At 50.7% G+C, this 69,808-nt stretch overlaps 1 protein-coding gene across 1 annotated transcript; it reads right to left on the minus strand.

Moving 5' to 3' along the window:
* Positions 1-15,788: 15,788 nt before the first annotated feature.
* On the minus strand, positions 15,789-47,559 carry LOC132209520 (trichohyalin-like). The gene is made up of 45 exons (XM_059645083.1): positions 47,422-47,559; positions 46,298-46,492; positions 45,131-45,325; positions 44,906-45,055; positions 43,064-43,213; positions 42,749-42,898; positions 42,389-42,538; positions 41,804-41,998; positions 40,636-40,830; positions 40,366-40,515; positions 39,871-39,975; positions 38,343-38,537; positions 38,073-38,222; positions 37,398-37,727; positions 37,218-37,277; positions 36,410-36,604; positions 33,770-33,829; positions 32,826-32,930; positions 32,241-32,423; positions 31,881-31,988; positions 31,435-31,535; positions 31,220-31,310; positions 30,007-30,201; positions 28,613-28,672; positions 27,669-27,773; positions 27,084-27,266; positions 26,724-26,831; positions 25,601-25,705; positions 25,421-25,510; positions 25,241-25,300; positions 24,297-24,401; positions 23,712-23,909; positions 22,678-22,767; positions 21,941-22,090; positions 21,716-21,820; positions 21,131-21,280; positions 20,771-20,878; positions 20,231-20,320; positions 19,660-19,764; positions 19,122-19,181; positions 18,897-18,986; positions 18,717-18,776; positions 17,772-18,056; positions 17,457-17,606; positions 15,789-15,881 (listed from the first exon to the last, which is right to left on the minus strand). Exons 1-45 carry the CDS (start codon positions 47,557-47,559, stop codon positions 15,789-15,791), a joined length of 6,096 nt encoding a protein of 2,031 aa, XP_059501066.1.
* Between the last annotated feature and the right edge of the window lie 22,249 nt (positions 47,560-69,808).

A 69,808-nucleotide genomic window follows, 5' to 3' on the forward strand; every position in this document is an offset into this window, starting at 1 on the left:
GTACACTGTCTGTACATCCCCCCCTTACACTGTCTGTACACCCTCACCATACATTGTCTTACGCCCCCTGTACGCTGTTTGTCCGCGCCCCCCATACACTGTTTGTACGCATCCCCATACACTCTCTGTACACCCTCGCCATACACGGTCTGTACGCCCCCTGTACGCTGTCTGTAGACCCTCGCCATACACTGTCTGTACGCCCCCCGTACACTGTCTGTACACCCTCGCCATACACTGTCTGTACGCACCCCCGCACACTGTCTGTAGACCCTCGCCATACACTGTCTGTACGCCCCCCGTACACTGTCTGTATACCTTCGCCATACACTGTCTGTACGCATCCCCATACACTCTCTGTACACCTTCGCCATACACTGTCTGTACGCACCCCCATACACTGTCTGTACGCATCCCCCTACACTGTCTGTACAATGCCCATACACTGTCTGTACGCATCCCCCTACACTGTCTGTACAACCCCCGTACACTGTCTGTACGCATCCCCCTACACTGTCTGTACACCCTCGCCATACACTGTCTGTACGCATCCCCATACACTCTCTGTACACCTTCGCCATACACTGTCTGTACGCACCCCCGTACACTGTCTGTACACCCTCGCCATACACTGTCAGTACGCCTCCCCCATACACTGTTTGTACTTGCCCCCAGTACACTGTCTGTACGCATCCCCGTACACTGTCTGTACGCATCCCCCTACACTGTCTGTACAACCCCCGTACACTATCTGTACGCATCCCCCTACACTGTCTGTACAACCCCCCTGTACACTGTCTGTACAACCCCCTGTACACTGTCTGTACGCATCCCCCTACACTGTCTGTACAACCCCCTGTACACTGTCTGTACGCAACCCCCTACACTGTCTGTATGCCCCCCTGTACACTGTCTGTACGCACCCACCCCGTACACTGTCTGTACGCAACCCCTACGCTGTCTGTACGAACCCCCTGTACACTGTCTGTACGCATCCCCCTACACTGTCTGTACAACCCCCCGTACACTGTCTGTACAACCCCCTGTAAACTGTCTGTACGCATCCCCCTACACTGTCTGTACAACCCCCTGTACACTGTCCGTACGCATCCCCCTACACTGTCTGTATGCCCCCCTGTACACTGTCTGTACGCACCCACCCTGTACACTGTCTGTACGCACCCACCCCGTACACTATCTGTACGCCCCCCGGTACACTGTCTGTACACCCTCGCCATACACTGTCTGTACGCCCCCCCATACACTGTTTGTATGCACCCCCATACACTGTCTGTACACCCTTGCCATACACTGTCTGTACGCACCCCCGCACACTGTTTGTACGCGCCCCCCGTACACTGTTTGTACGCACTCCCATACACTGTCTGTACACCCTCGCCATACACTGTCTGTACGCCCCCCGTACACAGTTTGTATGCACCCCCCGTACGCTGTCTGTACGCCCTCCTGTACACTGTCTGTACACAAACCCCCATACACTGTCTGTACGCCTCACCCGTACACTGTCTGTACACCCCCCCATACACTGTCTGCATGCACCCCACCCCGTACACTGTCTGTACACCCTCCCCTGGCACTGTCTGTACACCCCCCTGTACACTGTTTGTGCAAGCCCCCCGGTACACTGTCTGTACAACCCCCGTACACTGTCTGTACACACCCCCGTACACTGTCTGTACAACCCCCTGTAACCTGACTGTACGCATCCCCCTACACTGTCTGTACAACCCCCTGTACACTGTCCGTACGCATCCCCCTACACTGTCTGTATGCCCCCCTGTACACTGTCTGTACGCACCCATCCTGTACACTGTCTGTACGCACCCACCCCGTACACTATCTGTACGCCCCCCGGTACACTGTCTGTACACCCTCGCCATACACTGTCTGTACGCCCCCCCATACACTGTTTTTACGCACCCCCATACACTGTCTGTACACCCTTGCCATACACTGTCTGTACGCACCCCCGCACACTGTTTGTATGCGCCCCCCCGTACACTGTTTGTACGCACTCCCATACACTGTCTGTACACCCTCGCCATACACTGTCTGTACGCCCCCCCGTACACAGTTTGTACGCACCCCCCGTACGCTGTCTGTACGCCCTCCTGTACACTGTCTGTACACAAACCCCCATACACTGTCTGTACGCCTCACCCGTACACTGTCTGTACACCCCCCCATACACTGTCTGCACGCACCCCACCCCATACACTGTCTGTACACCCTCCCCCGGCACTGTCTGTACACCCCCCTGTACACTGTTTGTGCAAGCCCCCCGGTACACTGTCTGTACGACCCCCGTACACTGTCTGTACACACCCCCGTACACTGTTTGTGCAAGCCCCCTGTACACTGTCTGTACGCCCCCCTGTACGCTGTCTGTACGCCCCCCGTGCTCTGTCTGTATGCCCCCCCTTACACTGTCTGTACACACCCCCATACACTGTCTATACGCCCCCCCGTGCACTGTCTGTACGCCACCTGTACACTGTCTGTACGCCCCCCCGTACACTGTCTGTACACCCGCCCCGCACACTGTCTGTACACATCCCCGTACACTGTCTGTACGCCCCCTCGTGCACTGTCTGTACGCCACCCGTACACTGTCTGTACGCCCCACTGTACACTGTCTGTACGCCCCCCGTACACTGTTTGTACAAGCCTTCCATACACTGCCTGTACGCATTCCTGTACACTCTCTGTACGCTCCCCCATACACTGTCCCTGCACCACCCCATACACTGTCTGTACGCACCCCCTGTACACTGTCTGTACACCCCCCATACACTGTCTGTACGCCCGCCCCGTACACTGTCTGTACACCCCCCCATACACTGTCTGTACACCCCCCGTATACTGTCTGTACGCACCCCCCCCCACCCCGTATGACCTGTGATCCCTGTCGTCACGAGTTTGTGGTGTCAATGTCTGATATGCTGATTTTTTTGTGGAGAAAGGATCGCGGAGGTATACATCTCTGGATTAAGCTCATGATTGTTAAATCTAACTTTACAGCAGGGGACCAGATAATAAGAAATAAATCGAGAGTTTATTAGGAACAATATCCCTGAATTCTGACAAGTAGCCATGTTGTTTGTGTGTGAGTGTGAGTGGTGACAGGTCAGACGTGAATCTGTGTCTCTGTCAGACAAATAGGTTCCTGGTTCTTGTCTCTGTGCATTTGTGGGATGTGGGTGTCACCGGCTGGGCCCGTATTTCTTACCTGTCCCTAGTTGCCCCTTGAGAAGGTGGTGCTGAGCCTCATGAACAGCTGCAGTAGATAAGATAGTCTTCCTAGTGGCTGATACAACTGTATGTCTCACTTGGCCATTTCAGGGGGCGCAGTTAGAGAGGCAGCCACATTGCTGTGGGTCTGGAGTCACATGTAGGCCAGACCAGGTAAGAACAGCAGTTTCCTTCCCTAAAGGGCATTAGTGAGCCACATTAGTGAGCTGATGATCAATAATGCTTTCATGGTCACCAGTAAAACAAAGAACAAAGAACAGTACAACACAGGAACAGGCCCTTCAGCCCTCCAAGCCTGCGCTGACACATTTTGCCCCACACCTCAGGAAGGACATACTAGCCCTGGAGCGTGTCCAGTGGAGATTCACATGGATGATCCCTGGAATGGTAGGTTTAACGTATGATGAACGGCTAACAGTCCTTGGATTGTACTCATTAGAGTTTAGAAGGTTGAGGGGAGATCTAATAGAAACTTACAAGATAATGTATGGTTTAGAAGGGGTGGACACTAGGAAGTTGTTTCCGTTAGGCGGGGAGACTAGGACCCGTGGGCACAGCCTTAAAATTAGAGGGGGTAAATTTAAAACTGAAATGAGACGACATTTCTTCAGCCAGAGAGTGGTGGGCTTGTGGATTCATTGTCGCAGAGTGCAGTGGAGGCCAGGACGTTAGATGCCTTCAAGGCAGAGATCGACAAATTCTTGATCTCAAAAGGAATCAAGGGCTACGGGAGAGAGTGCATGGAAGTGGTGTTGAAATGCCCATCAGGCATGATTTAAATGGTGGAGTGGACTTGATGGGCTGAATGGCCTTACTTCCACTCTATGTCTTATGGTCTTATGGTCTTATTGTCCCCTACTAATTGACCTCTCCACCCTGGGAAAAAGCCTCATACTTTCCACTCCATCTATTCCATTCACAATCTTATAAACGTCTGCTGAGGTTGGTTGGCTGACCGAGCTGGTTTGTTATTCCGTAGACGTTTCATTCCCCTGCTGGGTAACATCCTCAGTGCAGCCCGCGATGAAGCGTCGGTGTGTTTTCCTGCCTGGTTTTTAAATTCTGAGGTCCTTTGAAATTAATTATCTCCCTTCCGGTTTTCCTTCGCAGTGATGTATATAGGGGGTCTAATTCTACATGTTTAGTGATGGCCTTCCTGGTGGAGAGCACCAAGAACTTAATGAAATGTCTGCAAACTAACGAACAAGCTCAGAGAGCAAACCAACCACAGCTCCCACAACCCAAGCTACAAATCTACTCATGAACATTATAAACTTCTATCAAGCCACCCCACAACCTCCTGTGTTCCAGTGAAAACAAACCCAGTCTATCTGAGACAACAAGGCGTAGAGCTGGATGAGCACGGCAGGCCAAGCAGCATCAGAGGAGCAGGAAGGCTGACCCTAACCCTAACCAGGTCTATCCATCCTCTCTTCATAGCTAAACTCCCAGCCTTGCAATTGCGAGGTGATGCATTTTGGAAGATCTAATTCAAGGGCGAACTATACAGTAAATGGAAAAGCTCTGGGGAAAATTGATGAACAGACAGATCTGGGTGTTCAGGTCCATTGTTCCCTGAAGGTGGCAACACAGGTCAATAGGGTGGTCAAGACCTCCCACACTGTCTTTCCTAATCCCTGATTTCTCTCTCTCTCCCTCACTTCTCTCTCTCCAGCTGTCTCCTTCTGAAACTCTCCCTCCCTCCCCCTCATTCTCAATCTCTTTCTCTTTCTCTCTCTCTCTCTCCAAACCCCCACCCTCTCTGCCTGCCTGTCTGTCTCTCTCTCTCCCACCACCCCAGCCGTCTCTCTCTCTCTCTCTCTCTCTCTCTCTCCACCACCCCCCACTCTCTCTGCCTGCCTGTCTGTCTGTCTCTCTCTCTCTCTCTCTCTCTCCCACCACCTCCCCAACCATCTGTATCTCTCTCTCTCTCTGTCCCCCGCCCCCGTCTGTATATCTCTCTCTCTCTCTCTCCCCCGGTCCCTGTGACTTTTCACGTACCTGCCAATACCTTTCCACTTCTCTAAATCCCAGCAGTCAAGTTGAAAATGATTGGAACTTAATCTCCACTTCAGATGAAGTGTTTGGTTGCTATGGTAACAGGGTCTTATTGCTCATTTGAGATGTGAGAGTGTCCCTGATATCGTTGTGGTTTCTGTCTCAGAGTAATCCATCACCCCCACCCAACTTGAAGGACGTGGGGCTGGGGGTGTAGACAGACTGGAGGGGGTTCACAGATTTTAGTGAGAGGGTTCGGGTGGGGAAGTTAAGAGTTCTCTCCTTGGACTTAATCAGATGAAGGAAGAGGTTCAGGATAATGAGTGATAATGGGAACTGCAGATGCTGGAGAATCCAAGATAACAAAGTGTGGAGCTGGATGAACACAGCAGGCCAAGCAGCTTCTCAGGAGCACAAAAGCTGACGTTTTGGGCCTAGACCCTTCATCAGAGAGGTTCAGGATAATGTCAGGTTTAGGTAATGGAGACCAAGTGTCACTCTTCCTACAGGCTAAAGGGGCCAGCAACCAGGAGACCTGGGGTAAAACAATTAACCTACTGTGAAAGCAAATGAGAAAGGCTGGGTACTGAGAGCCCGTGACCAGGGGTGGAGGGGAGGGGTGGGCAAAGGAATGGAGAGGAGGAGACCGAAGGAGAGAGTTGGAGAGGAGTTTGGAGGATAGGGTAGTGGGGAGGAGGGTAGTGTAGTGGAGGGGAGGGAGAGGAGAGGAGGGGAGGACAGAGACGGGGGGTGCATGGGAGGAGGATGGGAAGGGATGTGGAGAGTGTTGGGGGTGTAGGGGAATGGAGAGGAGGGGATGGTGGTGGAGGGGTGGCCGGGGGAGGGGAGCAGAGGAGAGGGGAGGACGGAGAGGTGAAAGCGAAGGGAGGACAGGAGAGTGGAGAGAATGGGTAGGGAGAAGGGGAGGGTAGTGGAGGGGAGGGGAGGGAAGTGGAGAAGAGGGGAGCTTGTGGAAGGGAGGATAAGAAGGGGAGGGGAGCACAGGGAATGTGGGGAGTGAAGGGAGGATAGGAGTGGGAAAGGGAGGTGGGAATGAAGCAGAGGCGAGGGGTGGTGGGGGGTTGTTTTGGTGGGGGGGTGTGGGTGGGGGGAGCTGAGGGGATGGAACATGAGCAATGACCTCAAGAGGAAACTGGGTGGGACATTGCATTGAACCTGCAGGGCTAGGAGCAGAACACGGGGCCAAAAGGATTCTGGACAGATTGTGAAAGCTGTAAGTGTGATGAGACACAGTGTGTGGCTTTTGTCAATAATTTCTGGATGTTGCTGACTGAGTTTGTCTCATCCTCTTCAATGTGCCTCATGTGGCACTCTATAGCAAACCAAATGGTGCAGGAGGTAATGGCCCAGTGGAATCTATTAATTCCGAGAACCAACGAATGTTCTCTGGACCTGGGTTCAAATCCTGCCTTTGCAGATGGTAGAATGTGAATTCAATTTTCAAAAGCCTGGGCTTGAAAAGAAAGAGTCGGCCCACTCGAGGACAAAGGCAGGAATCTGTACGTGAAGCCAGAAGAGGGATGTGAGGTTGGAAACAAGTACGTTGTGTTGGTGTTCACCAAAGAGAAGGAATTGGTGGACGATGATCTCAGGGAAGGGACTGTCGAGCTTCTAAGCCAAGTTGCTGTTAAAAAGGGAGAGGTGTTGTGTGTCTTAAAAAGCATTGCTAGATACTTCCCCAGGTTCTGATGGGATCTATCCCAGAATATTGAGGGAGGCAAGAGAACAAATTACTGGAGCATTGACAGATATCTTCACATCCCGTTTGACCACAGGTGAGGTCCAAGAGGACTGGAGAACAGCCAGCGCTGTCCCCTTGTTTAAGGAGAGTAGCAGGGAAAATGCTGGAAATTACAGGCCTGTGAGCATCACACCGGTGGTGAAAAATAGTTGAAAGAGGTTCTCAGGGACAAGATCTTAATGCATTGAAAAGCAAATGGACTTAGTGGACGTAGCATGGGTTTCTGGGAAAGGCTGCGCCTCACTAACTTGATCAAGTTGTTTGAGAACATGATGAAGATGACTGATGAGGGGAAAAGCGGTTGATGCTGTCTACAAGGACTTCAGTAAAGCCTAGGTCTAGGTTCATCAAGGTCTAGGCCCGAAACATTAGGTTTAGTGTTCCTGAGATGCTGTTTGGCTTGCTGTGATCATCCAGCTCCACACTATGTTATCTTCGATTCTCCAGCATCTGCAGTTCACATTGTCACTGGAAAAAAATGTGGCTGGTCTAACTCGTAAGTCTGCAGACGATGCAAGGATGGATGGTGTTGTGGATAGTGAGGAGGATTGAGGACGATGCAAAGATTGGAGGAGCTATGGAGAGTGAGGAGGATTGTGGATGATACAAGGGTTGGAGGAGTTATGGAGAGTGAGGAGGACTGTGAATGATACAAGGATTGGAGGAGTTATGGATAGTGAGGAGGATTGTGGATGATACAAGGATTGGAGGAGCTAGAGTTAGTGAGGAGGATTGTGGATGATACAAGGATTGGAGGAGTTATGAATAGTGAGGAGGATAGCGGACGACACAAGGATTGGAGGAGTTATGGATAGTGAGGAGGTTGTGGATGATACAAGGATTGGAGGAGTTATGGATAGTGAGGAGGATTGCGGACAAAACAAGGATTGGAGGAGTTATGGATAGTGAGGAGGATTGCGGACGATACAAGGATTGGAGGAGTTATGGATAGTGAGGAGGATTGCGGACGATACAAGGATTGGAGGAGTTATGGATAGTGAGGAGGATTGCGGACGATACAAGGATTGGAGGAGTTATGGATAGTGAGGAGGTTGTGGATGATACAAGGATTGGAGGAGTTATGGATAGTGAGGAGGATTGTGGACGATACAAGGATTGGAGGAGTTATGGATAGTGATGAGGATTGCGGACGATAGAAGGATTGGAGAAGTTATGGATAGTGATGAGGATTGCGGACGATAGAAGGATTGGAGAAGTTATGGATAGTGAGGAAGATTGTGGATGATACAAGGATTGGAGGAGTTATGGATAGTGAGGAGGATTGCGGACAAAACAAGGATTGGAGGAGTTATGGATAGTGAGGAGGATTGCGGATGATACAAGCATTGGAGGAGTTATGGAGAGTGAGGAGGATTGTGGATGATACAAGGATTGGAGGAGTTATGGATAGTGAGGAGGATTGTGGACAAAACAAGGATTGGAGGAGCTATGGATAGTGAGGAGGATTGTGGATGATACAAGGATTGGAGGAGTTATGGATAGTGAGGAGGATTACAGATGATACAAGGATTGGAGGAGTTATGGATAGTGAGGAGGATTGTGGATGATACAAGGATTGGAGGAGTTAAGGATAGTGAGGAGGATTGCGGACGATACAAGCATTGGAGGAGTTATGGATAGTGAGGAGGATTGCGGACAAAACAAGGATTGGAGGAGTTATGGATAGTGAGGAGGATTGCGGACAAAACAAGGATTGGAGGAGTTATGGATAGTGAGGAGGATTGTGGATGATACAAGGATTGGAGGAGTTAAGGATAGTGAGGAGGATTGCGGACGATACAAGGATTGGAGGAGTTATGGATAGTGAGGAGGATTGTGGATGATAGAAGGATTGGAGGAGTTATGGATAGTGAGGAGGATTGTGGATAATACGAGGATTGGAGGAGTTATGGATAGTGAGGGAGACTGCGGACGATACAAGGATTGGATGAGTTATGGATAGTGAGGTGGATTGCTGCTGCATGTGCTCAGGGTTCTGTACCTTCTGTTCCTGAACCTGCTGGTGCATGTGTTCAGGGTTCTGTACCTTCTGGAACTGAACCTGCTGGTGCATGTGCTCAGGGGTCTGTACTTTCAGTTCCTGAACCTGCTGGTGCATGTGCTCAGGGTTCTGTACCTACGGGTCCTGAATCAGGTGGTGCATGTATTCAGGGTTCTGTACCTTCTGTTCCTGAACCAGCTGGTGCATGTGCTCAGGGTTCTGTACCTTCTGTTCCTGAACCTGCTGGTGCGTATGCTCAGGGTTCTGTACCTTCTGTTCCTGATCCTGCTGGTGCATGTGCTCAGGGTTCTGTACCTTCTGTTCCTGAACCTGCTGGTGCGTATGCTCACGGTTCTGTAACTTATGTTCCTGATCCTGCTGGAGCATGTGGTCAGGGCTCTGTACCTTTTGTTCCTGAACCGGCTGCTGCGTGCGCTCAGGGTTCTGTAACTTATGTTCCGGAACCTGCTGGTGCGAGTCCTAAGGGTTCTGTACCTTCTGTTCCTGAACATGCTGGCGCATGTGCTCAGGGTTCTGTACCTTCAGTTCCGGAACCTGCTGGTGCGTGTGCTCAGGTTTCAGTCCCATCGGTTGCTGAACCTGCTGTTGGATGTGCTCAGGGTTCTGTACCTTCTGTTCCTGAACATGCTGGTGCGTGTGTTCAGGGTTCTGTACCTTCTGTTCCTGAACCTGCTGGTCCGTGTGCTCAGGGTTCTATACCTTCTGTTCCTGAACCTGCTGGTGCAGGTGGTCAGGTTTCAGTACCTTCTGTTCCTGAACCTGCTGGTGCATATGCTCAGGGTTCTCAACCTTCTGTTCCTGAACCTGCTGGTGCGTGTGCTCACGGTTCTGTACCTACTGTTCCTGAACCTGCTGGTGCATGTGCTCAGGGCTCTGTACCTTATGTTCCTGATCCTGCTGGAGCGTGTGCTCACGGTTCTGTACCTTAGGTTCCTGAAACAGCTGGAGCATTTGCTCAGGGCTCCTGAACCTGCTGGTGCATGTGTTCAGGGTTCTGTACCTTCTGTTCCTGAACCTGCTGGTGCATGTGTTCAGGGTTCTGTACCTTCTGGAACTGAACCTGCTGGTGCATGTGCTCAGGGGTCTGTGCCTACGGGTCCTGAACCAGGTGGTGCATGTATTCAGGGTTCTGTAACTTCTGTTCCTGAACCTGCTGGTGCATGTGCTCACGGTTCTGTAACTTATGTTCCTGATCCTGCTGGAGCATGTGGTCAGGGTTCTGTACCTTATGTTCCAGTCACTGCTGGTGCATGTGCTCAGGGTTCTGTAACTTATGTTCCGGAACCTGCTGGTGCATGTGCTCAGGGTTCTGTACCTTCTGTTCCTGAAACTGCTGGTGCATGTGCTCAGGGTTCTGTACCTTCTGTTCCTGAACCTGCTGGTGCGTATGCTCAGGGTTCTGTATATTCAGTTCCTGAACCTGCTGGAGCGTGTGCTCAGGTTCCTGTCCCTTCGGTTGCTGAACCTGCTGTTGGATGTGCTCAGGGTTCTGTACCTTCTGTTCCTGAACATGCTGGTGCATGTGCTCAGGGTTCTGTACCTTCTGTTCCTGAACCGGCTGGTCCGTGTGCTCAGGGTTCTGTACCTTCTGTTCCTGAACCTGCTGGTGCATGTGCTCAGGGTTCTGTACCTTCTGTTCCTGAACCTGCTGTTGCGTGTGCTCAGTGTTCTGTACGTTCTCTTCCTGAACTTGCTGGTGCGTGTGCTCAGATTTCTGTCCCTTCGGATCCTGAACCTGCTGTTTGATGTGCTCATGGTTCTGTACCTTCTGTTCCTGAACCGGCTGGTCCGTGTGCTCAGGGTTCTGTACCTTCTGTTCCTGAACCTGCTGGTGCATGTGCTCAGGGTTCTGTACCTTCTGTTCCTGAACCTGCTGTTGCGTGTGCTCAGTGTTCTGTACGTTCTCTTCCTGAACTTGCTGGTGCGTGTGCTCAGATTTCTGTCCCTTCGGATCCTGAACCTGCTGTTTGATGTGCTCATGGTTCTGTACCTTCTGTTCCTGAATCTGCTGGTGCGAGTCCTAAGAGTTCTGTACCTTCTGTTCCTGAACCTGCTGGTGCGAGTCCTAAGAGTTCTGTACCTTCTGTTCCTGAACATGCTGGTGCGTGAGCTCAGTATTCTGTCCCTTCTGTTCCTGAACCTGCTGGTGCATGTGCTCAGGGTTCTGTATATTCAGTTCCTGAACCTGCTGGTGCGTGTGCTCAGGTTTCTGTCTCTTCCGTTACTGAACCTGCTGGTGCATGTGCTCAGGGTTCTGTACCTTCTGTTCCTGAACCTGCTGGTGGATGTGTTCAGGGTTCTGTACCTTCTGCTCCTGAACCTGCTGGTGCATGTGCTCAGGGTTCTGTACCTTCTGTTCCTGAACCTGCTGGTGGATGTGTTCAGGGTTCTGTACTTTCAGTTCCTGAACCTGCTGGTGCATGTGCTCAGGGGTCTGTACCTACGGGTCCTGAACCAGGTGGTGCATGTATTCAGGGTTCTGTAACTTCTGTTCCTGAACCTGCTGGTGCATGTGCTCACGGTTCTGTAACTTATGTTCATGAACCTGCTGGTGCGTGTGTTCAGGGTTCTGTACATTCTGTTACTGAAACTGCTGGTGCATGTGCTCAGGGTTCAGTACCGTCCGTTCCTGAACCTGCTGGTGCATGTGCTCATGGTTCTGTACCTTCTGTTCCTGAACCTGCTGGTGCATGTGCTCAGGGCTCTGTAACTTCTGTTCCTGAACATGCTGGTGCGCGTGTTCAGGGTTCTGTATCTTCAGTTCCTGAACCTGCTGGTGCGTGTGCTCAGGTTTCTGTCCCATCGGTTGCTGAACCTGCTGTTGGATATGCTCAGGGTTCTGTACCTGCTGTTCCTGAACCCGCTGGTGCATGTGCTCAGGGCTCTGTACCTTCTGTTCCTGAACCTGCTGGTGCATGTGCTCAGGGCTCTGTGCCTTCTGTTCCTGAACCTACTGGTGCGCGTGTTCAGGGTTCTGTACCTTCAGTTCCTGAACCTGCTGGTGCGTGTGCTTAGGGCTCTGTACTTTCTGTTCCTGAACCTGCTGGTGCATGGGCTCAGGGTTCTGTACCTACGGGTCCTGAACCCGCTGGTGCATGTGTTCAGGGCTCTGTACCTTCTGTACCTGATCCTGCTGGTTCATGGGCTCAGGGTTCTGTACCTTCTGTTCCAGAAACAGCTGGTGCATGTGCTCAGGGCTCCTGAACATGCTGGTGCATGTGTTCAGGGTTCTGTACCTTCTGTTCCTGAACCTGCTGGTGCATGTGTTCAGGGTTCTGTACCTTCTGGAACTGAACCTGCTGGTGCATGTGCTCAGGGGTCTGTACTTTCAGTTCCTGAACCTGCTGGTGCATGTGCTCAGGGTTCTGTACCTACGGGTCCTGAACCAGGTGGTGCATGTATTCAGGGTTCTGTACCTTCTGTTCCTGAACCTGCTGGTGCGTGTGCTCAGGGTTCTGTACCTTCTGTTCCTGAACCTGCTGGTCAGTGTGCTCAGGGTTCTGTACCTTCTGTTCCTGAACCTGCTGGTCCGTGTGCTCAGGGTTCTATACCTTCTGTTCCTGAGCCTGCTGGTGCAGGTGGTCAGGTTTCAGTACCTTCTGTTCCTGAATCTGCTGGTGCATATGCTCAGGGTTCTCAACCTTCTGTTCCTGAACCTGCTGGTGCATGTGCTCAGGGCTCTGTACCTTCTGTTCCTGATCCTGCTGGAGCGTGTGCTCACGGTTCTGTACCTTCTGTTCCTGAAACAGCTGGTGCATTTGCTCAGGGCTCCTGAACCTGCTGGTGCATGTGTTCAGGGTTCTGTACCTTCTGTTCCTGAACCTGCTGGTGCATGTGTTCAGGGTTCTGTACCTTCTGGAACTGAACCTGCTGGTGCATGTGCTCAGGGGTCTGTACTTTCAGTTCCTGAACCTGCTGGTGCATGTGCTCAGGGGTCTGTACCTACGGGTCCTGAACCAGGTGGTGCATGTATTCAGGGTTCTATAACTTCTGTTCCTGAACCTGCTGGTGCATGTGCTCACGGTTCTGTAACTTATGTTCCTGATCCTGCTGGAGCATGTGGTCAGGGTTCTGTAACTTATGTTCCGGAACCTGCTGGTGCATGTGCTCAGGGTTCTGTACCTTGTGTTCCTGAAACTGCTGGTGCATGTGCTCAGGGTTCTGTACCTTCTGTTCCTGAACCTGCTGGTGCGTGTGTTCAGGGTTCTGTACCTTCTGTTCCTGAACCTGCTGGTACATGTGCTCAGGATTCTGTACCTTCTGTTCCTGAACCTGCTGGTGCGTGTGCTCAGGTTTCTGTACCTTCGGATCCAGAAACTGCTGGTCCGTGTGCTCAGGGTTCTGTATATTCAGTTCCTGAACCTGCTGGAGCGTGTGCTCAGGTTCCTGTCCCTTCGGTTGCTGAACCTGCTGTTGGATGTGCTCAGGGTTCTGTACCTTCTGTTCCTGAAACTGCTGGTGCATGTGCTCAGGGTTCTGTACCTTCTGTTCCTGAACCTGCTGGTGCGTGTGCTCAGGGTTCTGTACCACTTGTTCCTGAACCTGCTGGTACATGTGCTCAGGGTTCTGTACCTTCTCTTCCTGAACCTGCTGGTGCGTGTGGTCAGTGTTCTGTACCTTCTGTTCCTGAACCTGCTGTTGCGTGTGCTCAGTGTTCTGTACGTTCTCTTCCTGAACTTGCTGGTGCGTGTGCTCAGATTTCTGTCCCTTCGGATCCTGAACCTGCTGTTTGATGTGCTCATGGTTCTGTACCTTCTGTTCCTGAACCTGCTGGTGCGTGTGCTCAGGGTTCTGTACCACTTGTTCCTGAACCTGCTGGTACATGTGCTCAGGGTTCTGTACCTTCTCTTCCTGAACCTGCTGGTGCGTGTGGTCAGTGTTCTGTACCTTCTGTTCCTGAACCTGCTGTTGCGTGTGCTCAGTGTTCTGTACGTTCTCTTCCTGAACTTGCTGGTGCGTGTGCTCAGATTTCTGTCCCTTCGGATCCTGAACCTGCTGTTTGATGTGCTCATGGTTCTGTACCTTCTGTTCCTGAATCTGCTGGTGCGAGTCCTAAGAGTTCTGTACCTTCTGTTCCTGAACCTGCTGGTGCGAGTCCTAAGAGTTCTGTACCTTCTGTTCCTGAACATGCTGGTGCGTGAGCTCAGTATTCTGTCCCTTCTGTTCCTGAACCTGCTGGTGCATGTGCTCAGGGTTCTGTATATTCAGTTCCTGAACCTGCTGGTGCGTGTGCTCAGGTTTCTGTCTCTTCCGTTACTGAACCTGCTGGTGCATGTGCTCAGGGTTCTGTACCTTCTGTTCCTGAACCTGCTGGTGGATGTGTTCAGGGTTCTGTACCTTCTGCTCCTGAACCTGCTGGTGCATGTGCTCAGGGTTCTGTACCTTCTGTTCCTGAACCTGCTGGTGCGTGTGCTCAGGGTTCTGTACCACTTGTTCCTGAACCTGCTGGTACATGTGCTCAGGATTCTGTACCTTCTCTTCCTGAACCTGCTGGTGCGTGTGGTCAGTGTTCTGTACCTTCTGTTCCTGAACCTGCTGTTGCGTGTGCTCAGTGTTCTGTACGTTCTCTTCCTGAACTTGCTGGTGCGTGTGCTCAGATTTCTGTCCCTTCGGATCCTGAACCTGCTGTTTGATGTGCTCATGGTTCTGTACCTTCTGTTCCTGAATCTGCTGGTGCGTATGCTCAGGGTTCTGTACCTTCTGTTCCTGAACCTGCTGGTGCGAGTCCTAAGAGTTCTGTACCTTCTGTTCCTGAACATGCTGGTGCGTGAGCTCAGTATTCTGTCCCTTCTGTTCCTGAACCTGCTGGTGCATGTGCTCAGGGTTCTGTATATTCAGTTCCTGAACCTGCTGGTGCGTGTGCTCAGGTTTCTGTCTCTTCCGTTACTGAACCTGCTGGTGCATGTGCTCAGGGTTCTGTACCTTCTGTTCCTGAACCTGCTGGTGGATGTGTTCAGGGTTCTGTACCTTCTGCTCCTGAACCTGCTGGTGCATGTGCTCAGGGTTCTGTACCTTCTGTTCCTGAACCTGCTGGTGGATGTGTTCAGGGTTCTGTACTTTCAGTTCCTGAACCTGCTGGTGCATGTGCTCAGGGGTCTGTACCTACGGGTCCTGAACCAGGTGGTGCATGTATTCAGGGTTCTGTAACTTCTGTTCCTGAACCTGCTGGTGCATGTGCTCACGGTTCTGTAACTTATGTTCATGAACCTGCTGGTGCGTGTGTTCAGGGTTCTGTACATTCTGTTACTGAAACTGCTGGTGCATGTGCTCAGGGTTCAGTACCGTCCGTTCCTGAACCTGCTGGTGCATGTGCTCATGGTTCTGTACCTTCTGTTCCTGAACCTGCTGGTGCATGTGCTCAGGGCTCTGTAACTTCTGTTCCTGAACATGCTGGTGCGCGTGTTCAGGGTTCTGTATCTTCAGTTCCTGAACCTGCTGGTGCGTGTGCTCAGGTTTCTGTCCCATCGGTTGCTGAACCTGCTGTTGGATATGCTCAGGGTTCTGTACCTGCTGTTCCTGAACCCGCTGGTGCATGTGCTCAGGGCTCTGTACCTTCTGTTCCTGAACCTGCTGGTGCATGTGCTCAGGGCTCTGTGCCTTCTGTTCCTGAACCTACTGGTGCGCGTGTTCAGGGTTCTGTACCTTCAGTTCCTGAACCTGCTGGTGCGTGTGCTTAGGGCTCTGTACTTTCTGTTCCTGAACCTGCTGGTGCATGGGCTCAGGGTTCTGTACCTACGGGTCCTGAACCCGCTGGTGCATGTGTTCAGGGCTCTGTACCTTCTGTTCCTGATCCTGCTGGTTCATGGGCTCAGGGTTCTGTACCTTCTGTTCCAGAAACAGCTGGTGCATGTGCTCAGGGCTCCTGAACATGCTGGTGCATGTGTTCAGGGTTCTGTACCTTCTGTTCCTGAACCTGCTGGTGCATGTGTTCAGGGTTCTGTACCTTCTGGAACTGAACCTGCTGGTGCATGTGCTCAGGGGTCTGTACTTTCAGTTCCTGAACCTGCTGGTGCATGTGCTCAGGGTTCTGTACCTACGGGTCCTGAACCAGGTGGTGCATGTATTCAGGGTTCTGTACCTTCTGTTCCTGAACCAGCTGGTGCATGTGCTCAGGGTTCTGTACCTTCTGTTCCTGAACCTGCTGGTGCATGTGCTCAGGGTTCTGTACCTTCTGTTCCTGAACCTGCTGGTGCGTATGCTCACGGTTCTGTAACTTATGTTCCTGATCCTGCTGGAGCATGTGGTCAGGGCTCTGTACCTTTTGTTCCTGAACCGGCTGCTGCGTGCGCTCAGGGTTCTGTAACTTATGTTCCGGAACCTGCTGGTGCGAGTCCTAAGGGTTCTGTACCTTCTGTTCCTGAACCTGCTGGTCAGTGTGCTCAGGGTTCTGTACCTTCTGTTCCTGAACCTGCTGGTCCGTGTGCTCAGGGTTCTATACCTTCTGTTCCTGAACCTGCTGGTGCAGGTGGTCAGGTTTCAGTACCTTCTGTTCCTGAATCTGCTGGTGCATATGCTCAGGGTTCTCAACCTTCTGTTCCTGAACCTGCTGGTGCATGTGCTCAGGGCTCTGTACCTTCTGTTCCTGATCCTGCTGGAGCGTGTGCTCATGGTTCTGTACCTTCTGTTCCTGAAACAGCTGGTGCATTTGCTCAGGGCTCCTGAACCTGCTGGTGCATGTGTTCAGGGTTCTGTACCTTCTGTTCCTGAACCTGCTGGTGCATATGCTCAGGGTTCTCAACCTTCTGTTCCTGAACCTGCTGGTGCATGTGCTCAGGGTTCTCAACCTTCTGTTCCTGAACCTGCTGGTGCATGTGCTCAGGGCTCTGTACCTTCTGTTCCTGATCCTGCTGGAGCGTGTGCTCACGGTTCTGTACCTTCTGTTCCTGAAACAGCTGGTGCATTTGCTCAGGGCTCCTGAACCTGCTGGTGCATGTGTTCAGGGTTCTGTACCTTCTGTTCCTGAACCTGCTGGTGCATGTGTTCAGGGTTCTGTACCTTCTGGAACTGAACCTGCTGGTGCATGTGCTCAGGGGTCTGTACTTTCAGTTCCTGAACCTGCTGGTGCATGTGCTCAGGGGTCTGTACCTACGGGTCCTGAACCAGGTGGTGCATGTATTCAGGGTTCTATAACTTCTGTTCCTGAACCTGCTGGTGCATGTGCTCACGGTTCTGTAACTTATGTTCCTGATCCTGCTGGAGCATGTGGTCAGGGTTCTGTAACTTATGTTCCGGAACCTGCTGGTGCATGTGCTCAGGGTTCTGTACCTTGTGTTCCTGAAACTGCTGGTGCATGTGCTCAGGGTTCTGTACCTTCTGTTCCTGAACCTGCTGGTGCGTGTGTTCAGGGTTCTGTACCTTCTGTTCCTGAACCTGCTGGTACATGTGCTCAGGATTCTGTACCTTCTGTTCCTGAACCTGCTGGTGCGTGTGCTCAGGTTTCTGTACCTTCGGATCCAGAACCTGCTGGTCCGTGTGCTCAGGGTTCTGTATATTCAGTTCCTGAACCTGCTGGAGCGTGTGCTCAGGTTCCTGTCCCTTCGGTTGCTGAACCTGCTGTTGGATGTGCTCAGGGTTCTGTACCTTCTGTTCCTGAAACTGCTGGTGCATGTGCTCAGGGTTCTGTACCTTCTGTTCCTGAACCTGCTGGTGCGTGTGCTCAGGGTTCTGTACCACTTGTTCCTGAACCTGCTGGTACATGTGCTCAGGGTTCTGTACCTTCTCTTCCTGAGCCTGCTGGTGCGTGTGGTCAGTGTTCTGTACCTTCTGTTCCTGAACCTGCTGTTGCGTGTGCTCAGTGTTCTGTACGTTCTCTTCCTGAACTTGCTGGTGCGTGTGCTCAGATTTCTGTCCCTTCGGATCCTGAACCTGCTGTTTGATGTGCTCAGGGTTCTGTACTTTCCGTTCCTGAACCTGCTGTTTGATGTGCTCATGGTTCTGTACCTTCTGTTCCTGAACCTGCTGGTGGATGTATTCAGGGTTCTGTCCCTTCTGTTCCTGAACCTGCTGGTGCATGTGCTCAGGGTTCTGTATATTCAGTTCCTGAACCTGCTGGTGGATGTGTTCAGGGTTCTGTACTTTCTCTTCCTGAACCTGCTGATGCATGTGCTCAGGTTTCTGTCCCTTCGGTTCCAAAACCTGCTGGTGGATGTGTTCAGGGTTCTGTACCTTCTGTTCCTGAACCTGCAGGTGCGTGTGCTCAGGGTTCTGTTCCTTCTGTTCCTGAAACTACAGGTGCGTATGCTCAGGGTTCTGTTCCTTCTGTTCCTGAACCTGCAGGTGCGTGTGCTCAGGGTTCTGTACCTTCTGTTCCTGAACCTGCAGGTGCGTGTGCTCAGGGTTCTGTTCCTTCTGTTCCTGAAACAGCTGTTGGATGTGCTCAGAGCTCTGTACCTTCTGTTCCTGAAACTGCTGGTGCATGTGCTCAGGGTTCTATGCCTTCTGTTCCTGAACCTGCTGGTCCGTTTGCTCACGGTTCTGTACCTTCTGATCCTGAACCTCCTGGTGCAATTCCGCAGGGTTCTGTCCCTTCGGTTGCTGAACCTGCTGTTGGATGTGCTCATGGTTTTGTACCTTCTGTTCCTGAACCTGCTGATGTGTGTGCTCAGGGTTCTGTACCTTCTGTTCCTGAACCTGCTGGTGCATGTGCTCAGGGTTCTGTACCTTCTGTTCCTGAACCTGCTGTTGGATGTGCTCATGGTTCTGTACCTTCTTTTCCTGAACCTGGTGGTGCGTATGCTCAGGGTTCTGTACCTTCTGTTCCTGAACCTGCTGGTGCGAGTCCTAAGGGTTCTGTACCTTCTGTTCCTGAACCTGCTGGTGCATGGGCTCAGGGTTCTGTACCTTCTGTTCCTGAACCTGCTGTTGGATGTGCTCATGGGTCTGTACCTTCTTTTCCTGAACCTGGTTGTGCGTATGCTCAGGGTTCTGTACCTTTTGTTCGTGAACCTGCTGGTGCATGTGCTCAGGGTTCTGTACCTTCGCTTCCTGAACTTGCTGGTGCGTGTGCTCAGGATTCTGTACGTTCGGATCCAGAACCTGCTGGTGCATGTGCTCAGGGTGCTGTACCTTCTGTTCCTGAACCTGCTGGAGCGTGTGCTCAGAGCTCTGTACCTTCTGTTCCTGAACCTGCTGGTGCATGTGCACAGGGTTCTGTACCTTCTGTTCGTGAACCTGCTGGTGCATGTGCTCAGGTTTCTGTCCCTTCGGTTCCTGAATCTGCTGGTGGATGTGTTCAGGGTTCTGTACCTTCTGTTCCTGAACGTGCAGGTGCGTGTGCTCAGGGTTCTGTACCTTCTGTTCCTGAACCTGCTGGTGCATGTGCTCAGAGCTCTGTACCTTCTGATCCTGAACCTGCTGGTGCATGTGTCCAGGTTCTGGACCCTCTGTTCTTGAACCTGCTGGATCATGTGCTCAGGGTTCTGTTCCTTCTGTTCCTGAACCTGCTGGTACGTGTGCTCAGTGCTCTGCACCATCTGTTCCTGAACCTGCTGGTGCATGTGCTCAGGGTTCTGTACATTCTGTTCCTGAACCTCCTGGTGCATTTCCTCAGGGTTCTGTACCTTCTCTTCCTGAACATGCTGGTGCCTGTGCTCTGGTTCTGTACCTTCTGTTCCTGAACCAGCTGGTGCGTATGCTCAGGGTTCTGCACCTTTTGTTCCTGAACCGGCTGCTGCGTGCGCTCTGGGTTCTGTAACTTATGTTCCGGAACCTGCTGGTGCGAGTCCTAAGGGTTCTGTACCTTCTGTTCCTGAACCTGCTGGTCCGTGTGCTCAGGGTTCTTTACCTTCTGTTCCTGAACCTGCTGGTGCAGGTGGTCAGGTTTCAGTACCTTCTGTTCCTGAACCTGCTGGTGCATATGCTCAGGGTTCTCAACCTTCTGTTCCTGAACCTGCTGGTGCGTGTGCTCAGGGTTCTGTACCTTCTGTTCCTGAACCTGCTGATGCGTGTGCTCAGGGTTCTGTACCTACTGTTCCTGAACCTGCTGGTGCATGTGCTCAGGGCTCTGTACCTTCTGTTCCTGATCCTGCTGGAGCGTGTGCTCACGGTTCTGTACCTTCTGTTCCTGAAACAGCTGGTGCATTTGCTCAGGGCTCCTGAACCTGCTGGTGCATGTGCTCAGGGTTCTGTACCTTCTGTTCCTGAACCTGCTGGTGCATGTGTTCAGGGTTCTGTACCTTCTGGAACTGAACCTGCTGGCGCATGTGCTCAGGGGTCTGTACTTTCAGTTCCTGAACCTGCTGGTGCATGTGCTCAGGGGTCTGTACCTACGGGTCCTGAACCAGGTGGTGCATGTATTCAGGGTTCTGTAACTTCTGTTCCTGAACCTGCTGGTGCATGTGCTCACGGTTCTGTAACTTATGTTCCTGATCCTGCTGGAGCATGTGGTCAGGGTTCTGTACCTTATGTTCCAGTCACTGCTGGTGCATGTGCTCAGGGTTCTGTAACTTATGTTCCGGAACCTGCTGGTGCATGTGCTCAGGGTTCTCTACCTTCTGTTCCTGAAACTGCTGGTGCGAGTCCTAAGGGTTCTGTACCTTCGGTTCCTGAACCTGCTGGTGCGTGTGCTCAGGGTTCTGTACCTTCTGTTCCTGAAACTGCTGGTGCGAGTCCTAAGGGTTCTGTACCTTCTGTTCCTGAACCTGCTGGTGCATGTGCTCAGGGTTCTGTACCTTCATTTCCTGAACTTGCTGGTGCGTGTGCTCAGGTTTCTGTACCTTCGGATCCAGAACCTGCTGGTCCGTGTGCTCAGGGTTCTGTATATTCAGTTCCTGAACCTGCTGGAGCGTGTGCTCAGGTTCCTGTCCCTTCGGTTGCTGAACCTGCTGTTGGATGTGCTCAGGGTTCTGTACCTTCTGTTCCTGAACATGCTGGTGCGTGTGTTCAGGGTTCTATACCTTCTGTTCCTGAACCGGCTGGTCCGTGTGCTCAGGGTTCTGTACCTTCTGTTCCTGAAACTGCTGGTGCATGTGCTCAGGGTTCTGTACCTTCTGTTCCTGAACCTGCTGGTGCGAGTCCTAAGGGTTCTGTACCTTCTGTTCCTGAACCTGCTGGTACATGTGCTCAGGATTCTGTACCTTCTGTTCCTGAACCTGCTGGTGCGTGTGCTCAGGTTTCTGTACCTTCGGATCCAGAACCTGCTGGTCCGTGTGCTCAGGGTTCTGTATATTCAGTTCCTGAACCTGCTGGAGCGTGTGCTCAGGTTCCTGTCCCTTCGGTTGCTGAACCTGCTGTTGGATGTGCTCAGGGTTCTGTACCTTCTGTTCCTGAACATGCTGGTGCGTGTGTTCAGGGTTCTGTACCTTCTGTTCCTGAACCGGCTGGTCCGTGTGCTCAGGGTTCTGTACCTTCTGTTCCTGAAACTGCTGGTGCATGTGCTCAGGGTTCTGTACCTTCTGTTCCTGAACCTGCTGGTGCATGTGTTCAGGGTTCTGTACCACTTGTTCCTGAACCTGCTGGTACATGTGCTCAGGATTCTGTACCTTCTGTTCCTGAACCTGCTGGTGCGTATGCTCAGGGTTCTGTACCTTCTGTTCCTGAACCTGCTGGTGCGAGTCCTAAGGGTTCTGTACCTTCTGTTCCTGAACCTGCTGGTGCATGTGCTCAGGGTTCTGTACCTCCATTTCCTGAACTTGCTGGTGCGTGTGCTCAGGATTCTGTACGTTCGGATCCAGAACCTGCTGGTGCATGCGCTCAGGGTGCTGTACCTTCTGTTCCTGAACCTGCTGGAGCGTGTGCTCAGAGCTCTGTACCTTCTGTTCCTGAACCTGCTGGTGCATGTGCACAGGGTTCTGTACCTTCTGTTCGTGAACCTGCTGGTGCATGTGCTCAGGTTTCTGTCCCTTCGGTTCCTGAATCTGCTGGTGGATGTGTTCAGGGTTCTGTACCTTCTGTTCCTGAACGTGCAGGTGCGTCTGCTCAGGGTTCTGTATCTTCTGTTCCTGAACCTGCTGGTGCATGTGCTCAGAGCTCTGTACCTTCTGATCCTGAACCTTCTGGTGCATATGCTCAGGGTTCTCAACCTTCTGTTCCTGAACCTGCTGGTGCGTGTGCTGAGGGTTCTGTACCTTCTGTTCCTGAACCTGCTGATGCGTGTGCTCAGGGTTCTGTACCTACTGTTCCTGAACCTGCTGGTGCATGTGCTCAGGGCTCTGTACCTTCTGTTCCTGATCCTGCTGGAGCGTGTGCTCACGGTTCTGTACCTTCTGTTCCTGAAACAGCTGGTGCATTTGCTCAGGGCTCCTGAACCTGCTGGTGCATGTGTTCAGGGTTCTGTACCTTCTGTTCCTGAACCTGCTGGTGCATATGCTCAGGGTTCTCAACCTTCTGTTCCTGAACCTGCTGGTGCGTGTGCTGAGGGTTCTGTACCTTCTGTTCCTGAACCTGCTGATGCGTGTGCTCAGGGTTCTGTACCTACTGTTCCTGAACCTGCTGGTGCATGTGCTCAGGGCTCTGTACCTTCTGTTCCTGATCCTGCTGGAGCGTGTGCTCACGGTTCTGTACCTTCTGTTCCTGAAACAGCTGGTGCATTTGCTCAGGGCTCCTGAACCTGCTGGTGCATGTGTTCAGGGTTCTGTACCTTCTGTTCCTGAACCTGCTGGTGCATGTGTTCAGGGTTCTGTACCTTCTGGAACTGAACCTGCTGGCGCATGTGCTCAGGGGTCTGTACTTTCAGTTCCTGAACCTGCTGGTGCATGTGCTCAGGGGTCTGTACCTACGGGTCCTGAACCAGGTGGTGCATGTATTCAGGGTTCTGTAACTTCTGTTCCTGAACCTGCTGGTGCATGGGCTCAGGGTTCTGTACCTTCTGTTCCTGAACCTGCTGTTGGATGTGCTCATGGGTCTGTACCTTCTTTTCCTGAACCTGGTTGTGCGTATGCTCAGGGTTCTGTACCTTCTGTTCCTGAACCTGCTGGTGCATGTGCTCAGAGCTCTGTACCTTCTGATCCTGAACCTGCTGGTGCATGTGTCCAGGTTCTGTACCTTCTCTTCCTGAACCTGCTGGTGCATGTGCTCAGGTTTCTGTCCCTTCGGTTCCAAAACCTGCTGGTGGATGTGTTCAGGGTTCTGTACCTTCTGTTCCTGAACCTGCAGGTGCGTGTGCTCAGGGTTCTGTTCCTTCTGTTCCTGAACCTGCAGGCGTGTATGCTCAGGGTTCTGTTCCTTCTGTTCCTGAACCTGCAGGTGCATGTGCTCAGGGTTCTGTACCTTCTGTTCCTGAACCTGCAGGTGCGTGTGCTCAGGGTTCTGTTCCTTCTGTTCCTGAAACAGCTGTTGGATGTGCTCAGAGCTCTGTACCTTCTGTTCCTGAAACTGCTGGTGCATGTGCTCAGGGTTCTATGCCTTCTGTTCCTGAACCTGCTGGTCCGTTTGCTCACGGTTCTGTACCTTCTGATCCTGAACCTCCTGGTGCAATTCCGCAGGGTTCCGTCCCTTCGGTTGCTGAACCTGCTGTTGGATGTGCTCATGGTTTTGTACCTTCTGTTCCTGAACCTGCTGGTGTGTGTGCTCCGGGTTCTGTACCTTCTGTTCCTGAACCTGCTGGTGCATGAGCTCAGGGTTCTGTACCTTCGGTTCATGAACCTGCTGGTGCGTGTGCTCAGGGTTCTGTACCTTCTGTTCCTGAACCTGCTGGTACATGTGCTCAGGATTCTGTACCTTCTGTTCTTGAACCTGCTGGTGCGTGTGCTCAGGTTTCTGTACCTTCGGATCCAGAACCTGCTGGTCCGTGTGCTCAGGGTTCTGTATATTCAGTTCCTGAACCTGCTGGAGCGTGTGCTCAGGTTCCTGTCCCTTCGGTTGCTGAACCTGCTGTTGGATGTGCTCAGGGTTCTGTACCTTCTGATCCTGAACATGCTGGTGCGTGTGTTCAGGGTACTGTACCTTCTGTTCCTGAACTTGCTGGTGCGTGTGCTCAGGGTTCTGTACCTTCTGTTCCTGAAACTGCTGGTGCATGTGCTCAGGGTTCTGTACCTTCTGTTCCTGAACCTGCTGGTGAGTGTGTTCAGGGTTCTGTACCACTTGTTCCTGAACCTGCTGGTACATGTGCTCAGGATTCTGTACCTTCTGTTCCTGAACCTGCTGGTGCGTATACTCAGGGTTCTGTACCTTCTGTTCCTGAACCTGCTGGTGCGAGTCCTAAGGGTTCTGTACCTTCTGTTCCTGAACCTGCTGGTGCATGTGCTCAGGGTTCTGTACCTTCATTTCCTGAACTTGCTGGTGCGTGTGCTCAGGATTCTGTACGTTCGGATCCAGAACCTGCTGGTGCATGCGCTCAGGGTGCTGTACCTTCTGTTCCTGAACCTGCTGGAGCGTGTGCTCAGAGCTCTGTACCTTCTGTTCCTGAACCTGCTGGTGCATGTGCACAGGGTTCTGTACCTTCTGTTCGTGAACCTGCTGGTGCATGTGCTCAGGTTTCTGTCCCTTCGGTTCCTGAATCTGCTGGTGGATGTGTTCAGGGTTCTGTACCTTCTGTTCCTGAACGTGCAGGTGCGTGTGCTCAGGGTTCTGTACCTTCTGTTCCTGAACCTGCTGGTGCATGTGCTCAGAGCTCTGTACCTTCTGATCCTGAACCTGCTGGTGCATGTGTCCAGGTTCTGTACCTTCTCTTCCTGAACCTGCTGGTGCATGTGCTCAGGTATCTGTCCCTTCGGTTCCAAAACCTGCTGGTGGATGTGTTCAGGGTTCTGTACCTTCTGTTCCTGAACCTGCAGGTGCGTGTGCTCAGGGTTCTGTTCCTTCTGTTCCTGAACCTGCAGGTGCGTATGCTCAGGGTTCTGTTCCTTCTGTTCCTGAACCTGCAGGTGCGTGTGCTCAGGGTTCTGTACCTTCTGTTCCTGAACCTGCAGGTGCGTGTGCTCACGGTTCTGTTCCTTCTGTTCCTGAAACAGCTGTTGGATGTGCTCAGAGCTCTGTACCTTCTGTTCCTGAAACTGCTGGTGCATGTGCTCAGGGTTCTATGCCTTCTGTTCCTGAACCTGCTGGTCCGTTTGCTCACGGTTCTGTACCTTCTGATCCTGAACCTCCTGGTGCAATTCCGCAGGGTTCTGTCCCTTCGGTTGCTGAACCTACTGTTGGATGTGCTCATGGTTTTGTACCTTCTGTTCCTGAACCTGCTGGTGTGTGTGCTCAGGGTTCTGTACCTTCTGTTCCTGAACCTGCTGGTGCATGGGCTCAGGGTTCTGTACCTTCTGTTCCTGAACCTGCTGTTGGATGTGCTCATGGTTCTGTACCTTCTTTTCCTGAACCTGGTGGTGCGTATGCTCAGGGTTCTGTACCTTCTGTTCCTGAACCTGCTGGTGCGAGTCCTAAGGGTTCTGTACCTTCTGTTCCTGAACCTGCTGGTGCATGGGCTCAGGGTTCTGTACCTTCTGTTCCTGAACCTGCTGTTGGATGTGCTCATGGGTCTGTACCTTCTTTTCCTGAACCTGGTTGTGCGTATGCTCAGGGTTCTGTACCTTTTGTTCGTGAACCTGCTGGTGCATGTGCTCAGGGTTCTGTACCTTCGCTTCCTGAACTTGCTGGTGCGTGTGCTCAGGATTCTGTACGTTCGGATCCAGAACCTGCTGGTGCATGCGCTCAGGGTGCTGTACCTTCTGTTCCTGAACCTGCTGGAGCATGTGCTCAGAGCTCTGTACCTTCTGTTCCTGAACCTGCTGGTGCATGTGCACAGGGTTCTGTACCTTCTGTTCATGAACCTGCTGGTGCATGTGCTCAGGTTTCTGTCCCTTCGGTTCCTGAATCTGCTGGTGGATGTGTTCAGGGTTCTGTACCTTCTGTTCCTGAACGTGCAGGTGCGTGTGCTCAGGGTTCTGTACCTTCTGTTCCTGAACCTGCTGGTGCATGTGCTCAGAGCTCTGTACCTTCTGATCCTGAACCTGCTGGTGCATGTGTCCAGGTTCTGGACCCTCTGTTCTTGAACCTGCTGGATCATGTGCTCAGGGTTCTGTTCCTTCTGTTCCTGAACCTGCTGGTGCATGTGCTCAGTGCTCTGCACCATCTGTTCCTGAACCTGCTGGTGCATGTGCTCAGGGTTCTGTACATTCTGTTCCTGAACCTCCTGGTGCATTTCCTCAGGGTTCTGTACCTTCTCTTCCTGAACATGCTGGTGCGTGTGCTCTGGTTCTGTGCCGTCTGTTCCTGAACGTGCTGGTGCATGTGCTCAGGGGTCTGTACTTTCAGTTCCTGAACCTGCTGGTGCATGTGCTCAGGGGTCTGTACCTACGGGTCCTGAACCAGGTGGTGCATGTATTCAGGGTTCTGTAACTTCTGTTCCTGAACCTGCTGGTGCATGTGCTCACGGTTCTGTAACTTATGTTCCTGATCCTGCTGGAGCATGTGGTCAGGGTTCTGTACCTTATGTTCCAGTCACTGCTGGTGCATGTGCTCAGGGTTCTGTAACTTATGTTCCGGAACCTGCTGGTGCATGTGCTCAGGGTTCTCTACCTTCTGTTCCTGAAACTGCTGGTGCGAGTCCTAAGGGTTCTGTACCTTCGGTTCCTGAAACTGCTGGTGCGTGTGCTCAGAGTTCTGTACCTTCTGTTCCTGAAACTGCTGGTGCGAGTCCTAAGGGTTCTGTACCTTCTGTTCCTGAACCTGCTGGTGCATGTGCTCAGGGTTCTGTACCTTCATTTCCTGAACTTGCTGGTGCGTGTGCTCAGGTTTCTGTACCTTCGGATCCAGAACCTGCTGGTCCGTGTGCTCAGGGTTCTGTATATTCAGTTCCTGAACCTGCTGGAGCGTGTGCTCAGGTTCCTGTCCCTTCGGTTGCTGAACCTGCTGTTGGATGTGCTCAGGGTTCTGTACCTTCTGTTCCTGAACATGCTGGTGCGTGTGTTCAGGGTTCTATACCTTCTGTTCCTGAACCGGCTGGTCCGTGTGCTCAGGGTTCTGTACCTTCTGTTCCTGAAACTGCTGGTGCATGTGCTCAGGGTTCTGTACCTTCTGTTCCTGAACCTGCTGGTGCGAGTCCTAAGGGTTCTGTACCTTCTGTTCCTGAACCTGCTGGTACATGTGCTCAGGATTCTGTACCTTCTGTTCCTGAACCTGCTGGTGCGTGTGCTCAGGTTTCTGTACCTTCGGATCCAGAACCTGCTGGTCCGTGTGCTCAGGGTTCTGTATATTCAGTTCCTGAACCTGCTGGAGCGTGTGCTCAGGTTCCTGTCCCTTCGGTTGCTGAACCTGCTGTTGGATGTGCTCAGGGTTCTGTACCTTCTGTTCCGGAACATGCTGGTGCGTGTGTTCAGGGTTCTGTACCTTCTGTTCCTGAACCGGCTGGTCCGTGTGCTCAGGGTTCTGTACCTTCTGTTCCTGAAACTGCTGGTGCATGTGCTCAGGGTTCTGTACCTTCTGTTCCTGAACCTGCTGGTGCGTGTGTTCAGGGTTCTGTACCACTTGTTCCTGAACCTGCTGGTACATGTGCTCAGGATTCTGTACCTTCTGTTCCTGAACCTGCTGGTGCGTATGCTCAGGGTTCTGTACCTTCTGTTCCTGAACCTGCTGGTGCGAGTCCTAAGGGTTCTGTACCTTCTGTTCCTGAACCTGCTGGTGCATGTGCTCAGGGTTCTGTACCTTCAATTCCTGAACTTGCTGGTGCGTGTGCTCAGGATTCTGTACGTTCGGATCCAGAACCTGCTGGTGCATGCGCTCAGGGTGCTGTACCTTCTGTTCCTGAACCTGCTGGAGCGTGTGCTCAGAGCTCTGTACCTTCTGTTCCTGAACCTGCTGGTGCATGTGCACAGGGTTCTGTACCTTCTGTTCGTGAACCTGCTGGTGCATGTGCTCAGGTTTCTGTCCCTTCGGTTCCTGAATCTGCTGGTGGATGTGTTCAGGGTTCTGTACCTTCTGTTCCTGAACGTGCAGGTGCGTGTGCTCAGGGTTCTGTACCTTCTGTTCCTGAACCTGCTGGTGCATGTGCTCAGAGCTCTGTACATTCTGATCCTGAACCTGCTGGTGCATGTGTCCAGGTTCTGTACCTTCTGTTCCTGAACCTGCAGGTGCGTGTGCTCAGGGTTCTGTTCCTTCTGTTCCTGAACCTGCAGGTGCGTATGCTTAGGGTTCTGTTCCTTCTGTTCCTGAACCTGCAGGTGCGTGTGCTCAGGGTTCTGTACCTTCTGTTCCTGAACCTGCAGGTGCGTGTGCTCACGGTTCTGTTCCTTCTGTTCCTGAAACAGCTGTTGGATGTGCTCAGAGCTCTGTACCTTCTGTTCCTGAAACTGCTGGTGCATGTGCTCAGGGTTCTATGCCTTCTGTTCCTGAACCTGCTGGTCCGTTTGTTCACGGTTCTGTACCTTCTGATCCTGAACCTGCTGGTGCAATTCCGCAGGGTTCCGTCCCTTCGGTTGCTGAACCTGCTGTTGGATGTGCTCATGGTTTTGTACCTTCTGTTCCTGAACCTGCTGGTGTGTGTGCTCAGGGTTCTGTACCTTCTGTTCCTGAACCTGCTGGTGCATGAGCTCAGGGTTCTGTACCTTCGGTTCATGAACCTGCTGGTGCGTGTGCTCAGGGTTCTGTACCTTCTGTTCCTGAACCTGCTGGTACATGTGCTCAGGATTCTGTACCTTCTGTTCCTGAACCTGCTGGTGCGTGTGCTCAGGTTTCTGTACCTTCGGATCCAGAACCTGCTGGTGCGAGTCCTAAGAGTTCTGTACCTTCTGTTCCTGAACATGCTGGTGCATGTGCTCAGGGTTCTGTATATTCAGTTCCTGAACCTGCTGGTGCGTGTGCTCAGGTTTCTGTCCCTTCGGTTACTGAACCTGCTGGTGCATGTGCTCAGGGTTCTGTACCTTCTGTTCCTGAACCTGCTGGTGGATGTGTTCAGGGTTCTGTACCTTCTGTTCCTGAACCTGCTGGTGGATGTGTTCAGGGTTCTGTACCTTCTGTTCCTGAACCTGCTGGTGCATGTGCTCAGGGTTCTGTACCTTCTGTTCCTGAACCTGCTGGTGGATGTGTTCAGGGTTCTGTACCTTCTGTTCCTGAACCTGCTGGTGGATGTGTTCAGGGTTCTGTACCTTCTGTTCCTGAACCTGCTGGTGGATGTGTTCAGGGTTCTGTACCTTCTGTTCCTGAACCTGCTGGTGCATGTGCTCAGGTTTCTGTCCTTTCGGTTCCAAAACCTGCTGGTGGATGTGTTCAGGGTTCTGTACCTTCTGTTCCTGAAACTGCTGGTGCGTGTGCTCAGGGTTCTGTTCCTTCTGTTCCTGAACCTGCTGGTGCATGTGCTCAGGAATCTGTACCTTCTGATCCTAAACCTGCTGGTGTATGTGCCCAGGTTCTGGACCCTCTGTTCCTGAACCTGCTGGATCATGTGCTCAGGGTTCTGTACCTTCTGTTCCTGAACCTGCTTGTGCATCCGCTCAGGGTTCTGTACCATCTGTTCCTGAACCTGCTGATGCATGAGCTCAGGGTTCTATGCCTTCTGTTTCTGAACCTGCTGGTGCGTTTGCTCACGGTTCTGTACCTTCTGATCCTGAACCTGCTGGTACGTGTGCTCAGTGCTCTGCACCATCTGTTCCTGAACCTGCTGGTGAATGTGCTCAGGGTTCTGTACCTTCTTTTCCTGAACCTGGTGGTGCGAGTCCTAAGGGTTCTGTACCTTCTGTTCCTGAACCTGCTCGTGCATGGGCTCAGGGTTCTGTACCTTCTGTTCCTGAACCTGCGGTTGGATGTGCTCACGGGTCTGTACCTTCTTTTCCTGAACCTGGTTGTGCGTATGCTCAGGGTTCTGTACCTTCTGTTCCTGAACCTGCTGGTGCGAGTCCTAAGGGTTCTGTACCTTCTGTTCCTGAACATGCTGGTGCGTGCACTCAGGTTTCTGTCCCTTCGGTAGCTGAACCTGCTGGTGCATGTGCTCAGGGTTCTGTAACTTCTGTTCCTGAACCTGCTGGTGCATGTGCTCAGGGTTCTGTACCTTCGCTTCCTGAACTTGCTGGTGCGTGTGCTCAGGATTCTGTACCTTTGGATCCAGAACCTGCTGGTGCATGCGCTCAGGGTGCTGTACCTTCTGTTCCTGAACCTGCTGGTGCATGTAGTCAGGTTTCGGTACCTTTTGTTTGTGAACCTGCTGGTACATATGCTCAGGGTCCGGTACCATCTGTTCCTGAACCAGCTGGTGCATGTGTTCAGTGTTCTGAACATTCAGCTCCAGAACCTGCAGGTGCCAGTGCTCAGGGTTCTGTACCTTCAGTTCCTGAACCTGCTGGTGCATGTGCTCAGGGTTCTGTACCTTCAGTTCCTGAACCTGCTGGTGCATGTGCTCAGGTTCCTGTCCCTTCGGTTCCTGAACCTGCTGGTGGATGTGTTCAGGGTTCTGTACCTTCTGTTCCTGAACCTGCTGGTGCATGTGCCCAGGTTCTGGACCCTCTGTTCCTGAACCTGCTGGATCATGTGCTCAGGGTTCTGTGCCTTCTGTTCTGAACCTGCTTGTGCATCCGCTCAGGGTTCGGTACCATCTGTTCCTGAACCTGCTGGTGCATGAGCTCAGGGTTCTATGCCTTCTGTTCCTGAACCTGCTGCTCCGTTTGCTCACGGTTCTGTACCTTCTGATCCTGAACCTGCTGGTGCGTGCGCTCAGGGTTCTGTACATTCTGTTCCTGAACCTCCTGGTGCAATTCCGCAGGGTTCTGTCCCTTCGGTTGCTGAACCTGCTGTTGGATGTGCTCATGGTTTTGTACCTTCTGTTCCTGAACCTGCTGGTGTGTGTGCTCAGGGTTCTGTACCTTCTGTTCCTGAACCTGCTGGTGCATGTGCTCAGGGTTCTGTACCTTCTGTTCCTGAACCTGCTGTTGGATGTGCTCATGGTTCTGTACCTTCTTTTCCTGAACCTGGTGGTGCGTATGCTCAGGGTTCTGTACCTTCTGTTCCTGAACCTGCTGGTGCGAGTCCTAAGGGTTCTGTACCTTCTGTTCCTGAACCTGCTGGTGCATGGGCTCAGGGTTCTGTACCTTCTGTTCCTGAACCTGCTGTTGGATGTGCTCATGGGTATGTACCTTCTTTTCCTGAACCTGGTTGTGCGTATGCTCAGGGTTCTGTACCTTCTGTTCCTGAACCTGCTGGTGCATGTGCTCAGGGTTCTGTACCTTCGCTTCCTGAACTTGCTGGTGCGTGTGCTCAGGAATCTGTACGTTCGGATCCAGAACCTGCTGGTGCATGTGCTCAGGGCTCTGTACCTTCTGTTCCTGATCCTGCTGGAGCGTGTGCTCACGGTTCTGTACCTTCTGTTCCTGAAACAGCTGGTGCATTTGCTCAGGGCTCCTGAACCTGCTGGTGCATGTGTTCAGGGTTCTGTACCTTCTGTTCCTGAACCTGCTGGTGCATGTGTTCAGGGTTCTGTACCTTCAGTTCCTGAACCTGCTGGTGCATGTGCTCAGGGGTCTGTACCTACGGGTCCTGAACCAGGTGGTGCATGTATTCAGGGTTCTGTAACTTCTGTTCCTGAACCTGCTGGTGCATGTGCTCACGGTTCTGTAACTTATGTTCCTGATCCTGCTGGAGCATGTGGTCAGGGTTCTGTACCTTATGTTCCAGTCACTGCTGGTGCATGTGCTCAGGGTTCTGTAACTTATGTTCCGGAACCTGCTGGTGCATGTGCTCAGGGTTCTCTACCTTCTGTTCCTGAAACTGCTGGTGCGAGTCCTAAGGGTTCTGTACCTTCGGTTCCTGAAACTGCTGGTGCGTGTGCTCAGGGTTCTGTACCTTCTGTTCCTGAAACTGCTGGTGCGAGTCCTAAGGGTTCTGTACCTTCTGTTCCTGAACCTGCTGGTGCATGTGCTCAGGGTTCTGTACCTTCATTTCCTGAACTTGCTGGTGCGTGTGCTCAGGTTTCTGTACCTTCGGATCCAGAACCTGCTGGTCCGTGTGCTCAGGGTTCTGTATATTCAGTTCCTGAACCTGCTGGAGCGTGTGCTCAGGTTCCTGTCCCTTCGGTTGCTGAACCTGCTGTTGGATGTGCTCAGGGTTCTGTACCTTCTGTTCCTGAACATGCTGGTGCGTGTGTTCAGGGTTCTATACCTTCTGTTCCTGAACCGGCTGGTCCGTGTGCTCAGGGTTCTGTACCTTCTGTTCCTGAAACTGCTGGTGCATGTGCTCAGGGTTCTGTACCTTCTGTTCCTGAACCTGCTGGTGCGAGTCCTAAGGGTTCTGTACCTTCTGTTCCTGAACCTGCTGGTACATGTGCTCAGGATTCTGTACCTTCTGTTCCTGAACCTGCTGGTGCGTGTGCTCAGGTTTCTGTACCTTCGGATCCAGAACCTGCTGGTCCGTGTGCTCAGGGTTCTGTATATTCAGTTCCTGAACCTGCTGGAGCGTGTGCTCAGGTTCCTGTCCCTTCGGTTGCTGAACCTGCTGTTGGATGTGCTCAGGGTTCTGTACCTTCTGTTCCGGAACATGCTGGTGCGTGTGTTCAGGGTTCTGTACCTTCTGTTCCTGAACCGGCTGGTCCGTGTGCTCAGGGTTCTGTACCTTCTTTTCCTGAAACTGCTGGTGCTTGTGCTCAGGGTTCTGTACCTTCTGTTCCTGAACCTGCTGGTGCGTGTGTTCAGGGTTCTGTACCACTTGTTCCTGAACCTGCTGGTACATGTGCTCAGGATTCTGTACCTTCTGTTCCTGAACCTGCTGGTGCGTATGCTCAGGGTTCTGTACCTTCTGTTCCTGAACCTGCTGGTGCGAGTCCTAAGGGTTCTGTACCTTCTGTTCCTGAACCTGCTGGTGCATGTGCTCAGGGTTCTGTACCTTCATTTCCTGAACTTGCTGGTGCGTGTGCTCAGGATTCTGTACGTTCGGATCCAGAACCTGCTGGTGCATGCGCTCAGGGTGCTGTACCTTCTGTTCCTGAACCTGCTGGAGCGTGTGCTCAGAGCTCTGTACCTTCTGTTCCTGAACCTGCTGGTGCATGTGCACAGGGTTCTGTACCTTCTGTTCGTGAACCTGCTGGTGCATGTGCTCAGGTTTCTGTCCCTTCGGTTCCTGAATCTGCTGGTGCATGTGCTCAGGTTTCTGTCCCTTCGGTTCCTGAATCTGCTGGTGGATGTGTTCAGGGTTCTGTACCTTCTGTTCCTGAACGTGCAGGTGCGTGTGCTCAGGGTTCTGTACCTTCTGTTCCTGAACCTGCTGGTGCATGTGCTCAGAGCTCTGTACCTTCTGATCCTGAACCTGCTGGTGCATGTGTCCAGGTTCTGTACCTTCTGTTCCTGAACCTGCAGGTGCGTATGCTCAGGGTTCTGTTCCTTCTGTTCCTGAACCTGCAGGTGCGTGTGCTCAGGGTTCTGTACCTTCTGTTCCTGAACCTGCAGGTGCGTGTGCTCACGGTTCTGTTCCTTCTGTTCCTGAAACAGCTGTTGGATGTGCTCAGAGCTCTGTACCTTCTGTTCCTGAAACTGCTGGTGCATGTGCTCAGGGTTCTATGCCTTCTGTTCCTGAACCTGCTGGTCCGTTTGCTCACGGTTCTGTACCTTCTGATCCTGAACCTGCTGGTGCAATTCCGCAGGGTTCCGTCCCTTCGGTTGCTGAACCTGCTGTTGGATGTGCTCATGGTTTTGTACCTTCTGTTCCTGAACCTGCTGGTGTGTGTGCTCAGGGTTCTGTACCTTCTGTTCCTGAACCTGCTGGTGCATGAGCTCAGGGTTCTGTACCTTCGGTTCATGAACCTGCTGGTGCGTGTGCTCAGGGTTCTGTACCTTCTGTTCCTGAACCTGCTGGTACATGTGCTCAGGATTCTGTACCTTCTGTTCCTGAACCTGCTGGTGCGTGTGCTCAGGTTTCTGTACCTTCGGATCCAGAACCTGCTGGTGCGAGTCCTAAGAGTTCTGTACCTTCTGTTCCTGAACATGCTGGTGCATGTGCTCAGGGTTCTGTATATTCAGTTCCTGAACCTGCTGGTGCGTGTGCTCAGGTTTCTGTCCCTTCGGTTACTGAACCTGCTGGTGCATGTGCTCAGGGTTCTGTACCTTCTGTTCCTGAACCTGCTGGTGGATGTGTTCAGGGTTATAGAACATAGAACAGTACAGCACAGAACAGGCCCTTCAGCCCACAATGTTGTGCCGACCATTGATCCTCATGGATGCACCCTCAAATTTCTGTGACCATATGCATGTCCAGCAGTCTCTTAAATGACCCCAATGACCTTGCTTCCACAACTGCTGCTGGCAACGCATTCCATGCTCTCACAACTCTCTGCGTAAAGAACCTGCCTCTGACATCCCCTCTATACTTTCCACCAACCAGCTTAAAACTATGACCCCTCGTGCTAGCCATTTCTGCCCTGGGAAATAGTCTCTGGCTATCAACTCTATCTATGCCTCTCATTATCTTGTATACCTCAATTAGGTCCCCTCTCCTCCTCCTTTTCTCCAATGAAAAGAGATCGAGCTCAGTCAACCTCTCTTCATAAGATAAGCCCTCCAGTCCAGGCAGCATCCTGGTAAACCTCCTCTGAACCCTCTCCAAAGCATCCACATCTTTCCTATAATAGGGCGCCCAGAACTGGACGCAGTATTCCAAGTGCGGTCTAACCAAAGTTTTATAGAGCTGCAACAAGATCTCACGACTCTTAAACTCAATCCCCCTGTTAATGAAAGCCAAAACACCATATGCTTTCTTAACAACCCTGTCCACTTGGGTGGCCATTTTAAGGGATCTATGTATCTGCACACCAAGATCCCTCTGTTCCTCCACGCTGCCAAGAATCCTATCCTTAATCCTGTACTCAGCTTTCAAATTCGACCTTCCAAAATGCATCACCTCGCATTTATCCAGGTTGAACTCCATCTGCCACCTCTCAGCCCATCTCTGCATCCTGTCAATGTCCCGCTGCAGCCTACAACAGCCCTCTACACTGTCAACGACACCTCCGACCTTTGTGTCGTCTGCAAACTTGCTGACCCATCCTTCAATTCCCTCGTCCAAGTCATTAATAAAAATTACAAACAGTAGAGGCCCAAGGACAGAGCCCTGTGGAACCCCACTCACCACTGACTTCCAGGCAGAATATTTTCCTTCTACTACCACTCGCTGTCTTCTGTTGGCCAGCCAATTCTGTATCCAAGCAGCTAAGTTCCCCTGTATCCCATTCCTCCTGACCTTCTGAATGAGCCTTCCATGGGGAACCTTATCAAATGCCTTACTGAAGTCCATATACACCACATCCACAGCTCGACCCTCATCAACCTTACTAGTCACATCCTCAAAAAACTCGATAAGGTTTGTAAGGCATGACCTACCCCTCACAAAGTTCTGTACCTTCTGTTCCTGAACCTGCTGGTGGATGTGTTCAGGGTTCTGTACCTTCTGTTCCTGAACCTGCTGGTGCATGTGCTCAGGGTTCTGTACCTTCTGTTCCTGAACCTGCTGGTGGATGTGTTCAGGGTTCTGTACCTTCTGTTCCTGAACCTGCTGGTGGATGTGTTCAGGGTTCTGTACCTTCTGTTCCTGAACCTGCTGGTGGATGTGTTCAGGGTTCTGTACCTTCTGTTCCTGAACCTGCTGGTGCATGTGCTCAGGTTTCTGTCCTTTCGGTTCCAAAACCTGCTGGTGGATGTGTTCAGGGTTCTGTACCTTCTGTTCCTGAAACTGCTGGTGCGTGTGCTCAGGGTTCTGTTCCTTCTGTTCCTGAACCTGCTGGTGCATGTGCTCAGGAATCTGTACCTTCTGATCCTGAACCTGCTGGTGTATGTGCCCAGGTTCTGGACCCTCTGTTCCTGAACCTGCTGGATCATGAGCTCAGGGTTCTGTACCTTCTGTTCCTGAACCTGCTTGTGCATCCGCTCAGGGTTCTGTACCATCTGTTCCTGAACCTGCTGATGCATGAGCTCAGGGTTCTATGCCTTCTGTTTCTGAACCTGCTGGTGCGTTTGCTCACGGTTCTGTACCTTCTGATCCTGAACCTGCTGGTACGTGTGCTCAGTGCTCTGCACCATCTGTTCCTGAACCTGCTGGTGAATGTGCTCAGGGTTCTGTACCTTCTTTTCCTGAACCTGGTGGTGCGAGTCCTAAGGGTTCTGTACCTTCTGTTCCTGAACCTGCTCGTGCATGGGCTCAGGGTTCTGTACCTTCTGTTCCTGAACCTGCGGTTGGATGTGCTCACGGGTCTGTACCTTCTTTTCCTGAACCTGGTTGTGCGTATGCTCAGGGTTCTGTACCTTCTGTTCCTGAACCTGCTGGTGCGAGTCCTAAGGGTTCTGTACCTTCTGTTCCTGAACATGCTGGTGCGTGCACTCAGGTTTCTGTCCCTTCGGTAGCTGAACCTGCTGGTGCATGTGCTCAGGGTTCTGTAACTTCTGTTCCTGAACCTGCTGGTGCATGTGCTCAGGGTTCTGTACCTTCGCTTCCTGAACTTGCTGGTGCGTGTGCTCAGGATTCTGTACCTTTGGATCCAGAACCTGCTGGTGCATGCGCTCAGGGTGCTGTACCTTCTGTTCCTGAACCTGCTGGTGCATGTAGTCAGGTTTCGGTACCTTTTGTTTGTGAACCTGCTGGTACATATGCTCAGGGTCCGGTACCATCTGTTCCTGAACCAGCTGGTGCATGTGTTCAGTGTTCTGAACATTCAGCTCCAGAACCTGCAGGTGCCAGTGCTCAGGGTTCTGTACCTTCAGTTCCTGAACCTGCTGGTGCATGTGCTCAGGGTTCTGTACCTTCAGTTCCTGAACCTGCTGGTGCATGTGCTCAGGTTCCTGTCCCTTCGGTTCCTGAACCTGCTGGTGGATGTGTTCAGGGTTCTGTACCTTCTGTTCCTGAACCTGCTGGTGCATGTGCCCAGGTTCTGGACCCTCTGTTCCTGAACCTGCTGGATCATGTGCTCAGGGTTCTGTGCCTTCTGTTCTGAACCTGCTTGTGCATCCGCTCAGGGTTCGGTACCATCTGTTCCTGAACCTGCTGGTGCATGAGCTCAGGGTTCTATGCCTTCTGTTCCTGAACCTGCTGCTCCGTTTGCTCACGGTTCTGTACCTTCTGATCCTGAACCTGCTGGTGCGTGCGCTCAGGGTTCTGTACATTCTGTTCCTGAACCTCCTGGTGCAATTCCGCAGGGTTCTGTCCCTTCGGTTGCTGAACCTGCTGTTGGATGTGCTCATGGTTTTGTACCTTCTGTTCCTGAACCTGCTGGTGTGTGTGCTCAGGGTTCTGTACCTTCTGTTCCTGAACCTGCTGGTGCATGTGCTCAGGGTTCTGTACCTTCTGTTCCTGAACCTGCTGTTGGATGTGCTCATGGTTCTGTACCTTCTTTTCCTGAACCTGGTGGTGCGTATGCTCAGGGTTCTGTACCTTCTGTTCCTGAACCTGCTGGTGCGAGTCCTAAGGGTTCTGTACCTTCTGTTCCTGAACCTGCTGGTGCATGGGCTCAGGGTTCTGTACCTTCTGTTCCTGAACCTGCTGTTGGATGTGCTCATGGGTATGTACCTTCTTTTCCTGAACCTGGTTGTGCGTATGCTCAGGGTTCTGTACCTTCGCTTCCTGAACTTGCTGGTGCGTGAGCTCAGGAATCTGTACGTTCGGATCCAGAACCTGCTGGTGCATGCGCTCAGGGTGCTGTACCTTCTGTTCCTGAACCTGCTGGTGCATGTAGTCAGGTTTCTGTACCTTTTGTTCGTGAACCTGCTGGTACATATGCTCAGGGTCCGGTACCATCTGTTCCTGAACCAGCTGGTGCATGTGTTCAGTGTTCTGAACATTCAGCTCCAGAACCTGCAGGTGCCAGTGCTCAGGGTTCTGTACCTTTTGTTCCTGAACCTGCTGGTGCATGTGCTCAGGTTCCTGTCCCTTCGGTTCCTGAACCTGCTGGTGGATGTGTTCAGGGTTCTGTACCTTCTGTTCCTGAATCTGCTGGTGCATGTGCACAGGGTTCTGTACCTTCTGTTCGTGAACCTGCTGGTGCATGTGCTCAGGTTTCTGTCCCTTCAGTTCCTGAATCTGCTGGTGGATGTGTTCAGGGTTCTGTACCTTCTGTTCCTGAACGTGCAGGTGCGTGTGCTCAGGGTTCTGTACCTTCTGTTCCTGAACCTGCTGGTGCGTGTGCTCAGGGTTCTGTACCTTCTGTTCCTGAACCTGCTGTTGGATGTGCTCACGGGTCTGTACCTTCTTTTCCTGAACCTGGTTGTGCGTATGCTCAGGGTTCTGTACCTTCTGTTCCTGAACATGCTGGTGCGTGCACTCAGGTTTCTGTCCCTTCGGTAGCTGAACCTGCTGGTGCATGTGCTCAGGGTTCTGTAACTTCTGTTCCTGAACCTGCTGGTGCATGTGCTCAGGGTTCTGTACCTTTACTTCCTGAACTTGCTGGTGCGTGTGCTCAGGATTCTGTACCTTTGGATCCAGAACCTGCTGGTGCATGCGCTCAGGGTGCTGTACCTTCTGTTCCTGAACCTGCTGGTGCATGTAGTCAGGTTTCGGTACCTTTTGTTCGTGAACCTGCTGGTACATATGCTCAGGGTCCGGTACCATCTGTTCCTGAACCAGCTGGTGCATGTGTTCAGTGTTCTGAACATTCAGCTCCAGAACCTGCAGGTGCCAGTGCTCAGGGTTCTGTACCTTCAGTTCCTGAACCTGCTGGTACATGTGCTCAGGGTTCTGTACCTTCAGTTCCTGAACCTGCTGGTGCATGTGCTCAGGTTCCTGTCCCTTCGGTTCCTGAACCTGCTGGTGGATGTGTTCAGGGTTCTGTACCTTCTGTTCCTGAACCCCATGGTGCATGTGCCCAGGTTCTGGACCCTCTGTTCCTGAACCTGCTGGATCATGTGCTCAGGGTTCTGTGCCTTCTGTTCTGAACCTGCTTGTGCATCCGCTCAGGGTTCGGTACCATCTGTTCCTGAACCTGCTGGTGCATGAGCTCAGGGTTCTATGCCTTCTGTTCCTGAACCTGCTGCTCCGTTTGCTCACGGTTCTGTACCTTCTGATCCTGAACCTGCTGGTGCGTGCGCTCAGGGTTCTGTACATTCTGTTCCTGAACCTCCTGGTGCAATTCCGCAGGGTTCTGTCCCTTCGGTTGCTGAACCTGCTATTGGATGTGCTCATGGTTTTGTACCTTCTGTTCCTGAACCTGCTGGTGTGTGTGCTCAGGGTTCTGTACCTTCTGTTCCTGAACCTGCTGGTGCATGTGCTCAGGGTTCTGTACCTTCTGTTCCTGAACCTGCTGTTGGATGTGCTCATGGTTCTGTACCTTCTTTTCCTGAACCTGGTGGTGCGTATGCTCAGGGTTCTGTACCTTCTGTTCCTGAACCTGCTGGTGCGAGTCCTAAGGGTTCTGTACCTTCTGTTCCTGAACCTGCTGGTGCATGGGCTCAGGGTTCTGTACCTTCTGTTCCTGAACCTGCTGTTGGATGTGCTCATGGGTCTGTACCTTCTTTTCCTGAACCTGGTTGTGCGTATGCTCAGGGTTCTGTACCTTCTGTTCCTGAACCTGCTGGTGCATGTGCTCAGGGTTCTGTACCTTCGCTTCCTGAACTTGCTGGTGCGTGTGCTCAGGAATCTGTACGTTTGGATCCAGAACCTGCTGGTGCATGTGCTCAGGGTTCTGTACCTACAGTTCCTGAACCTGCTGGTGTGTGTGCTCAGGGTTCTGTACCTTCTGTTCCTGAACCTGCTGGTGCATGTGCTCAGGGTTCTGTACCTTCTGTTCCTGAACCTGCTGTTGGATGTGCTCATGGTTCTGTACCTTCTTTTCCTGAACCTGGTGGTGCGTATGCTCAGGGTTCTGTACCTTCTGTTCCTGAACCTGCTGGTGCGAGTCCTAAGGGTTCTGTACCTTCTGTTCCTGAACCTGCTGGTGCATGGGCTCAGGGTTCTGTACCTTCTGTTCCTGAACCTGCTGGTGCATGTAGTCAGGTTTCGGTACCTTTTGTTCGTGAACCTGCTGGTACATATGCTCAGGGTCCGGTACCATCTGTTCCTGAACCAGCTGGTGCATGTGTTCAGTGTTCTGAACATTCAGCTCCAGAACCTGCAGGTGCCAGTGCTCAGGGTTCTGTACCTTTTGTTCCTGAACCTGCTGGTGCATGTGCTCAGGGTTCTGTACCTACAGTTCCTGAACCTGCTGGTGCATGTGCTCAGGTTCCTGTCCCTTCGGTTCCTGAACCTGCTGGTGGATGTGTTCAGGGTTCTGTACCTTCTGTTCCTGAATCTGCTGGTGCATGTGCACAGGGTTCTGTACCTTCTGTTCGTGAACCTGCTGGTGCATGTGCTCAGGTTTCTGTCCCTTCGGTTCCTGAATCTGCTGGTGGATGTGTTCAGGGTTCTGTACCTTCTGTTCCTGAACGTGCAGGTGCGTGTGCTCAGGGTTCTGTACCTTCTGTTCCTGAACCTGCTGGTGCGTGTGCTCAGGGTTCTGTACCTTCTGTTCCTGAACCTGCTGTTGGATGTGCTCACGGGTCTGTACCTTCTTTTCCTGAACCTGGTTGTGCGTATGCTCAGGGTTCTGTACCTTCTGTTCCTGAACATGCTGGTGCGTGCACTCAGGTTTCTGTCCCTTCGGTAGCTGAACCTGCTGGTGCATGTGCTCAGGGTTCTGTAACTTCTGTTCCTGAACCTGCTGGTGCATGTGCTCAGGGTTCTGTACCTTTACTTCCTGAACTTGCTGGTGCGTGTGCTCAGGATTCTGTACCTTTGGATCCAGAACCTGCTGGTGCATGCGCTCAGGGTGCTGTACCTTCTGTTCCTGAACCTGCTGGTGCATGTAGTCAGGTTTCGGTACCTTTTGTTCGTGAACCTGCTGGTACATATGCTCAGGGTCCGGTACCATCTGTTCCTGAACCAGCTGGTGCATGTGTTCAGTGTTCTGAACATTCAGCTCCAGAACCTGCAGTTGCCAGTGCTCAGGGTTCTGTACCTTCAGTTCCTGAACCTGCTGGTACATGTGCTCAGGGTTCTGTACCTTCAGTTCCTGAACCTGCTGGTGCATGTGCTCAGGTTCCTGTCCCTTCGGTTCCTGAACCTGCTGGTGGATGTGTTCAGGGTTCTGTACCTTCTGTTCCTGAACCACATGGTGCATGTGCCCAGGTTCTGGACCCTCTGTTCCTGAACCTGCTGGATCATGTGCTCAGGGTTCTGTGCCTTCTGTTCTGAACCTGCTTGTGCATCCGCTCAGGGTTCGGTACCATCTGTTCCTGAACCTGCTGGTGCATGAGCTCAGGGTTCTATGCCTTCTGTTCCTGAACCTGCTGCTCCGTTTGCTCACGGTTCTGTACCTTCTGATCCTGAACCTGCTGGTGCGTGCGCTCAGGGTTCTGTACATTCTGTTCCTGAACCTCCTGGTGCAATTCCGCAGGGTTCTGTCCCTTCGGTTGCTGAACCTGCTGTTGGATGTGCTCATGGTTTTGTACCTTCTGTTCCTGAACCTGCTGGTGTGTGTGCTCAGGGTTCTGTACCTTCTGTTCCTGAACCTGCTGGTGCATGTGCTCAGGGTTCTGTACCTTCTGTTCCTGAACCTGCTGTTGGATGTGCTCATGGTTCTGTACCTTCTTTTCCTGAACCTGGTGGTGCGTATGCTCAGGGTTCTGTACCTTCTGTTCCTGAACCTGCTGGTGCGAGTCCTAAGGGTTCTGTACCTTCTGTTCCTGAACCTGCTGGTGCATGGGCTCAGGGTTCTGTACCTTCTGTTCCTGAACCTGCTGTTGGATGTGCTCATGGGTATGTACCTTCTTTTCCTGAACCTGGTTGTGCATATGCTCAGGGTTCTGTACCTTCTGTTCCTGAACCTGCTGGTGCATGTGCTCAGGGTTCTGTACCTTCGCTTCCTGAACTTGCTGGTGCGTGTGCTCAGGAATCTGTACGTTCGGATCCAGAACCTGCTGGTGCATGCGCTCAGGGTGCTGTACCTTCTGTTCCTGAACCTGCTGGTGCATGTAGTCAGGTTTCGGTACCTTTTGTTCGTGAACCTGCTGGTACATATGCTCAGGGTCCGGTACCATCTGTTCCTGAACCAGCTGGTGCATGTGTTCAGTGTTCTGAACATTCAGCTCCAGAACCTGCAGGTGCCAGTGCTCAGGGTTCTGTACCTTTTGTTCCTGAACCTGCTGGTGCATGTGCTCAGGGTTCTGTACCTTCAGTTCCTGAACCTGCTGGTGCATGTGCTCAGGTTCCTGTCCCTTCGGTTCCTGAACCTGCTGGTGGATGTGTTCAGGGTTCTGTACCTTCTGTTCCTGAATCTGCTGGTGCATGTGCACAGGGTTCTGTACCTTCTGTTCGTGAACCTGCTGGTGCATGTGCTCAGGTTTCTGTCCCTTCGGTTCCTGAATCTGCTGGTGGATGTGTTCAGGGTTCTGTACCTTCTGTTCCTGAACGTGCAGGTGCGTGTGCTCAGGGTTCTGTACCTTCTGTTCCTGAACCTGCTGGTGCGTGTGCTCAGGGTTCTGTACCTTCAGTTCCTGAACCTGCTGTTGGATGTGCTCACGGGTCTGTACCTTCTTTTCCTGAACCTGGTTGTGCGTATGCTCAGGGTTCTGTACCTTCTGTTCCTGAACATGCTGGTGCGTGCACTCAGGTTTCTGTCCCTTCGGTAGCTGAACCTGCTGGTGCATGTGCTCAGGGTTCTGTAACTTCTGTTCCTGAACCTACTGGTGCATGTGCTCAGGGTTCTGTAACTTCTGTTCCTGAACCTGCTGGTGCGTGTGCTCAGGGTTCTGTACCTTTGGATCCAGAACCTGCTGGTGCATGCGCTCAGGGTGCTGTACCTTCTGTTCCTGAACCTGCTGGTGCGTGTGCTCAGGGTTCTGTACCTTCTGTTCCTGAACCTGCTGTTGGATGTGCTCACGGGTCTGTACCTTCTTTTCCTGAACCTGGTTGTGCGTATGCTCAGGGTTCTGTACCTTCTGTTCCTGAACATGCTGGTGCGTGCACTCAGGTTTCTCTCCCTTCGGTAGCTGAACCTGCTGGTGCATGTGCTCAGGGTTCTGTAACTTCTGTTCCTGAACCTGCTGGTGCATGTGCTCAGGGTTCTGTAACTTCTGTTCCTGAACCTGCTGGTGCGTGTGCTCAGGGTTCTGTACCTTCGGATCCAGAACCTGCTGGTGCATGCGCTCAGGGTGCTGTACCTTCTGTTCCTGAACCTGCTGGTGCATGTAGTCAGGTTTCGGTACCTTTTGTTCGTGAACCTGCTGGTACATATGCTCAGGGTCCGGTACCATCTGTTCCTGAACCAGCTGGTACATGTGTTCAGTGTTCTGAACATTCAGCTCCAGAACCTGCAGGTGCCAGTGCTCAGGGTTCTGTACGCTTTGTTCCTGAACCTGCTGGTGCATGTGCTCAGGGTTCTGTACCTTCAGTTCCTGAACCTGCTGGTGCATGTGCTCAGGTTCCTGTCCCTTCGGTTCCTGAACCTGCTGGTGGATGTGTTCAGGGTTCTGTACCTTCTGTTCCTGAACCTGCTGGTGCATGTGCTCAGAGCTCTGTACCTTCTGATCCTGAACCTGCTGGTGCATGTGCCCAGGTTCTGGACCCTCTGTTCCTGAACCTGCTGGATCATGTGCTCAGGGTTCTGTGCCTTCTGTTCCTGAACCTGCTTGTGCATCCGCTCAGGGTTCGGTACCATCTGTTCCTGAACCTGCTGGTGCATGAGCTCAGGGTTCTATGCCTTCTGATCCTGAACCTGCTGGTGCGTGTGCTCAGGGTTCTGTACATTCTGTTCCTGAACCTCCTGGTGCAATTCCGCAGGGTTCTGTCCCTTTGGTTGCTGAACCTGCTGTTGGATGTGCTCATGGTTTTGTACCTTCTGTTCCTGAACCTGCTGGTGTGTGGGCTCAGGGTTCTGTACCTTCTGTTCCTGAACCTGCTGTTGGATGTGCTCATGGTTCTGTACCTTCTTTTCCTGAACCTGGTGGTGCGTATGCTCAGGGTTCTGTACCTTCTGTTCCTGAACCTGCTGGTGCGAGTCCTAAGGGTTCTGTACCTTCTGTTCCTGAACCTGCTGGTGCATGTGCTCAGGGTTCTGTACCTTCTGTTCCTGAACCTGCTGGTGGATGTGTTCAGGGTTCTGTACCTTCTGTTCCTGAACCTGCTGGTGGATGTGTTCAGGGTTCTGTACCTTCTGTTCCTGAACCTGCTGGTGGATGTGTTCAGGGTTCTGTACCTTCTGTTCCTGAACCTGCTGGTGCATGTGCTCAGGTTTCTGTCCTTTCGGTTCCAAAACCTGCTGGTGGATGTGTTCAGGGTTCTGTACCTTCTGTTCCTGAAACTGCTGGTGCGTGTGCTCAGGGTTCTGTTCCTTCTGTTCCTGAACCTGCTGGTGCATGTGCTCAGGAATCTGTACCTTCTGATCCTGAACCTGCTGGTGTATGTGCCCAGGTTCTGGACCCTCTGTTCCTGAACCTGCTGGATCATGTGCTCAGGGTTCTGTACCTTCTGTTCCTGAACCTGCTTGTGCATCCGCTCAGGGTTCTGTACCATCTGTTCCTGAACCTGCTGATGCATGAGCTCAGGGTTCTATGCCTTCTGTTTCTGAACCTGCTGGTGCGTTTGCTCACGGTTCTGTACCTTCTGATCCTGAACCTGCTGGTACGTGTGCTCAGTGCTCTGCACCATCTGTTCCTGAACCTGCTGGTGCATGTGCTCAGGGTTCTGTACCTTCTGTTCCTGAACCTCCTGGTCCAATTCCGCAGGGTACTGTACCTTCTCTTCCTGAACATGTTGGTGCCTGTGTTCTGGTTCTGTGCCGTCTGTTCCTGAACCTGCTGGTGCATGTGCTCACGGTTCTGTACCTTCTCTTCCTGAACCTGCTGGAGCGTGTGCTCAGGGTTCTGTACCTTCTGTTCCTGAACCTGCTGTTGGATGTGCTCATGGTTCTGTACCTTCTTTTCCTGAACCTGGTGGTGCGAGTCCTAAGGGTTCTGTACCTTCTGTTCCTGAACCTGCTCGTGCATGGGCTCAGGGTTCTGTACCTTCTGTTCCTGAACCTGCGGTTGGATGTGCTCAGGGGTCTGTACCTTCTTTTCCTGAACCTGGTTATGCGTATGCTCAGGGTTCTGTACCTTCTGTTCCTGAACATGCTGGTGCGTGCACTCAGGTTTCTGTCCCTTCGGTAGCTGAACCTGCTGGTGCATGTGCTCAGGGTTCTGTAACTTCTGTTCCTGAACCTGCTGGTGCATGTGCTCAGGGTTCTGTACCTTTGGATCCAGAACCTGCTGGTGCATGCGCTCAGGGTGCTGTACCTTCTGTTCCTGAACCTGCTGGTGCATGTAGTCAGGTTTCGGTACCTTTTGTTCGTGAACCTGCTGGTACATATGCTCAGGGTCCGGTACCATCTGTTCCTGAACCAGCTGGTGCATGTGTTCAGTGTTCTGAACATTCAGCTCCAGAACCTGCAGGTGCCAGTGCTCAGGGTTCTGTACGCTTTGTTCCTGAACCTGCTGGTGCATGTGCTCAGGGTTCTGTACCTTCAGTTCCTGAACCTACTGGTGCATGTGCTCAGGTTCCTGTCCCTTCGGTTCCTGAACCTGCTGGTGGATGTGTTCAGGGTTCTGTACTTCTGTTCCTGAACCTGCTGGTGCATGTGCCCAGGTTCTGGACCCTCTGTTCCTGAACCTGCTGGATCATGTGCTCAGGGTTCTGTGCCTTCTGTTCTGAACCTGCTTGTGCATCCGCTCAGGGTTCGGTACCATCTGTTCCTGAACCTGCTGGTGCATGAGCTCAGGGTTCTATGCCTTCTGTTCCTGAACCTGCTGCTCCGTTTGCTCACGGTTCTGTACCTTCTGATCCTGAACCTGCTGGTGCGTGCGCTCAGGGTTCTGTACATTCTGTTCCTGAACCTCCTGGTGCAATTCCGCAGGGTTCTGTCCCTTCGGTTGCTGAACCTGCTGTTGGATGTGCTCATGGTTTTGTACCTTCTGTTCCTGAACCTGCTGGTGTGTGTGCTCAGGGTTCTGTACCTTCTGTTCCTGAACCTGCTGGTGCATGTGCTCAGGGTTCTGTACCTTCTGTTCCTGAACCTGCTGTTGGATGTGCTCATGGTTCTGTACCTTCTTTTCCTGAACCTGGTGGTGCGTATGCTCAGGGTTCTGTACCTTCTGTTCCTGAACCTGCTGGTGCGAGTCCTAAGGGTTCTGTACCTTCTGTTCCTGAACCTGCTGGTGCATGGGCTCAGGGTTCTGTACCTTCTGTTCCTGAACCTGCTGTTGGATGTGCTCATGGGTATGTACCTTCTTTTCCTGAACCTGGTTGTGCGTATGCTCAGGGTTCTGTACCTTCTGTTCCTGAACCTGCTGGTGCATGTGCTCAGGGTTCTGTACCTTCGCTTCCTGAACTTGCTGGTGCGTGTGCTCAGGAATCTGTACGTTCGGATCCAGAACCTGCTGGTGCATGCGCTCAGGGTGCTGTACCTTCTGTTCCTGAACCTGCTGGTGCATGTAGTCAGGTTTCTGTACCTTTTGTTCGTGAACCTGCTGGTACATATGCTCAGGGTCCGGTACCATCTGTTCCTGAACCAGCTGGTGCATGTGTTCAGTGTTCTGAACATTCAGCTCCAGAACCTGCAGGTGCCAGTGCTCAGGGTTCTGTACCTTTTGTTCCTGAATCTGCTGGTGCATGTGCACAGGGTTCTGTACCTTCTGTTCGTGAACCTGCTGGTGCATGTGCTCAGGTTTCTGTCCCTTCGGTTCCTGAATCTGCTGGTGGATGTGTTCAGGGTTCTGTCCCTTCTGTTCCTGAACCTGTTGGTGCATGTGCTCAGAGCTCTGTACCTTCTGATCCTGAACCTGCTGGTGCATGTGCCCAGGTTCTGGACCCTCTGTTCCTGAACCTGCTGGATCATGTGCTCAGGGTTCTGTGCCTTCTGTTCCTGAACCTGCTTGTGCATCCGCTCAGGGTTCGGTACCATCTGTTCCTGAACCTGCTGGTGCATGAGCTCAGGGTTCTATGCCTTCTGATCCTGAACCTGCTGGTGCGTGTGCTCAGGGTTCTGTACATTCTGTTCCTGAACCTCCTGGTGCAATTCCGCAGGGTTCTGTCCCTTCGGTTGCTGAACCTGCTGTTGGATGTGCTCATGGTTTTGTACCTTCTGTTCCTGAACCTGCTGGTGTGTGGGCTCAGGGTTCTGTACCTTCTGTTCCTGAACCTGCTGTTGGATGTGCTCATGGTTCTGTACCTTCTTTTCCTGAACCTGGTGGTGCGTATGCTCAGGGTTCTGTACCTTCTGTTCCTGAACCTGCTGGTGCGAGTCCTAAGGGTTCTGTACCTTCTGTTCCTGAACCTGCTGGTGCATGGGCTCAGGGTTCTGTACCTTCTGTTCCTGAACCTGCTGTTGGATGTGCTCATGGGTCTGTACCTTCTTTTCCTGAACCTGGTTGTGCGTATGCTCAGGGTTCTGTACCTTCTGTTCCTGAACCTGCTGGTGCATGTGCTCAGGGTTCTGTACCTTCGCTTCCTGAACTTGCTGGTGCGTGTGCTCAGGAATCTGTACGTTTGGATCCAGAACCTGCTGGTGCATGCGCTCAGGGTGCTGTACCTTCTGTTCCTGAACCTGCTGGTGCATGTAGTCAGGTTTCTGTACCTTTTGTTCGTGAACCTGCTGGTACATATGCTCAGGGTCCGGTACCATCTATTCCTGAACCAGCTGGTGCATGTGTTCAGTGTTCTGAACATTCAGCTCCAGAACCTGCAGGTGCCAGTGCTCAGGGTTCTGTACCTTCTGTTCCTGAACCTGCTGGTGCATGTGCTCAGGGTTCTGTACCTTCAGTTCCTGAACCTGCTGGTGCATGTGCTCAGGTTCCTGTCCCTTCGGTTCCTGAACCTGCTGGTGGATGTGTTCAGGGTTCTGTACCTTCTGTTCCTGAATCTGCTGGTGCGTCTGCTCAGAGCTCTGTACCTTCTGTTCCTGAACCTGCTGGTGCATGTGCACAGGGTTCTGTACCTTCTGTTCGTGAACCTGCTGGTGCATGTGCTCAGGTTTCTGTCCCTTCGGTTCCTGAATCTGCAGGTGCGTGTGCTCAGAGCTCTGTACCTTCTGATCCTGAACCTGCTGGTGCATGTGCCCAGGTTCTGGACCCTCTGTTCTTGAACCTGCTGGATCATGTGCTCAGGGTTCTGTTCCTGAACCTGCTGGTACGTGTGCTCAGTGCTCTTCACCATCTGTTCCTGAACCTGCTGGTGCGTGTGCTCAGGGTTCTGTACCTTCTGTTCCTGAACCTCCTGGTGCATTTCCTCAGGGTTCTGTACCTTCTCTTCCTGAACATGCTGGTGCGTGAGCTCTGGTTCTGTGCCGTCTGTTCCTGAACGTGCTGGTGCATGTGCTCAGGGTTCTGTACCACTTGTTCCTGAACCTGCTGATGCGTGTGCTCAGGTTCTGTCCCTTCGGTTCCTGAACCTGCTGGTGAATGTGCTCAGGGTTCTGTACATTCTGTTCCTGAACCTGCTGGTGCATGTGCTCAGGGTTCTGTACCTTCAGTTCCTGAACCTGCTGGTGCATGTCCTCAGGTTTCCGTCCCTTCGGTTCCTGAACCTGCAGGTGCATGTGCTCAGGGTTCTGTACCTTCTGTTCCTGAACCTGCTGGTGCATGTGCTCAGAGCTCTGTACCTTCTGATCCTGAACCTGCTGGTGCATGTGCCCAGGTTCTGGACCCTCTGTTCTTGAACCTGCTGGATCATGTGCTCAGGGTTCTGTTCCTTCTGTTCCTGAACCTGCTGGTACGTGTGCTCAGTGCTCTGCACCATCTGTTCCTGAACCTGCTGGTGCGTGTGCTCAGGGTTCTGTACATTCTGTTCCTGAACCTCCTGGTGCAATTCCGCAGGGTTCTGTCCCTTCGGTTGCTGAACCTGCTGTTGGATGTGCTCATGGTTTTGTACCTTCTGTTCCTGAACCTGCTGGTGTGTGGGCTCAGGGTTCTGTACCTTCTGTTCCTGAACCTGCTGTTGGATGTGCTCATGGTTCTGTACCTTCTTTTCCTGAACCTGGTGGTGCGTATGCTCAGGGTTCTGTACCTTCTGTTCCTGAACCTGCTGGTGCGAGTCCTAAGGGTTCTGTACCTTCTGTTCCTGAACCTGCTGGTGCATGGGCTCAGGGTTCTGTACCTTCTGTTCCTGAACCTGCTGTTGGATGTGCTCATGGGTCTGTACCTTCTTTTCCTGAACCTGGTTGTGCGTATGCTCAGGGTTCTGTACCTTCTGTTCCTGAACCTGCTGGTGCATGTGCTCAGGGTTCTGTACCTTCGCTTCCTGAACTTGCTGGTGCGTGTGCTCAGGAATCTGTACGTTTGGATCCAGAACCTGCTGGTGCATGCGCTCAGGGTGCTGTACCTTCTGTTCCTGAACCTGCTGGTGCATGTGCTCAGAGCTCTGTACCTTCTGATCCTGAACCTGCTGGTGCATGTGCCCAGGTTCTGGACCCTCTGTTCTTGAACCTGCTGGATCATGTGCTCAGGGTTCTGTTCCTTCTGTTCCTGAACCTGCTGGTACGTGTGCTCAGTGCTCTGCACCATCTGTTCCTGAACCTGCTGGTGCGTGTGCTCAGGGTTCTGTACATTCTGTTCCTGAACCTCCTGGTGCAATTCCGCAGGGTTCTGTCCCTTCGGTTGCTGAACCTGCTGTTGGATGTGCTCATGGTTTTGTACCTTCTGTTCCTGAACCTGCTGGTGTGTGGGCTCAGGGTTCTGTACCTTCTGTTCCTGAACCTGCTGTTGGATGTGCTCATGGTTCTGTACCTTCTTTTCCTGAACCTGGTGGTGCGTATGCTCAGGGTTCTGTACCTTCTGTTCCTGAACCTGCTGGTGCGAGTCCTAAGGGTTCTGTACCTTCTGTTCCTGAACCTGCTGGTGCATGGGCTCAGGGTTCTGTACCTTCTGTTCCTGAACCTGCTGTGGGATGTGCTCATGGGTCTGTACCTTCTTTTCCTGAACCTGGTTGTGCGTATGCTCAGGGTTCTGTACCTTCTGTTCCTGAACCTGCTGGTGCATGTGCTCAGGGTTCTGTACCTTCGCTTCCTGAACTTGCTGGTGCGTGTGCTCAGGAATCTGTACGTTTGGATCCAGAACCTGCTGGTGCATGCGCTCAGGGTGCTGTACCTTCTGTTCCTGAACCTGCTGGTGCATGTAGTCAGGTTTCTGTACCTTTTGTTCGTGAACCTGCTGGTACATATGCTCAGGGTCCGGTACCATCTATTCCTGAACCAGCTGGTGCATGTGTTCAGTGTTCTGAACATTCAGCTCCAGAACCTGCAGGTGCCAGTGCTCAGGGTTCTGTACCTTTTGTTCCTGAACCTGCTGGTGCATGTGCTCAGGGTTCTGTACCTTCAGTTCCTGAACCTGCTGGTGCATGTGCTCAGGTTCCTGTCCCTTCGGTTCCTGAACCTGCTGGTGGATGTGTTCAGGGTTCTGTACCGTCTGTTCCTGAATCTGCTGGTGCGTCTGCTCAGAGCTCTGTACCTTCTGTTCCTGAACCTGCTGGTGCATGTGCACAGGGTTCTGTACCTTCTGTTCGTGAACCTGCTGGTGCATGTGCTCAGGTTTCTGTCCCTTCGGTTCCTGAATCTGCAGGTGCGTGTGCTCAGAGCTCTGTACCTTCTGTTCCTGAACCTGCTGGTGCATGTGCTCAGAGCTCTGTACCTTCTGATCCTGAACCTGCTGGTGCATGTGCCCAGGTTCTGGACCCTCTGTTCTTGAACCTGCTGGATCATGTGCTCAGGGTTCTGTTCCTGAACCTGCTGGTACGTGTGCTCAGTGCTCTGCACCATCTGTTCCTGAACCTGCTGGTGCGTGTGCTCAGGGTTCTGTACCTTCTGTTCCTGAACCTCCTGGTGCATTTCCTCAGGGTTCTGTACCTTCTCTTCCTGAACATGCTGGTGCGTGAGCTCTGGTTCTGTGCCGTCTGTTCCTGAACGTGCTGGTGCATGTGCTCAGGGTTCTGTACCACTTGTTCCTGAACCTGCTGATGCGTGTGCTCAGGGTTCTGTCCCTTCGGTTCCTGAACCTGCTGGTGAATGTGCTCAGGGTTCTGTACATTCTGTTCCTGAACCTGCTGGTGCATGTGCTCAGGGTTCTGTACCTTCAGTTCCTGAACCTGCTGGTGCATGTCCTCAGGTTTCCGTCCCTTCGGTTCCTGAACCTGCAGGTGCATGTGCTCAGGGTTCTGTACCTTCTGTTCCTGAACCTGCTGGTGCATGTGCTCAGAGCTCTGTACCTTCTGATCCTGAACCTGCTGGTGCATGTGCCCAGGTTCTGGACCCTCTGTTCTTGAACCTGCTGGATCATGTGCTCAGGGTTCTGTTCCTTCTGTTCCTGAACCTGCTGGTACGTGTGCTCAGTGCTCTGCACCATCTGTTCCTGAACCTGCTGGTGCGTGTGCTCAGGGTTCTGTACATTCTGTTCCTGAACCTCCTGGTGCATTTCCTCAGGGTTCTGTACCTTCTCTTCCTGAACATGCTGGTGCGTGTGCTCTGGTTCTGTGCCGTCTGTTCCTGAACGTGCTGGTGCATGTGCTCAGGGTTCTGTACCACTTGTTCCTGAACCTGCTGATGCGTGTGCTCACGGTTCTGTACCTTCTGTTCCTGAACCTGCTGGTGCATGTAGTCAGGTTTCTGTACCTTCTGTTCATGAACCTGCTGGTGCATGTGCTCAGTGCTCTGTACGTTCTGTTCCTGAACCTGCTGCTGCATGTCCTCAGGGTTCTGTATATTCAGTTCCTGAACCTGCTGGTGCGTGTGCTCACGGTACTGTACCTACTCTTCCTGAACTTGCTGGTGCGTGCTCTCAGGTTTCTGTCCCTTCGGTTCCTGAACCTGCTGGTGCATGGGCTCAGGGTTCTGTACCTTCTGTTCCTGAACCTGCTGTTGGATGTGCTCATGGTTCTGTACCTTCTCTTCCTGAACCTGGTGGTGCGAATGCTCAGGGTTCTGTACCTTCTGTTCCTGAACCTGCTGGTGCCTGTGCTCTGGTTCTGTGCTGTCTGTTCCTGAACGTGCTGGTGCATGTGCTCAGGGTTCTGTACCACTTGTTCCTGAACCTGCTGGTGCATGCGCTCAGGGTTCTGTCCCTTTGGTTCCTGAACCTGCTGGTGGATGTGTTCAGGGTTCTGTACCTTCTGTTCCTGAACCTATTGGTGCATGTGCCCAGGTTCTGGACCTTCTGTTCCTGAACCTGCTGGATCATGTGCTCAGGGTTCTGTAGCTTCTGTTCCTGAACCTGCTGGTGCGTTTGCTCATGGTTCTGTACCTTCTGATCCTGAACCTGCTGGTACGTGTGCTCAGTGCTCTGCACCATCTGTTCCTGAACCTGCTGGTGAATGTGCTCAGGGTTCTGTACATTCTGTTCCTGAACCTGCTGGTGCATGTGCTCAGGGTTCTGTACCTTCAGTTCCTGAACCTGCTGGTGCATGTCCTCAGGGTTCCGTCCCTTCGGTTCCTGAACCTGCAGGTGCATGTGCTCAGGGTTCTGTACCTTCTGTTCCTGAACCTGCTGGTGCATGTGCTCAGAGCTCTGTACCTTCAGTTCCTGAACCTGCTGGTGCGTGTGCTCAGGGTTCTGTCCCTTCGGTTCCTGAACCTGCTGGTGCATGTGCACAGGGTTCTGTACCTTCTGTTCCTGAATCTGCTGGTGCATGTGCTCAGGGTTCTGTACCGTCTGTTCCTGAACCTGCTGGTGCATGTGCTCAGGGTTCTGTACCTTCTGTTCCTGAACCTGCTGGTGCTTGTGGTCAGGGTTCTGTACCTTCTGTTCCTGATCCTGCTGGTGCCTGTGCTCAGGGTTCTGTACCTTCTCTTGCTGAACCTGCTGGTGCATGGGCTCACGGTTCTGTCCCTTCTCTTCCTGAACCTGCTGTTGGATGTGCTCATGGTTCTGTCCCTTCTTTTCCTGAACCTGGTGGTGCGTGTGCTCAGGGTTCTGTACCTTCTCTTCCTGAACCTGCTGGTGCATGGGCTCAGGGTTCTGTACCTTCTCTTCCTGACCCTTCTGGTGCATGCGCTCAGGGCTCTGTACCTTCTGTTCTTCAACCTGCTGGTGCGTGTGTTCAGGGTTCTGTACCTTCTGTTCCTGAACCTGCTTGTGCATCCGCTCAGGGTTCTGTACCATCTGTTCCTGAACCTGCTGGTGCATGTGCTCAGGGTTCTGTACCTTCTGTTCCTGAACCTGCTGGTGCATGAGCTCAGGGTTCTGTACCTTCAGTTCCTGAACCTGCTGGTGCGTGTGCTCAGGGTTCTGTACCTTCTGTTCCTGAACCTGCTGGTGCATGAGCTCAGGGTTCTGTACCTTCGGTTCATGAACCTGCTGGTGCGTGTGCTCAGGGTTCTGTACCTTCTGTTCCTGAACCTGCTGGTGCGTGTGCTCAGGGTTCTGTACCGTCTGTTCCTGAACCTGCTGGTGCGTGTGCTCAGGGTTCTGTACCTTCGGTTCATGAACCTGCTGGTGCGTGTGCTCAGGGTTCTGTACCTTCTGTTCCTGAACTTGCTGGTGCATGTGCTCCGTGTTCTGTACTTTCTGTTCCTGAACCTGCTGGTGCATGTGCTCAGGGTTCTGTACCTTCTGTTCCTGAACCTGCTGGTGCATGAGCTCAGGGTTCTGTACCTTCAGTTCCTGAACCTGCTGGTGCGCGTGCTCAGGGTTCTGTACCTTCGGTTCCTGAACCTGCTGGTGCGTGTGCTCAGGGTTCTGTACCTTCTGTTCCTGAACCTGTTGGTGCGTGTGCTCCGTGTTCTGTACCTTCTGTTCCTGAACCTGCTGGTGCATGTGCTCAGGGTTCTGTACCTTCTGTTCCTGAACCTGCTGGTGCGCGTGCTCAGGGTTCTGTACCTTCTGTTCGTGAACATGCTGGTGCGCGTGCTCAGGGTTCTGTACCTTCTGTTCCTGAACCTGCTGGTGCGTGTTCTGAGGGTTCTGTACCTTCGGTTCCTGTACTTGCTGGTGCGTGTGCTCCGTGTTCTGTACCTTCTGTTCCTGAACCTGCTGGTGCATGTGCTCAGGGTTCTGTACCTTCTGTTCCTGAACCTGCTGGTGCGTGTGCTCAGGGTTCTGTACCGTCTGTTCCTGAACCTGCTGGTGCGTGTGCTCCGTGTTCTGTACCTTCGGTTCATGAACCTGCTGGTGCGTGTGCTCAGGTTTCTGTACCTTCTGTTCCTGAAACTGCTGGTTCGTGTTCTGAGGGCTCTGTACCTTCTGTTCCTGATGGAAGAGGTTGTCGGAGATCATTACCGGGGTGCGATGTCTCTTCGATGATGTTGGCCGCCGTTTCACAGTCGTGAGCTGTGTAAATGGAGTCTTTGGATGGAAGGTGCTCCTGAGATGCTGCTGGGCCTGCTGTGTTCATCCAGCCTCACATTTTATTTTCTACGGTTGGAAGGTTAGTTTCTCCGATGGCCTGGGCTGTGCGCTGCACCTTCTTACGGTCCTCTGCGGAGCAGTTGCCGTGCCAGGCCGTTATTCACCTGGACAGTACGGTTTCTGTTTTGCATCTTTAGAAGGTGGTGTGGGACCTCACGGACATTCCAAATTTCCTGAGCTTCCTGAGTAAGAAGATGCATTGCTGTGCCTTCTTGACTGTCACATCCCTACTGTGTGGAAGCAGGTCAGTCAGGCCTTTGAGTTTACCTCTGAAGAGTATCCCACCCAGGACTCTGTTCCCCTATCCCTGTAACTCTGCATTTCCCATAGCTGACCCACCTAGCCTACACATCCCTGGACCCTATGGGCCATTTAGCATGGCTGTTGTCGCAGACCAGGATCTAAAGTTGACAAGATGGCTGCTTGGGACTCTTTTAGCTCACACAAGATTGCCAAAAGGGTTTGACTGTTCTATGCAGCAAATATTCACAGCTAGACTTGTAGCTGCCTTATGGACGTACTGGAGAAGATGAGATTCTCCATAGGAAGAAACACTAGGGAAGTTAATCAGGTTTCTGTAAACTAGCAGTTCCAAACATATTAGTATTCTAATAAGGGTCATTTCTGTGGGTTTTAGTTTCGCCAGAATACCAAGTCTGCGAATCAGCAAAAAGGTAGTAGGAGAAGTCTGATTCTAAAGTATTCTGAACTGTCTAGGTAATTGTAGAATTAGAAAGGCAAACAAAAAATAAATGTAAAAAGGTTAGTTGCATTTCTTTAGCAAATATTTGTAGGCAGTAAAAAGGCCCATTGTATCATTAGGGAAGATAAAGTAATGAATGGTGTAAACACAATCTCCAAAAAATACCATTGCCACAGGAGGAGGGCACTGGAAAGGCTTTACATTTGGGTCACATCTGGGGAGAGATTAACAATTGAAACTTGTGAAAATGTAGATAATTGAAACAAATTCTTACATCCAAAGATTAAGGGAAAAGTGACAAAGGCAGATTACAAAATATAGCATGAAGATGTGGCTGTCCCCTGGTTGTTTGTGAAATCTAACCAAGTTTCAATGAAACTCTTGTGTGCGAGTCACCTGCACCAGTCCACACAAAGGGATCTGAGCCTACTGATACTAAGCAGCTCACGCCTGCTTCCAAAATGGCAGACGAAGCTCAGCAAAATGAAACAGTCTGCTCGCACAGTGAAACATAATGGTACCTTTGAAAAGGACTGCTCCAAGGTCAGTAACTCTGCAAGCAACTATCTGAGACAGTTCTGATAAGAGGATGCAATGGTTTCCAGCCTCATTATTGAAAGGACGACACATCGCAGTAAATGAATAACACAAGGTGTGAATCTCAGCCCGTGACCCACCCAGATTAACTCCATAAGCAGCTGCAAAGACAACAGTTAAAGTTATTTTGTAGTAAATTGTTGCATCTTTAAAGTTACTCACAATATGAAGAAATATAGAACATAAAACATAGAACATTACAGCACAGTGCAGGCCCTTCGGCCCTCAATGGTGTGCCGACCTGTCATACCGATCTCAAGCCCATCTAACCTACACTATTCCATGTACGTCCATATGCTTATCCAATGATGACTTAAATGTACCTAAAGTTGGCGAATCTACTACCGTTGCAGGCAAAGCGTTCCATTCCCTTACTACTCTCTGAGTAAAGAAACTACCTCTGACATCTGTCCTATATCTTTCACCCCTCAATTTAAAGCTATGCCCCCTCGTGCTCGCCGTCACCATCCTCGGAAAAAGGCTCTCCCTATCCACCCTATCTAACCCTCTGTTTATTTTATATGTTTCAATTAAGTCACCTCTGAACCTTCTTCTCTCGAATGAAAACAGCCTCAAGTCCCTCAGACTTTCCTCGTAAGACCTTCCCTCCATACCAGGCAACATCCTAGTAAATCTCCTCTGCACCCTTTCCAAAGCTTCTACATCCTTCTTATAATGTGGTGACCAGAACTGTACACAATACTCCAAGTGCGGCCGCACCAGAGTTTTGTACAGCTGCAGCATAACCTCTTGGTTCCGGAACTTAATCCCTCTATTAATAAAAGCTAAACCACTGTATGCCTTCTAAACAGCCCTGTCAACCTGGGTGGCAACTTTCAAGGATCTGTGTACTTGGACACCGAGATCTCTCTGCTCATCTACACTGCTGAGAATCTTACCATTAGCCCAGTACTTTGCCTTCCTGTTACTCCTACCAAAGTGCATCACCTCACACTTGTCTGCATTAAACTCCATTTGCCACCTCTCAGCTCAGCTCTGCAGCTTATCTATGTCTCTCTGCAACCTACAACATCCTTCGTCACTATCCACAACTCCACCGACCTTAGTGTCGTCTGCAAATTTACTAACCCTTCCTTCTACGCCCTCATCCAGGTCATTTATAAAAATGACAAACAGCAGTGAACCCAACACTGACCCTTGCAGTACACCACTAGTAACTGGTCTCCAGGATGAACATTTCCCATCAACTACCACCCTCTGTCTTCTTTCAGCAAGCCAATTTCCGATCCAAACTGCTATATCTCCCACAATCCCATTCCTCCGCATTTTGTACAATAGCTTCCTGTGGGGAACCTTATCGAACGCCTTGCTGAAATCCATATACACCACATCAACCAGATTACTCTCATCTACCTGTTTGCTCACCTTCTCAAAGAACTCAATAAGATTTGTGAGGCACGACCTTCTCTTCACAAAACCATGCTGACTATCCCTAATCAATTTATTCTTTTCTAGATGATTATAAATCCTATCCCTTATAACCTTTTCCAACACTTTACCAACAACTGAGGTAAGGCTCACTGGTCTATAATTACCAGGGTTGTCTCTACTCCCGTTCTTGAACAGGGGAACCACATTTGCTATCCTCCAGTTGTCTGGCACTATTCCTGTAGACAATGATGAGTTAAAGATCAATGCCAAAGGCTCAGCAATCTCCTCCCTGGCTTCCCAGAGGATCCGAGGATAAATCCCATCCGGCCCAGGGGACTTATCTATCTTCACCCTCTGTAGGGTTTCTAATACATCTTCCTTGTGAACCTCAATCCCACCTAGTCTAGTAGCCTGTATCTCTGTATTCTCCTCGACAACATTGTCGTTTTCTAGAGTGAATACTGTCGAAAAATATTCATTTACTGCTTCGCCTATCTCCTCTGACTCCACACACAACTTACCACTACTATCCTTGATTGGCCCTAATCTTACTTTCGTCATTCTTTTATTCCTTAAATACCTATAGAAAGCCTTAGGGTTTACCTTGATCCTATCCACCAACAACTTCTCATGTCTCCTCCTGGCTCTTCTGAGTTCTCTCTTTAGGTCTTTCCTGGCTACCTCGTAGCCCTCAAGTGCACTAACTGAGCCTTCACATCTCATCCTAACATAAGCCTTCTTCTTCCTCTTGACCAGAGATTCCACTTCCTTCGTAAACCATGGCTCCCGTGCTCTACAGCTTCCTCCCTGCCTGACAGGTACATACTTATCTAGGACACACAGAAGCTTTTCCTTGAATAGGCTCCACATTTCTACTGTGCCCATCCCCTGCAGTTTCCTTCCCCATCCTATGCTCCCTAAATCTTGCCTAATCTCATCGTAATTGCCTTTCCCCCAGCTATAACTCTTGCACAGTGATATACACCTATCCCTTTCCATCACTAAAGTAAACATAACAGAATTGTGATCGCTATCACCAAAGTGCTCACCTACTTCCAAATCTAACACCTGGCCGGGCTCATTACCCAGTACCAAATCTAATGTGGCTTCGCCCCTTGTTGGCCTATCTACATACTGTTTCAGGAAGGCCTCCTGCACACACTGTACAAAAACTGACCCATCTATAGTACTCAAACTCTCATGTTCCCAGTCAATATTTGGAAAGTTGAAGTCCCCCATGACAACTACCCTGTCTCTCTCACTCCTATCGAGAATCATCTTTGCTATCCTTTCCTCTACATCTCTGGAACTATTCGGAGGCCTATAGAAAACTCCCAACAGGGTGACCTCTCCTCTCCTGTTTCTAAATATGTTCCAGTTAAAGATATTCTTCAGATAATCATAGAAGTAGCTTTCAACATAAAGGATAGATACTCATATAACGAAAGTATAATCTGAGCATTCGGGAAAAAAACACCTCTACCTAGATAGGAAAGTTAAGTATTCTTAGAAAACACTTTCTCTTATACCCTGAACAGAATAGATTGTTCACAGTTCAACTGGCAGTATAATTTTATATTTTATGACATTATATCACTTAGTTAAAACTAACTGGCTTTTGTACTTTTACAGATATAATTGTGACAGTGAGAAATGTAAAAGGAATAACTGATATTGTTAAAGCAAAGCACATGAAATATGAATCAGTCTGGCCTGAAAGATAAGCAAGACCGAGACAGATCTGAAAGAGTATAGCCAGTAAGCTTACAATGCAAATGAATAGGATGCGTAGAAAGACTTGAAGGCCTGGGGACTACAATGTCTGGTAAACACTACAGAATTATGGGAACCTGGGATGTCTATTCGAATGCCCATCATTGATTAGGTGTCTCACAAGATTGAATGTGTGTGGATTAAGGGGAAAGAACAGTGTCCCACACTGTATTTGATCATTGTAACACAAAATATATAAAAATGCTGTATTTCACTGCAAAGATCAGAGCGTGTCATTGATCTCTCTTCCAGCCTCAGCCAAAGATTGAGGAAATAATTGAGTTCTCATGTTGAGGCCAGATTCAGGGAAGATCCTTTGGTCCTCCTGCTGTACCAACTAGCCTTTGGTTGAATGAAAGTCTCTCACTTGCCTGGATCCTGCTTGCCACTTGAATCTTTGTTCCCTGTCAGCGGGTGTGTTCCTAGAGCTCAGTAAAGTTGTAAAGTGTTTGAATTTCACCCTCAGCAGTGGAATTCAAATAGATACATTTATTAAGAAAAGATAATTAGTAATGGAAAGTATTCAGAGTGGAAATGGTAAAGATTTATTTTAAAATTAAACTTTAGTTTAAAATCCACTTAAAACATGTTAAGAGCAGGGCGTTGTAAACTGCAAGTCAGAGGGATTTATAACAATTTGTAGAAATTAATATCTTTCCTAATGTACCACTCTAAAGTTAGTACAGAATTTGGAAGTGTTCTTCATGAAAAGCAACAAGTTAGGGTAGCAGTAAATATCGCAGTGTGGTAGGCAAATGTCCAGGAAGGAGTACACCTGTCAGAGGCATTGTAAGATCCCAAAGATAGATGCTGGAGGCATCTGGTAAATATTATCAGATTGTGGAAGGATCTAGGGCTGTCCATAGAGATGTGCATCATTGATCGTGTATTTACTGGATTGGATGTATAACTTAGGGGAATGTGGCTAACAATGACATCAATGTTGCATGGAATTATTGCAACACGAAGGGTATAAAAATTATGCATTTCACTGCATTGACAGACTGTCATTGACTTTCGATCTGAGCATGATAAAGAGGACAAGTGGGCCCCGTGTGAGAGCCAGATTCAGAGTGGTCTCTGGCCTTTCCCACTCATATGTGGTATTACAGCTCTGAATAAAGCTTGTGCTTAGGAACACAGCACATGAAGTACCTCCATACAACACGGGCCAATCCATCCTAACTCGTACAGTGCTGGACTGTGGGACGAAACCCGTGCACCCGGAGGAAACCCACGCAGACACGGGGAGAATGTGCAAACTCCACACAGACAGTCGCCCGAGGCTGGAATTGAACCCCGGTCCCTGGTGCTGTGAGGCTGCACTGCTAACCACTGAGCCACCGTGCTGCCCAAGCCTGTCATTTATGAGGATGTCACTGGGAATAGAGGGTTTGAGTTATAAAAATAGGCTGTTCAGGCTGGGTCATTTTGCATTGGCATGCAGGATGTTGAGGGGTGACCTGAGAGCGTAGGGTGACATGGTGGCTCAGTGATCAAGGCTCAGCAACCCCTTCTCTTGCCTCTCTCTCCAACCTGGGGTAGATACCATCGGGCCCTGGGGACTTACCCACCTTAATGCTCTTCATAGACCCAGCACCTCCTCTTCCTTAATCTCAAAATGCTGTAGTACATGAGCATGCACTACCCTCCATACCTTTCTCCTGGATAAATACTGACATAAAGTACTCAGTTAGGGTCTCACCCACAGTCTCTGCCTCAAAGCACAAGTTCCTTCCCTTATCCATGTATGATCCTGCCTACTCCCTAGTTACCCTCTTGTTTTTAATGTATCTGTAGAGTGCTTTGGGATTCTCTTTAACCCGACTCACCTGGTCATTTCTTAGCCCCTCCATTCTCCTGTAATTCCCCATTTGAGTTTCTTCCTACTTTCCTTATATTCATAAGAACATAAGAACTAGGAGCAGGAGTAGGCCATTCGGCCCTTTGAGCCTGCTCCACTATTCAATAAGATCATGGCTGGCCTTTTCATGGACTCAGATCCACTTACCGCGTTCTCACCGTATCCCTTAATTCCTTTATTGTTTACAAAAAATCTACCTTAGCTTTAAAAACATTTACAGAAGTAGCATCAACTACTTCACTGGGCAAGGAATTCCATAGATTAACAACCCTCTGGGTGAAGAAGCTCCTTCTCAATTCCGTCCTAAATCTGCTCCCTCTAATCTTGAGGCTATGCCCTCTTGTCCTAGATTCACCTGCCAGTGAGAACATCCTCTCCACTTCTCTCTTATCTATTCCCTTTATAATTTTATATGTTTCTATAAGATCCCCCTTCAATTTTCTGAATTCCAATGAATATAATCCCAATCCATTCAGTCTATCCTCATAATCCAACCCCCTCCACTCCGGAATCAACCCAGCGAACATCCTCTGCACCCCCTCCAGTGCCAGTATATCCCTTCTCAAGTAAGGAGACCAAAACTGCACACAGTACTCCAGGTGTGGCCTCACCAGCTCCTCGTACAGCTGCACCATAACCTCTCTGCTTTTAAACTCTATCCCTTTGGCAATGAAGGGCAAAATTCCATTTGACTTCCTAATTACTTATTGTACCTGCAGACCAACCTTCTGTGATTCATGGACAAGGACACCCAGATCCCTCTGCAGAGCAGCATGCTGCAACTTTTTACCATTCAAGTAATAATCCTTTTTACTATTACTCCTACCAAAATGTATGACTTCACCTTTATTTACATTGTATTCCATCTGCCAGACCTTTGCCCACTCACTCAATGTGTCTATGTTCCTCTGCAAAGTTTCACGGTCCTCTGCACACTTTGCTCTGCCACTCATCTTAGTGTCATCTGCAAACTTTGACACCCTACACGTGGTCCCCAACTCCAAATCATCGAGATAAATTGTAAATAACTGAGGCACCAACACTGATCCCTGAGGCACACCACTAGTCTCTGATTGCTAGCCAGAGTAGCACTCATTTATCCCCACTCTTTGCTTCCTGTTAGTCAACCAATCCTCTATCCATGTTAATACTTTCCCCCTAACGCCATGCATCCTTGTCTTATGCAGCAGCCTCTTGTGCAGCACCTTGACGAAGGTCTTTTGGAAATCTAGGTACACCACGTCCACTGGGTTCCCATTGTCCACCTTACTCGTAATTCGGAGAATTCCAAAAGATTTGTCAAGCATGACCTGCCCTTCATAAACCCATGCTGCATTTGCCCAATGGGACAATTTCTATTGAGATGCCTTACTATTTCTTCCTTGATAACAGAATCAAGCATCATTCCCACTGCAGAGGTTAAGCTAACCAGTCTATAATTCCCCATCTTTAGTCTACCTCCCTTTTTAAACAGTGGTGTCACATTTGCTGTTTTCCAATCTGCTGGGACTGCTCCAGAGTCCAGCGAATTTTGGAGAATTACACCAGTGCACCTGCTATTTCTCCCTTCACATCTTTTAGTACCCTGGGATGCATTCCATCATGGCCAGGAGACTTATCAACCCTCAGCTCCATTAGCTTGCCCAACACTACCTCTTCCATAATAATGATTGTTTCCAGGTCCTCATCTACTTTCGTCTCTTTGTCAAATACTGTGCCTTTTTCCTAGGATGGTGACGGTGAGCACGAGGGGGCATAGCTTTAAATTGAGGGGTGAAAGATATAGGACAGCTGTCAGAGGTAGTTTCTTTACTCAGAGAGTAGTAAGGGAATGGAACGCTTTACCTGCAACAGTAGTAGATTCGCCAACTTTAGGCACATTTAAGTCGTCATTGGACAAGCATATGGACGTACATGGAATAGTGTAGGTTAAATGGGCTTGAGATCGGTATGACAGGTCGGCACAACATCGAGGGCCGAAGGGCCTGTACTGTGCTGTAATGTTCTATGTTCTATATGCCCTGACCACATCCAGCTCAAATCTCCACCACCTCTATCTGCCCTCCACTCTGCTATCAGGCTGTCTATAGTTGAATGTGTCTTAATTACTTCCAGTTAAACATTGGAAAGTTCAAAGCTATTGTGTTTGTTGTCTGTCAGGAACTCTACATGTTTACTACAAACTCTATCCCCCTCAATTCATATTAATTACAATGGTGCAAACTATGGATTGAAGTAATTCATTCACATTACAACACACATATATATGTACGTGTGAATGAACAGGTAAAATTATGGATGGGGGAAAGGTGATGGGAAAACCATCACAGGGAGATGAGAGTAAACCGGTTGGTGTGGTGTATATGGATTTCAGCAAGGTGTTCGATAGGGTTCCCCACAATAGGCTATTGTACAAAATGCAGAGGAATGGGGTTGTGGGAGATATAGCAGTTTGGATCGGAAATTGGCTTACTGAAAGAAGACAGAGGGTGGTAGTTGATGGGAAATGTTCATCCTGGAGACCAGTTACTAGTGGTGTACTGCAAGGGTCAGTGTTGGGTTCACTGCTGTTTGTCATTTTTATAAATGACCTGGATGAGGGCGTAGAAGGATGGGTTAGTAAATTTGCTGACGACACTCAGGTTGGGGAGTTGTGGATAGTGACGAAGGATGCTGTAGGTTGCAGAGAGACATTGATAAGCTGCAGAACTGGGCTGAGAGGTGGCAAATGGAGTTTAATTCAGACAAGTGTGAGGTGATGCACTTTGGTAGGAGTAACCAGAAGGCAAAGTACTGGGCTAATGGTAAGATTCTTAGCAGTGTAGATGAGCAGAGAGATCTCGGTGTCCATGTACACAGATCCTTGAAAGTTGCCACCCAGGTTGACAGGGCTGTTAAGAAGGCATACAGTGGTTTAGATTTTATTAATAGAGGGATCGAGTTCCGGAACCAAGAGGTTATGGTGAAGCTGTACAAAACTCTGGTGTGGCCACACTTGGAGTATTGTGTACAGTTCTGGTCACCGCATTATAAGAAGGATGTGGAAGCTTTGGAAAGGGTGCAGAGGAGATTTACTAGGATGTTGCCTGGTATGGAGGGAAGGTCTTACGAGGAAAGGCTGAGGGACTTGAGACTGTTTTCATTAGAGAGAAGAAGGTTGAGAGGTGACTTAATTGAAACATATAAAATAATCAGTGGGTTAGATGGGGTGGATAGGGAGAGCCTTTTTCCTAGGATGGTGACGGCGAGCACAAGGGGGCATAGCTTAAAATTGAGGGGTGAAAGATATAGGACAGATGTCAGAGGTAGTTTCTTTACTCAGAGAGTAGTAAGGGAATGGAACGCTTTGCCTGCAAGGGTAGTAGATTCGCCAACATTAGGTACATTTAAGTCGTCATTGGATAAACATATGGACCTACATGGAATAGTGTAGGTTAGATGGGCTTCAGATCAGTATGACAGGTCGCACAACATCGAGGGCCGAACGGCCTGTACTGTGCTGTAATGTTCTATGTTCTATGCTCTATGTTCTTTCTCCTTCTCTGTTGGTTATCCTTAACAAAGTATGATTTCGAGGGATAATAGCAACTGCAGATGCTAGAGAATTTGCGATAACGGGGTGTGGAGCTGGATGAGCGCAGCAGGCCAAGCAGCATCAGGAAGGCTGAGGTTTCGGTACCGGACCCTTCTTCAGAAACCCTTTCTGAGGATGGATCTAGGCCTGAAACGTCAGCCTTCCTGATGCTGCTTGGCCTGCTGCGCTCATCCGGCTCTACATCTTGTTATCTATGATTTAGAGGGAGTGTTTTGAACATTGTGATTTTCAATAATAAGCATAAGGCAGGATTTAATATGTTTAAATTGGAAGAATATCTTCTGTTTATTTAAACCACACCCTAAAATCTAAACCTAACAAACCATATTCATTTCCTCTTAAACACACACATATAAAGGTAGAGAAGTATATAAATCAAAGCATGCATTTGTGTCAGTAACAAAATTACAGAAAGGAAATTGGGTAAAACATTAGGACCTGAGTTGAGAAATTTCTTCAACTAGACAGAGGAATCTTCTCCACATAGTGGCAGCAGAATCTGATGATGACTTCAGCTTGTACGAGGGGGCATAGCTACAAATTGAGGGGTGATAGATTTAAGACAGATGTCAGAGGCAGGTTCTTTCCTCAGAGAGTGGTAAGGGTGTGGAATGCCCTGCCTGCCAATGTAGTTAACTCAGCCACATTAGGGGCATTTAAACAGTCGTTGGATAAGCATATGGATAATGATGGATAGTGTAGGGGGAGGGGCTTAGATTAGTTCACAGGTTGGTGCAACATCGAGGGCCGAAGGGCCTGTTCTGCACTGTATTGTTCTACATTCTATGTTCTATGTTATTAGTGGAGGAACAGCAACTCATATTCTGCTTGGGAACCCTGCAGCCCAATGGTATCAATGTGGACTTCACAAGCTTTAAATCTCCCTTCCCCCCACTGCATCCCAAGACAACCCAGTTCGTCCCCTCCCCCCAACCTGTTCTTCCTCTCACCTATCCCCTCCTCCCACCTCAAGTTGCACCTCCATATCCTACCTATTAACCTCATCCCGCACCCCCCCCGACCTGTCCGTCCTCCCTGGACTGACCTATCTCCCCGGACTGACCTATCTCCCCTACCTCCCCACCTACATTCACCTTTACTGGCTCCATCCCCGCCCCTTTGACCTGTCTGTCTCCTCTCCACCTATCTTCTCCTTTATCCATCTTTGATCCGCCTCCCCCTCTCTCCCTATTTATTTCAGATCCCCCTTCCCCTCCCCCATTTCTGATGAAGGGTCTAGGCCCGAAACGTCAGCTTTCCTGCTCCTAAGATGTTGCTTGGCCTGCTGTGCTCATCCAGCTCTGCACCTTGTAACCTACGATGTGACCAATTTGCTGAACGTGCTATGCACAACTTTCTCAGCATCGCCGATGCTCCAAACTGAGTCCATCCACAGCTCCAGAGCCATCATGCAGTCTAACGAGAGCTGCAGCTGGACACAGTTCCTGCACGTGAAGGAGTCAGGGACATCAGCCGTGTCCCTGATCTCCCACATTGAGCAAGAGGAGCATAACAAGGATCTGGGATCTCCTGCGATGATGAAGGGTCTATGCCCGAAACATCAGCTTTTGTGCTTCTGAAATGCTGCTTGGCCTGCTGTGTTCATCCAGCTCCACACTTTGTTATCTTGGATTCTCCAGCATCTGCAGTTCCCATTATCTCTGAGATCTCCTGCCATTTTTACTTTTAAGATTAGCTTAGTCCCACTATAATATCAAATAACAGACAAATGAAATGAGAAGGTTTTTACCAATCACTGTCCTTACCAGCATACAATTAAAAAACAGAAAAGCACTTACCTTATCAACACAGCACAGAGTCGGTTTTTTGGTCAGAGGAGGAGGGCAGGTGGTTTCTTCGGTCTCCGTCCTGTTACTTTATTGATTTCCTCATTGACTAGTTTAAAGTCCTCATGACCACCCCACTTAACCTGTCCGTAAGGATGTTATTCCACTAAGATCAAAGATACTGGAGTAGAATTAGGCCATTCAGCCTATCAAGTGTGCACTATCAGTCGATCATGGCTGATATGTTCCTCAGCCCCATTCTCCTGCCTTCCCCCTGTAATCCTTGATCCCAAAACCAATCAAGAACCTACTGTATCTATCTCTGTCTTGAACACACTCAATGACTTGGCCTCCACAGCCCTCTGCAGTAATGATTTCCATAGATTCACCACCCTCTGGCTGAAGAAATTCCACCTCATCTCAGTTCTAAAGGGTCATCCCTTCACCCTGAGCATGTGTTCATCCTGAGGGCCAAATAATGTCCTGGGGCCCCAGGTTCAAATACCACCACGGCAGATGTAGAATTTGAATTTGATTTTAAAAAATCTGGAATTAAGAATCTAATGATTCTTAGGCCCCCAGGAAAAATGACTTGTTTCGGGATTATTAAAAGCTGGGAACAAAGTTAAAAAACAGGTCTTCAAGGGCCATAATCTCTGGATTGCTGCCCAAGCCACGTGCAAATTGGTATGGGAGGCGAGGATCAGGGAAGTAAATACGTGGCTAAAGCGTGGTGTGGGAAAGAGTGTTTCGTTTTCATAGGGCACTGGCATCAGTTCTGGGAAGAGAGGGATCTGTACTAGGAAGGCTAGTGATGGAAGATAAGGAAATAGCTGAAGAACTTAGTAAGTACTTTGTGTCAGTCTTCACAGTGGAAGACATGAGTAGTATGCCAACAATTAGGGAGAGTCAGGGGGCAGAGTTGAGCATGGTAGGCATTACAAAAGAGAAAGTGCTAGAAAAGCTAAAGGGTCTAAAAATTGATAAATCTCCTGGCCCCAATAGGCTACATCCTAGAGTTCTGAGGGAGGTGGCTGAGGAAATAGCAGAGGCTTTGATCGTGATCTTTCAAAAGTCACTGGAGTCAGGGAAAGTCCCAGATGATTGGAAAATTGCTGTTGTAACCCCCTTGTTTAAGAAAGGATCAAGGCAAAAGATGGAAAATTACAGGCCGATTAGCCTAACCTCGGTAGTTGGTAAAATTCTAGAATCCATTGTCAAGGATGAGATTTCTAAATTCCTGGAAGTGCAGGGTCAGATTAAAACAAGTCAGCATGGATTTAGTAATGGGAGGTCGTGCCTATTCGAATTCTTTGAAGAGGCAACAAGTATGTTAGACCAGGGAAACCCAGTAGATGTTATCTATCTAGACTTCCAAAAGGCCCTGATACAGTGCCTCACGGGAGGCTGCTGAGCAAGGTGAGGGCCCGTGGTGTTCGAGGTAAGCTACTGGCTTGGATTGAGGATTGGCTGCCTTACAGAAGGCAGACAGTTGGGATAAAAGGCTCTATTTCGGAATGGCAGCTGGTGACGAGTGGTGTCCCGCGGGGTTCAGTGTTAGGGCCACAGCTGTTTACTTTATATATTAATGATCTGGATGAAGGGACTGGGGGCTTTCTGGTGAAGTTTGCCGATGATACGAAGATGGGCGGACAGGCAGGTAGTACTGAGGAGGTGGGGAAGCTGCAGAAAGATTTAGACAGTTTAGGAGAGTGGTCCAGGAAATGGCTGATGAAATTCAACATGATGAGAACCAAAATTGTAGTTCGACTGTAGAAAAGGTTGAGAGTAGGGTGGTCCAAAATAAAGTTTCAGGGACGCAAGATGGCACCGGCAAGCAAGAAGTTGGTTTGAAGTATGTCTACTTCAATGCCAGGAGCGTCCGGAATAAGGCGGGTGAACTTGCTGCATGGGTTAGTACCTGGGACTTCGATGTTGTGGCCATTTCGGAGACATGGATAGAACAGGGACAGGAATGGCTGTTGCAGGTTCCGGGATTTAAATGTTTCAGTAAGAACAGAGAAGATAGTAAAAGGGGCGGAGGTGTGGCACTGTTGGTCAAGGACAGTATTACAGTTGCAGAAAGGATGTTTGGGGACTCGTCAACTGAGGTAGTATGGGCTGAGGTTAGAAACAGGAAAGGAGAGGTCACCCTGTTGGGAGTTTTCTATAGGACTCCGAATAGTTCCAGAGATGTAGAGGAAAGGATAGCAAAGATGATTCTCGATAGGAGTGAGAGAGACAGGGTAGTTGTCACGGGGGAATTCAACTTTCCAAATATTGACTGGGAACACTATAGTTCGAGTACTATAGATGGTTCAGTTTTTGTCCAGTGTGTGTAGGAGGGCTTCCTGACACAGTATGTAGATAGGCCAACAAGGGGTGAAGCCACATTAGATTTGGTACTGGGTAATGAGCCCAGCCAGGTGTTAGATTTGGAAGTAGGTGAGCACTTTGGTGATAGTGATCACAATTCTGTTATGTTTACTGTAGTGATGGAAAGGGATAGGTGTATACCACTGGACAAGAGTTATAGCTGGGGGAAAGGCAATTACGATAAGATTAGGCAAGATTTAAGGAGCATAGGATGGGGAAGGAAACTGCAGGGGATGGGCACATTAGAAATGTGGAGCTTATTCAAGGAAAAGCTCCTGTGTGTCCTAGATAAATATGTACCCGTCAGGCAGGGAGGAAGCTGAAGAGTGCGGGAGCCGTGGTTTACGAAGGAGGTGGAATCTCTGGTCAAGAGGAAGAAGAAGGCTTATGTTAGGATGAGATGTGAAGGCTCAATTAGGGCACTTGAGGGCTACGAGGTAGCCAGGAAAGACCTAAAGAGAGAGCTCAGAAGAGCCAGGAGGAGACATGAGAAGTTGTAGGCGGATCGGATCAGGGTAACCCTAAGGCATCCAAATCCTGAACACTACGGTATTCCCAGTCTACATTCAGTGTCGTGATATCCCCAAACTGTCAAAGGGTAAAAATCTTTCTTTTGGCTGTGGGTGAACTGTATTTTGTGGAGATTTGCTGGGTACATGGTGATGCAGTTCTGAATGTTGTGTTTGGACAATCAGGAGGCATTTTTCTCAATGTATATATACAAAAATTTTGTTTATAAATAAAGTATTTTTTGAAATAAAAAGAAGATTAAATGGGGCTGAGAGGTATGAAAATGTTCAGCTGAATAGAGCAAGCCCCTGATGGACCACCCTCCCCTACACACACACAGACACACACACACACACACACACACACACACACAGGGAACCGGCTGCATGCGATGACTCTATGTCGAGTCTGTTTGGCTCACCATGTCAATGCTGACCAACAAACACTGACCTACACTAATCCCATCCACCTGCACACACAGCTTCTCCCTTTGGTCTCTAATTGGTCCAACCCTTTCTGTGGTAATCCTCGTACTCTACATTTACTTTTAAAAAGCCTCAGGGCTTTCTTTCTTCCAATCGCCCAACAATATTTTGTGGCCCCTCTTTTCCTAATTTCTTCTTTGGGCGAGGTAACTGAAGCTGACCACCAGCAGACTGAGTGAACCGGTTTATTGCCTGAATATTTACTTTGCTTCACTCACTGAGCTCTGCTCCTCCACATCCATGTTGTACCTTCCGCAGAATCTCAGCCTGTCTCTGAGGGGAACTGTAAACAGTAATATCAGTCCTCACAGATGATTACTTAAAGCCACACGTATTTAGAGACATTACAAAGTATAATTTAGTAAGTGTTCCTGTTGTCTGTTCCCATGGTTACTGCAGCTGAGAAGCAGGCTATGGCACATCGAGAGCGATTTTCCTTCAGCGTGTGTCATGATTGTTCC

Source organism: Stegostoma tigrinum, chromosome 4 (genome assembly GCF_030684315.1).
Source record: "Stegostoma tigrinum isolate sSteTig4 chromosome 4, sSteTig4.hap1, whole genome shotgun sequence".
Taxonomy (NCBI): domain Eukaryota; kingdom Metazoa; phylum Chordata; class Chondrichthyes; order Orectolobiformes; family Stegostomatidae; genus Stegostoma; species Stegostoma tigrinum.

What these genes read in the sequence shown, in the direction of transcription:
- LOC132209520 (XM_059645083.1), bottom strand. Translation starts at nt 47,559, where the DNA reads ATGGTACCGGACCCTGAGCATATGTACCAGCAGGTTCACGAACAAAAG. An exon ending in AGCAGGTTCAGGAACAGAAG is followed by an intron (nt 42,539 to 42,748) that starts GTACAGAACCCT and finishes ATGCACCAGCAG; the next exon opens with GTTCAGCTACCGAAGGGACA. An exon ending in AGCAGGTTCTGGATCCGAAC is followed by an intron (nt 27,267 to 27,668) that starts GTACAGAATCCT and finishes GTTCCGGAACAG; the next exon opens with AAGGTACAGAACCCTGAGCA.